Raw genomic sequence first — 65,357 nt, forward strand, 5'->3', positions numbered from 1 at the left:
GCCGCGTAGTCCGATGAGAGTTAAACGACGTTTCGGAGGATGATGTAGGCGACATGTTCCTCCTTAACTTCGGATGACTTTCAACAGACTACACGATGATATATCCCAGAAGACAGAATTCATGAGAGTTTTACAACTGAGTCTGATGTTCGAACGTCTGCATTCCTCATAGCTTTCAACTGACATGTGATACTTCCTCTGTGAAGGAGAAGCAGCTTTCCGTTCCTCTCAAGTGGCGCTGGAGTCGACTGGTCTTTCCCGCTGCATCACGGAAATATAAATGCAGCGTAAAGATTTTCTTCGATTTTTTACTTTCATGTCACTTCCGAAGCAGCGCAACACGACAGAGTCTGTCGGCATCAGCCATATTCAGATTTGCTACAAGGTCGCGGGATCGAATCCCGATGAGGTGGATATTTTCAATTGACCTAATCCTTCCAGCCGCACTATGACCCTGCGGTCGACTCAGCCTCTAACAGAAATGAGTACCAGGAATCTTCCTGGGGGTAAAGGGCGGCGGCGCGTAAGGCTGTCAACGTCACCGCCATGTGTGAGCCGATTTTCTAGAAAATGTGGGAGCCTCGACGTCTCACAACCCTATGGGCCTCCACGGCCTGTTACAGGGATAGCTTTACTTACTTACTTTTTTTTTATTTTAGTATTGTGAAGAAAATATACGGAAAATAAGCGTACATACTCGGATTTTGAGTATATTTTTCCAGTCTTTTCTTTTTTGGCGTAAAGATATATCTGTAAGGGCTTATCTGTTTCATAACATGAGAGAGTCAGTCCGTGTTTTCACGCCTGGCCACTCTCAACTGACTGCGCCGTGGATTTTATCGAACCCACTAACTGAGATAAGGATTTTAGGGTGTGCATGGGTTATATCAGGGCCTTATTTACAGCGTGCTATCCTTCTCTGCCCCTCATAAATGCAGCTGCAACCACTGCCCCAATACTTCTCCTTATGAGCGTGCAGTTCCTTCTAATGCATTGTGACGTATATATGACGTCGCAGAAGTTTGGGTCACAAAACAATGGAAGATCGCTCTACGCAATGACACAGCGTTATGTAAGATTGTTTCCAGTATGTTGCTCATAATGCCCAGCCTTCGGTTGTTTCAGCAACGGGTAACACGTTACACTTTTGGGACGCCTCACTTACTCCCACACAATAAACTTCCTTCTTCATTATACAATAGACAGGACCTAGAAAAGTGTGCTTTCATTTCTCTTGAAGTTTAAGCTCTCGTGAGAAATACGTACCATTCAGGTTACAAATATGGACTCAGTACCACGTCATGAAGGCGTATGGAGGAGTGGATGTATAGATCCTCGTATTTCTTGACCTCGGCACTAGTTGGAGGTGAGTGGTGAGCTTCACGCTCCGGCTGTTTTATCCTATGGGAAAGATCCCTCGGTACCCATTGTATAGGAGGTTGAGTCTGGGCGACTTGGAGAAGGAAAAAAATCTTGCCCCTACCGGGACTCGAACTCTGACACCTCGGCCGTCGAGCCCGTTGCCAGTCGCTATACCGACTGAGCTATCCTAGCTCAGGGGAGGACCGTATTTGTACTTATCTGTTGTTATTTGACTGTGTTGTGTCTAGGCTATATATCATTTAATGGTGAAATGGGTGATGAATTTAAAACAATTGTAAGACGGGTTGTGGTTTAATCAGTGTACTATCCTGGTATTTGTCTGGAGGGAGTGAGGAAAACCATGAAGAATCTCAGGAAAACCGGTGTCGTGTCCGAGTCTTAAATGCGCAGTGGTCTACTGCGCCGACTCAAGGGCAGTGAAATTAGTAGTGTGTGACCAGATGGAGCCGAGCCCTTCTTTAGAAGCTGCCAGTTGTGCAGATACTCTGGAACTTCCCAGCAATTTATGGGTCATTACTTTGTTCACAAAAGCTCTCCACTGGTCCCTATCCTGAGCCAGATCAATCCATACCATCTCATCCTATCTCTCTAACACCCATTTTAATATTGTCCACCCACATACGTCTTGGTCTTCCCAGTGGCCTCCTTCCTTCTTGCTTTCCCACCAATATCCTATATGCATTTCTCCTGTCCCCCAATCGTGCTACATGCCCTGCCCGTCTCATCCAAATTGATAACCGCAAAATTACCCTTCGGTGGTTGGTTAATGGTTTATTTAACGATATTGGCTGTGTCTGGAGTGCACAGCGTCGAAAATTGGAAATGATTGATGAATGGGAAAGGATTTGGAAGGAAGTGGTCATAGCCTAATCGAGATACATCCAGATATTTGCCTGGAGGGACAGAGACACCACGTGCAACTTCAGCGAAGATATTACGTCTCTCGGCGAAGATTCGAAGCGAGGACCTACCAAATACGAGGTCAAGAGCTTTACCGTTGTATAGCCAGTTTAGTAGATATCCGTGAAATTTCAACGGACTTCATGCTAGCTGTTCAAAGAAGTTCAGTGTTTGTTTGAAGCGTGTTTCTCCTCGGCCTCGGCGCTCCCAGCAAGGAGTGTTTAAACCTAGTTTTACTTTGATAAGGGAGGCTCAAAAGGCCCCATTCTGGCCTCGGGTTCGATAAACATTATGCGGACCCTGTAATCTTCCGAGACTATGGCGTCATGAATAAAATGCAAATGAGCTCTTCCCCCTTCCTCATTAAACTGACAGAAGTACAACAAAGGGCACAGCGATATGGCGACATGGCTGCTGAAGCACGTGGGTCAAGCTAATTACGTCCCGTTAGTACGGCAGTCATGCTCAGCGGACGTGAGAACAGTCCGACGCCGGCCCGGAGATTGTTCGCTTTCTGCAGGGGATCCAGCATTCTTCACGTCTCGTTTACAGGTTACTTCCGTCGACTCTGCCTCTAACAGAAATGAATACCAGGAATATTCTTGGGGGTAAAGGGCGGCCGGCGCGTAAGGCTGACAACCTCACCGCCATCTATGAGCCGATTGTCTAGAGAAAATGTGGGAACCTCGACGTCTCACAACCCTATGGGCCTTCACGGACTGGTAAAGGGATAGCTTTACTTTATTTTTTTTTATTTTTTTACTTTACTTCCATTTTGCGAACTGCTTTTCGTAATCCTTTTCTAACCTCTCTGTGTGTTCGCCCCTTCGCATTCTTCCTGTTTGGAACAGAATTATTCGTCAGCTTCTGCCTATTACTTCGTAGTAAATCCTAGTCTGCACCTATGAATCCTGCAGACAGTCTGTAGGACTTCTTAGACGGGGGATCAGCCCTGTCGCATAAGGCAATTGACCTAACCCTTCCAGGCGCACTGTGGCCCTGGGGTCGACTCAGCCTCTAACAGAAATGAGTACCACGAATCTTCCTGGGGTAAAGTGTAATTGTTGTTGAGCTAGCCAAGGGTCCGGAGATAGGGACTAGCTCTATCGATTGGGCCCAACTGAGCAGGCCTCTTACCTGAGGACGCAGGCGGAGTCCTGTCTCGCAAACGGTTTTGTTTTAAATAAACAAGAAGTTCTGGGAAGAACTGTTCGCTTACTTTCATTTGATACGAGACGTAAATCATAGATAAAAAAAGATCTTATAAGCCAAAAAATTATAGGGGATTCATAAACAGACAGCAAAGTGATCTCATAAGCCTCCTTTTATGTTCTTAAGATAATGGGAGTACGCTAATAAAAAAAAGATGAAGGATAATAAGCAAGACGTCAATAAATGTAAGAAATTACTTGCAGTTTACGTAACCCGAATGTGTATTACCGTGTTCACAAATGCCCGCTGTTGGTCCCTGCCTTGAGCCAGATGAATCCAGTCCATAGCCATCCTGTTTCTTTAAGATCAGTTTTCAAAATTATGTTCCCATCTACAGGCTATGTTTCCTAAGCGGTGTAGTTCCTTCAGATTTTCCTACCAGAATTTCATATGCATTTCTTATATCTGATATTCGCGATACATTTACTGGCTCCTAAACAGACTACAGACAAACCTCATGTGCACTTTTTGCGTGTTTCTGGATGCAGACTGTTTACGGAAGACGGTTTGGGATATTGTCAAGTTCTGTATGGATCTGATGGTGGCTGTGTTTGTTTCTCGAGTACTTCTGTGTGTCTGTACCGCGCAGTTGCCTATGACCATGTAATTGTAACGCCTTTACATGGAAACAGTTGAATGCGCGCTCCTCTACAATGAATGCCGGTAGTTTCGATAGAACATTTGCTCTAAACGCACGACAGCTGTTCACTTATCTGCTTCGACTCGGTGACAATTGGTGAAATGAGGCCGTGACTGTTCACATTAGGAACCGTCACTAATTGTTGTCTTCTATTGTTTAGATAACAATAGCTATAAATAAGAGCAAATTATACCCCAGTTCAGCTCAGTCGGTATAGTGACTGGGTTAAGGGCTAGATGACCAGGGAATCGGGTTCATTTCCCAGCAGGAGCAAGAGAGTTTCTCTTCTCCACAATGTCCAGCCTCCTATCCAGTAGATATCAGAGGTTGTTTCCAGAGGTTAATATGGCCGAATCATGAAGCTGATAACTGCGTGGAGCAATACTTCAATCCCCCATACATCTTGATTCCGTAGTGTTTAATTATGCACGAGGAAAACTTTTGGATTAGGATATTGGTGGGAAAGCCAGAAGGAAAGAGACCACAGGGAAGACCAAGGCATAGGTGGGTGGACAATATTAGAATGGATCTTAGAGAGATAGGATGGGGTGGTGTGGATTGGGTAGATCTGGGTCAGGATAGGGACCAGTGGAGGGCTCTTGTGAACACGCTGATGAACCTTCGGGTTCCATAAAATGCTGTGAAGTTCTTGAGTAGTTGCAGAATTGACGGCTCCTCAAGGAGGGCTCAGCTCCACGAGTAAGTAAGTAAGTAAGTCTTGTGAGATGTGACGCCGTGTAGCCTGGTAAATCATTACCAAAGCTTAGCAGTAATATATGTTATCTCTATCTTTTTGGTAGAAGAATACACAGAGTGGGGAGAAAAGTAGGACTGATTCAATAAGACGGAAGAATAAGACCATGGCCCCGTAAAGGGCCTCTATTGCCTTGTTCTCTTTCGACTTACTGTACCTGTACCTCCTATTGGTTCACTTAGAGCCATTATTTCTCCTGTTCACTCTGTTTGTAAGACGGCCCTTTAATGAGCCACCTTTTTCTTACTCTCTCCTTGCCTCGCGTGGCCCACAACGTATATGCACGCTTTCTAGGTGCAACTGGACAAGGAGTGCACATGCGCAGGAAGCCTAAGAGGCCTAAACATGGCGGTGATCAGGCCCGTCAGAACTACGACCGTTCAAGTGACTAACTGCCGTTTCGGAGTGGCAACATAAGGCAAGGCATAGTCTACCGTACGAGCCTACACTGACAAGCGGTCCTCTATAAATGTTGCGTAAGTGTCTAAAAACGTAACTATAATTTTGCCTGTAGTTGTGTATGGGTGTAAAACTTGGTCTCTGACATTAAAGGAAGAACATAAACTAAGGATGTGCTGAGGAGAATATTTGGACGGAAGAACAGATGAAATACTAGGAGGTTTGAGAAAACTGCACAATGAGGAGCTTCATAACTTGTACTCTTCTCCAAGTATAATTAGAATGATCATGTCAAGGAGGATGAGATGGGCAGGACATGTAACACGCATAGGGCCGAAGAGGACTGCATACAGGGTTTCGATAGGAAAGCCAGAAGGAAGGAGGTCACAAGGAAGAGATAGGCTTAGGTGGGCGTATAATATTAAAATGGATCTAAGGGAAATAGGATGTGGTGACATGGACTGGCGTACACTGCCTTATTACTCGGCTCAGTCCGTAACGCAGTCACTATACCGAACTGGTGGTCCTGCTTCCTTAACTGAGCGACTGGTAACTTCGAGAAATTATCCTCTAACCCATACGTCAGCTGTACAGAACAGACACGGAACGATTTACTGACCTGTGCACTAGTCCTAACACGCCTGAAAGGATGTTCGTCATTGGAATACAGAGTTACCGAATCCTTATGGAGAGTGAGCACTAATATTCTTTTGCTCTTTCGGAAATTTACCATGAAAAATCATGCAATAACTTTCAGACATTATGTAAGATTTGAGGTTTTCACGGGGGTGACTATGAAGAAAGCAGTCTTCTGGGTTGTGGCACCGTGTAGATGTGGTGTTAACCGACGTTTCGGAGAAACGTATCGCCTCCATCTTCAGGATTTCTTATTTTTCCTTCTACCCTGAAGTTGGAGGCGATACGTTCCTCCGAAACTTCGGTTAACACCACATCTACACGGTGCCACATCCCAGAAGACCGCTTTCTTCTTTCAGACATTAGATTGCAACTGTTTTGGATCAAAGCGTTTAGTATGCAGTTGCAACGATTCGCCGCCAGGGGCACCATAGTCACTAAGTCAATAAAATGGCGTCAGCTCTGATAAAAAAGCGAAGTGTGTCCTGTTGTTTAATAGAACCAAAAGTGCGAAGCGAGCGCATCGAAGTATTTCTGTTTATTCTTTCGTCTTGACGTTAATTTATTGGATATACAGAGACATTATTGACAGATGCAGTTAACAGTTAGATGCAACACCGAACACACCGATAAGTTACGTTACTGTTGAACGAATAAACTGTAAGAGGCATACACTCTTTTAGCAGTACAAATTGCTTTCCCTGTAAGTACTTAAACATAGGTATACTTGATACCAACAGAGCCTGGATAAAGTATGCATAGCGTAAACATTTTGACGCTTTGTCTGCCTTTCATTTTTCTATTTCGAAAAAAAAAAGATTATCTTAACGCGGAACCCACATTGGACATTTCTACAACTTTTGTTCGAAACAATTTTCACTTTCGATAAACGTTTGGCGAGTTACATTCGAGATGCGGGCAAGAACGGATTTTGTATCCCTTTTTTTTTTGGGGGGGGGGGGGTAGGTTGCTTTAGGATTCTTGTCAGTATATAGACTACTCTCTCATTCATGGAGCTAAACCCTTCTTGAGAAGCCGCCAATTTTGCAGCTACTCAAGAACTTCCCACAATTTTATGTAAGCCGAAGGTTGATTACCGTGTTCACAAGAGCCCTCAACTGATCCCTATCCTGAGCCAGATGAATCCAATCCATACCATCTCATCCTATCTCTCTAAGATCCATTTTAATATTGTATATTAATTCAATTATTTTAAGGAAATAGTCGTTATTTATTCTGTTAATTATAAGAAAGACACAAGTACACTGTGTGGGCAGAATGGAGAGACGTTAAATGTTAAACAGATGGTACATATAGTTACCACTGTGTTTTGAAAAGATTAATGCAAACCTGCTAAGTGATTCTGAAGGTGAAACATTGGAACTCATAAAGGGACATGTTGTCTATATTATGGATTCGTTTTATGCAGACAGAAATAAAAGTAAAAGTGAGATGAGAAATAAAGAGGGAATGAATGAAAGGAGAAAGAGAGAAAGAGAAAATGAAGAAAGAAACGCGTTGGATATCTGCAATGCCAATTTATTCTACTTCATTTTTTAAGTGTCCGACGAGTACCAAGGAGCGACTCCTTTACTTCTCATTCCATTGCTTTCTTTTGTTCATCATTTTTTATCCCACCTACGAGCAGTTAGTAGCGTTACGCCTCTGTGACACTGAATTATGTAGACCTACACATCCAGGCGCTCAGCTTGCCGAGTATCACAATTTATTTTGTGAGCTAATTTAGTACTGTCAGTGTCTAGACTACATAGAATCGAATGGTAGGATGACTGATAATTGGAAAGGATTTGGAAGGAAGCGGTTGTGGCCTAATAGACGTACTACCCGGAGCTTTCCTTCAGGGACTGAGAAAAACAACGAACAAAATCAGGATAGCCGGTAGCTCAGCCAGTATTAGAAAATAACTCAGTGGCCTGTAGTCCGCAAGCGAACTATACCGAGCGAGCGATCGCCGCTTGTCGGCGAAGTTAGTGCCAACTTTAGTGGATAGAGGGTGTCGCGTGGTCAGCGCAACGAATCCCCACGGCCGTTAATCTAGGTTTTCTAGACCGGAGCCGCTATTTCGTTGAAATAGCTCCTGAGTTATCCTCACGCGGCTGAGTGGACCCCGTTCCAGACCCACTACTTCTCAGAAAATGTGGTAGCGCCGGGAATCGAACCCGGGATCTCTGGGTCTGTAGCCAGGAACTCTGACCATTAGACCACAGAGGTGGTCAGTAGAAGAGAACACCTCACGAATACAAGTCTAGGGAATTAACCGATACACCAGTCTGTAGGAAAGCCGTTGTAATTAGCGTAGAGGTTCATAACAGATGTTTCATGGCGCTGCAGGCCATGGAATTACTTTATGCAGACTTTCTAGTGGCATTCGCCAAGCTCCTGTAAGAATATAAAGAGTTTGGGTACATCAGTAAATGTTTTAGTGTCGAGTGTGGTTTGTGAATTGAAGGACAGACATAATTCAACTCCATAAAAAGCAATGCAAGAAAAACAAGCAAGCTGTTTCACAAACATGTACAGAACTACGTACATACACACACAGACCAGGAATCTGTTTGTCCCTTCGTGGATGCAAGCCAAACACCCAGCAAAGAACAAAGACTCGTTCTACGCATGCGTTTCTTCCCAAAAGTGTGCACAGTGTTTTCGAAAGATTCTTCAGTGTTCATGTTAATTTTGTTCGTGTTTATGTGGGCACTGTTGCCAACGTTTCGGAGTAAAGTCGATCTACTCTATGAACTAGTAGCAGTGAATTAATAGCATTATCGCGAATAGCTTCTGTAGTGACGGCCCGTGTTCGATCCCGGATCTGGTCAAGTGGGTTCTGTGGTGGACAAAGTGGCGCTGGGGCAGGTTTTCTCCGAGTACTTCGGTTTCCCCTGCCAATCTTCATTCCACCAATTGCTCCACAATCACCCTCAGCTATCATCTGGGGCTGGTACAATAGACCAGAAGTGGCCGCAGTACAAGGGACTTAGTCCCACCCCACTAGCAATAAAAAAACTAATATAACAGCGAACCCCGGGCGAAGAGCAAACTACTCGTACATTGCGGGACAATACAAAAGCATGGAATTTTACATTCAACGACAAGAGAATTTTGAATAATTTTAAATTTTAATTTTTGGACAATTTTTAAAAGTAGAACATTCTTGCAACTTCATGACGGTTGCGCGTGTATGGTTGTGATGAGTAGTGATGATATGGAGCCAGATTATGCCAGTTCAATAACCTGAGGCGTATTTAATGAGACTGCCTGAAGATGGACCCATACGTGGGCCGAAACATGTAGGGACCATCAAATAAAATTAATGTGAGCAGTTCGATTGGTTTATTTTTAATTTATTATGTTGACGGCCATGTACCCTCAATCTATGAACAAGGTGCTTCATAACTTGTGTAGCCAACCTCGGGGCGGGGAATTCCCCTGTACGTGTATGTTTGAATTTCCCATCTCCGTATGAACATAATTTCTAATGATGACGCAACGGTCTACGTCACTAAACGGTGATGACACGTTCTTGTTCTCGTAGTAGATGGAGTATACATGCGGGCTCCTTCTTCAGGATCGAAATGTTATGGTGAGCTTTGAGGTTATCACTGCGGTAGATGTGAAGATAGTGGGTAATAAACGGTTGGGCCACACCGGCCCTTAAACTACACCTGTATTCGATCTGTTGCGAGCCGTGTCTCTGAGTTAACCCTTCGGCTGTGTCGACCGATCTTAGATGAAGTTCTTTGCTTAATGGGGAATCATCAGTTAATTAGTCATTAACTACATACAGTAGCTGATACAGTGAAAAGTTGACAAATATGCATCGTTATGGTAACACAGCGATATCTCGACTTACGATCCCATTAATTAATATCAATTAGACTTCTTATTCTTCTTCTACCTTGACGGATTAGGCATCAGTTAGACTTAAAGCTCCGAATTTTCGAAGTTACTTCCGAAATTCGAATTTCGGACTTAGTCATATTGTAATTCTCTTGTGCCTCAAATCGAACTCTTAATGATGCATAGAAAATAATAACAGTGGTACACGGTAGCGTAGTTGGTAGAGGCACTATCCTACAAGCCGGAAGATCACAGGTTTGATTCTCGATGAGGTCACTGGAATTTTCAATTTACCTAATCCTTCCAGCCGCACTATGGCCCTGGGGTCACTCAGCCTGTAACAGAAATGAGTACCAGGAATCTTCCTGGGGGTAAATGGCGGCAGGAATGTAAGGCTGACAACCTCACCGCCATCTGTGAGCCGATTTTCTAAAAAATGTGAGAGCCTCGACGTCTCACAACCCTATGGGCTCCACGGTCTGTTGCAGGGATAGCTTTACCTTTTTCACCTTCATTATCGAAAAAATTATATATTCTGGGAAGTGACGCGACATAGTTTTGTAGTTTACCAACGTTTCGGAGGGACGTACTGCCTCTATCTTTAAAGTAGATGAGGCACTCAAGAAAGTAAGCAAGCAGACTACACTGGTACGCAGCCCAGAACACAGCCCTCTTCGATCTGACAAGATGCGAGTCAGGTTGTATTCTTTTTCTTTCTGGTTATTTTGCTTTGAAGCGCAGAGGAAGTACCCAAGTTAATGACGTCACTAATGCGGGAGAAATTCCTGATATCACACGCTCACTTGAACTGCTCGTGAAGAGACAAGACTCGAGCGTTGAGCCAACTTAATGAGTCACTCAGGACATAGCATCCTTTACTGACACAGTTCGCATTCGTTGTATACTAGTCTTTCAAGAAACATTCGCTCTATTATAATAATGCGTAAGTAAAGCTATCCCTGTAACAGGCCGTGGAGGCCCATAGGGTAGTGAGACGTCGAGGCTCCCACATCTTCTAGATAATCGGCTCACAGATGGCGGTGAGGTTGTCAGCCTTACGCGCCAACCGGCCGCCCTTTACCCCCAAGAATATTCCTGGTACTCATTTCTGTTAGAGGCTGGGTCGACCCCAGGGCCATAGTGCGGCTGGAAGGATTAGGTACGAATTGAAAAAATTACCTCACGGGACTCGAACCCGCGACATTCCAGCTTGTAGCATATTCCCCCCCCCCATATACTAAAAAACATGTATGTATTTTGGATCAATAATACTTTGGTTTCTATAAAACGTCGAAAGTGCTTATTTTTTTATAGTAACGCAGTAGTATACATTACGAAGTTCTTCATTATGTATTTTTTTATAGTCTCCTGTTCCTTCTTCAGCATAAGGTCCAATCATTCCCCTCGGCGCCCTTTTCTCAGGTACTCTCAGTTTATTTAAGATTTGGGGCTTCAGGCAGTTAATATGAGGATTACCGTATTCTGGGGGTGTGACATCGTTCAAATTTGTACACAGGTGGCAACGTTGGAGGTAACATGTTCTTCAGAAAAAATGGTTACTATCTACCAAACCACACGGTGCCAAATCCAGAAAATCATAATCTTCACTTTCAATATATGTCCATCCCTTGACGCCAGAGACGTAGCAATACAAAACAACAGCTAAAATCATAGAAACTGCTTAATAGCATTTCAAAAGTATAGAAATTTAGTCCGCGATGTAGTCTGAAGCAGAAATCGCGGTCAATATTTTCAGGACGGCGATATAAAATCAACGGTTTTTGTATCTTTTCCTCCTGACGCATTATTGCACTGAACGGAACTAGGCGATGAATCGTCATATAGCTCCTCGGGCGATTTTATCATTGCATCAAAGCAACACGGCCTCCAATGTGTTGATTCATACGACTCTTGTAGCTTGCCACACGCTGGCCGAAGGCTCCACTTCATGCGCTCAAAGGAATGCTGAACATAGTTCGAGATAACACGCAAATTGACGATATAAGAAAGCTTCTTCTATTATACGAATTGTGGGACTGAAGGTCAGTTGATTAGCTGTAGAATACGCATAAATCAATGTTTCAAAATGACGTATTTACAGTACCGTAATTAAATTCGACGAAAAAACCCCAAAGTCCTTATATATAGGATGTCCGGATGAAAGGTATCCAAAACAAAAAAGGTATATCTCGGAAACAAATTTTCATACACGTATCCGGTTTGTGTCATTGGAAAGGAAAACTCTGAAAGTTTTTCTTTTCATGCCCGGCTCCTGCGCAAGCGCCGCCACATTTCTGCCACCATTTTGGGAATCACCTGGACAGAGAGATGACTGGGATATGAATTGGCAGAGGTGGATCGAACCCGGGCTGCCGCGGTAGGAAGCCAGCGACTAACCGCTTGAGCTATGGCGCGACCCTCATGAGTAAGTGCAGTCGATTCTACCAAACGGAGGACATTAAAACCGTGGAGTACGAAACTAAGTACAAGCTTACATTTAACCCCCCCACGCACCTTGGGGCCAATTAATTTCTGAGGATGAAGGAATGTGTTGCAAGTAATATCTGGTGTCTTAATAAGGTTATTAATATATTTCCTGCAGTTGTGAGTCTGTATATGGGGAAGAAATAATTTATACTTCACACTAATTCTGTCTCGTTTCGGAGCAGAACTGAATAAGTTTGTGCAAGAAGGGGTTATAATTGAAATTAAAGCGAAACTTGTTTTTACGATTTGATTTCCTACATAAACCAAATGAATAAACTTATTTACGGCACGTGCGAACAGTTTCTTGTTCGCACGGGCGTGCAACTCAAGATACCTTACGGGAGGAACAGAGGGGAGGGTGTTTGAGAACAGGGTGCTGAGCAGAATATTTTGGATCTAGGAGGGATGAAGTGATAGAAGAATGGAGAAAACTGCATAAGAGGAACTTCACACTCTGTATTTCTCGCCAGATAGTACAACGAAAAAAACAACAATAAGATAAGCAGGGCATGCAGCACGCATTGGAGCGAAGAAAATGCATATATTTTGGTAAGAAAGCCCGAAGAAATCACTACGAAGACCTAGGTTAAGTGGGGGGATAATATTAAGATGGATCTTAAAGAAATATAATGAGATGTGGCTAGGAAGTGTAGCGGGCTCTTGTGAAGACGGTAATGAACCTTCAGGTTCCATAAAATGTTGGTGAGTTCTTGAGTAGCTGCACAATTGGCGGCTTTTCAAGAAGGGCTCAGCTCCATGGAGTTAGTTACCTGTACAGCATTAACCGCCTGCCATTTGTAACACAGTTATAATGTGTCTTCTGTGAGGTACGAACTGAATTTGTAAAGCCACACGGATGAATCCTAAGCGTCAGAGGTTCTGAAAGGGTTCATCTTAGCCTGCAGGTTCTCACTAAAAACATAATTTTACAAGTCAGCTGTCTGTGTAAAGCTACTTTGGATTTGAGGTTTTCACTGCGTCATATTTTCAATCATCGCTGTGAGAACCTCGATTCAATATGGAGCTTACGTGCTTCTTGCACCGAAATATTCATTTCAATTGCTAGCCAAAACAAAAAACACAAACTCCGTGGCTTTAGTCCGCAAGCGAACTATACCGACCGAGCGACCGCCGCTTGTCGGCGAAGTTAGTGCCAACTCTAACGGATAGAGGGTATCGCGTGGTCAGCGCAACGAATCCCCACGGCCGTTAATTTCGGTTTTCTAGACCGGAGCCGCTATTTCCTTGAAAAAGCTCCTTAACTCACAAATTCGCTCCAGTTGCTAGCCAACCAGAGCGAATTTGTGAGTTACATATCCACTTAAACTGGGAACTACAAATGCAACAGGTTTTTGGCACGGTGTAATTTCATATGTGATCGAGATACATAAATATTATGACGTAGGGAGAAATATTTACCCAGTTTTAAAAGATTAGGTTGGGCTGGACAAGAATTCTCTCGCAGTTATGAAGTTCGTGCTGAAGTCGCGGTGACAGCCTACCTTTCATTAGCGTTCTGACTCCACGAGAGCAGGTGACAAAGGCACCCCTTAAAACAAACAAGATTGTATTCTCACCTTATGCATCCCAGCTAACTAACTCCACGGATCTGAGCTCTTTTTAAGAAAGCCGCCAGTTCCTCAAGAATTTCCCCAAAATTTTATGGAATCAGTAGGCTCAATACCGTGTTCACGACAGCCCACCTGGTCCCTGTCCTAAGCCACACCATCCCATCGCATTTATGTAACTTCCATTTTAATATAATCTTCCCACCTATGTCTAGGTCTACCTAATGGTCTTTTTCATTATGGAATTCCCACCAAAATCCTGTATATATTCATCTCCCCTGTTCGTGTTACATGCGCTCCCGAACCCAGTGTCCCTGACTTCATCATTTTAATTATTTGGCGAAGCGTAGATGTTATGAAGAAGCTTCTCTTTATGTATTTTTCCACCCCAACATCCTATTATTTCATCCCCTCTTCGGTTCGAATATTCTCTTTAGCACCCTGTTCTCACACATCTTTAATCTCCGTTCTTAACGTTAAAGTTTCATCACTCATGGAGCTGAGCCCTTCTTGAGAAGCCGCAAATTGTGCAGCTACTCAAGAACTTCTCAGCATTTTATGGAACCCGAAGGTTCATTACCGTGTTCACAGGAGCCATCCACTGGTCCCTAGCCTGAGCCAGATCAATCCAATCCATACCATCCCATTCTATCTCCCTAAGACAAAGTTTCATAAGCATACAAAAACTAGAGGCAAAATTATAGCTCTGTAGTTAGTTAATATAAATTCAGTTATTTTATTTAAAATTGGAAGTCAGTCTGGAGTGATGTCTCATGTGTTTGATGTGTAATACTCATCTGGCACGTACACCCATCGCTGACAACCATCACACACACTGACCGATGCCGAGACAAGTTTAGCTTTTGTGTGAACGCAACCTTAAACCGTTCGAAGCCCAAATAACGTTTAATATTTCTGTTCCTGCTTCGTAGTGACCAGCTTCATATCTCGGTTGTTTTACCCCTGCCCATTGAATAAGACGTTGCCTAGTCTGGACGTCGAAGAGAAGACAAAATCTGGCCTTTCGGCCTTTCCCCAGTGCCCTGAGATATCAAAGGCTGACTAACAGAGCCCCAGGGGTATTTTTACCCATTCTGTGCGCAACTGCTGAGCAACATGTGGAGTGCGTATGACTCAATTCTAGCTCTGGAAAATCTCCAAGGTTCTGTCGCTAACGCCTATGTATTACTCTTGCGCTAAACAAAAACTGGACGCATAATCTAGAGGTCACGATCGTCTGTTCACAGGCTTAGTATCACAATACTGTTGTCGTATAGAGTAACCCACACAGAAAAGATTACTGAAGACATAGACTGGGGAGTGTGAGCAGACGCGCGATAACAGTCTGCTCATGAAACTAGTAACACAATAAATTCTAAAATAAAGGTGCATGAAACGTCAGATACACGTGACACTGGACACAAGACCAGATCCACTCATGGATATAAAAGTAGCCGGCTGAGGGCTGGACTGTGCAGTCGGGGTTCGATTCCCAGCAGGGGGGGAAGAAGTTCTCTCCTCCATGATGTTCAGCCCTCTGTGGTAAGAGTTCCTGGCTACAGATCCACAGGTCCCGGGTTCGATTCCCGGCGTTACCACATTTTCTGAGAAGTAGTGGGTCTGGAACGGGGTCCGCTCAGCGGCTCCGGACTAGAAAACCGAGATTAACGGCCGTGGGGATCCAATGCGCTGACCACGCGACACCCTCTATCCCCTAAAGTTGGCACTAACTTCGCCGACAAGCGGCGGTCGCTCAGTCGGTATAGTTCGTTTGCGGACTAGAGGCCACGAAGTTTGTTATGACGTTCAGTCCTGTTCTCCTCCCAGCCTCCTATGCAGGGGCATGAAGCTATACATTCACTCCCCCATGCGTCTTCATGGCGTGGTGCTTAACTATGTGAGAGGACATAGTAAGGCTTTACGAGCCCTATCCGCATCTCCTTGTATACAGTTTCAGGGGAATGTAATTCTCGCTGGCGTTAATATTGCTTTCATCTCAGAAGTTCGTACGTTCGTCATGTCGGTAATATAAATAAGAATTGATAAATTCCAGATATGACTGTATGAAAATTGAGAAATATTAGCTACACATACACGCGTGAGTACAAAGAACAAGAATACATAATTTTGCTAACGCTATACAATATTGTTGTCGGAGAAAACTGCATAATGAGGAGCTTCATAACGTGTACACTTCTCCAAGTGCAATTAGAATGGTCAAGTCAAGGATGAGGTGGGCAGGGCATGTAGCACGAAATGGGCATATAGGATATTGGTGGGAAAGCCAGAAGGAAAGACACCACTGGGAAGACCAAGGCGTAGGTTGGGGGACAATATTAAAATGAATCTTAGAGAGACGGGATGGGATGGATTGATCTGGCTCAGGATAGGGACCAGTTGAGGGCATTTGTGAACACGGTAATGAACCTTCGGGTTCCATAAAATACTGGGAAGTTCTTGAGTAGCTGCAGATTTGGCTTCTCCTCAAGAAGGGCTCAGCTCCCTAACTACGTAAGTATGTATGTAAGTATACAATATTGTTACTCAAGCAGAGTTTGTGTTTTTGGAAGGTAAATATGGCTTATGGAATAGAATGAGAAAAGCACAACGGAATCTGCACATATGGGATTTCTTAAATTTCAGATAGGAGGAACCTGAAGGGGCAGACTGTAAAAGTAAGATTGTGAACTATAAACATGCCTGAAGGCATAAAAGTATTATCAGATAAACTGGAATGACCTGAAGACAGGATCCCCAAGATGACATAAATGTATTCACCAATAGGACTTGAGTAAGCGGAAAGTTTAGTTCACCTTCTGAACTTCACTGCCACTCATATGCCACTTCTGGATCAAATACAAAGTCTACTACCCAGGTTATACAGGATGATTCTGAATTATTGTCAAGGTTTTAAGTGGCCTATAAGCGGAAACCCCGATAATTTAGAATCACCCTGTATATTGACAATTGTGACTGAATCATAAGGTACGAAGGATGTGGAAAGATTTGGCTGCGACCTGTTAAAGCCTACTGGCATACTTTGACAGCTTCAAGACATCTGCCCTTTGGATAATCTTAGCTACTTTGATGGTTGTGGTGTGTGACAAGATAGAAAGTCGTGATTCTGTAATAAATAATGCTGTGAACATGCCTGGAAAAAGAACTGGCCGAGATAGTTTGAGGAAACTTAAGCAAGCTTATGGCAGCGTTATATAATGAAAGCCCTGTATAAACATAATCATTTTGTGTATTTTGAGCAGAAATAAGAAAAAAAAACATGGCAGTGGACTAAAGAGTACTATCATATTATTTGCCTGAATGCATTAAGACAAGAAACGAATAGCAACAGTGAGGCAGAACCTCGGACCAGGTAATTCCTGAATATAAATTAGGTTTATCAGCATTCAGGACAATCTGCTTTGACTGCTCAAGACACAAAATTGAAGTGAAGAGTTCCTACTGATATGGAACAACAAATATTTGCAATACCACCTTGTGTCTGCTTCTATTAAACACTACTGCTGGTTGGATCAAGTATTACAACGGATTTCGTCATTCCCACACTTAGGCAAAGCGACAGATGTGAGAAGTAACTGCGTCCTTTTGGACACATTCTGTATTAACGGGGGGGGGGAATTCCCCACAACTCATACAATAAACTTCAAGTGGCAGTCGACCAGCTAGTCAAGAAAGTCCTTAGCTAAAGGGTTCTGAGATGGTGTGTAACACTCAAGAATTACTGGGTTTTTGGACTTTGTCCATCGTCTGGTATCCTAAAAAATAGTGCACAAAACGTTTCAGAAACTGGATCTGTTTCCGTCCTCAGGTTAGAGAGAGAGAAAGAGACCTATTCTGTTGAGTCCCTTAGAAAGATCTAACCTCAATCAGTCAGGTTCATTACAGCCATTTAAACACCTGAGACCAGGCTATGTCAAAGGGAGATAACAGGAAAATAAGCAATAAAAAATTGTGATAAAGCACGCACATTCGTGGAATTAGGATAGAAGGGAGGTAGAAATTTATGCTACAAACCAAGTCCATGAACACCGATGCATAAAATAAAATTGAGAATTTTTGAAAGCATATAGAGTCTACTGCTAGCGTCATCTGTGGAAAGTTCAAGTTTTACACCGCTCATAAAGTAACTCGACTTTTGATATTGGTTGTCCAGGGATTGAGGTTAGCTCTTTTTAAGGGACCCTCACACGAGGACCTGGCCCTATGATTGAGGTTAATACTTTCTTAGGGACCCAACAGAGTAGGTGTCTCCCTCTCACATCAGGACCTGGCCGTGATTGACGTTAGCTCTTTCTAAGGGCCCCAACAGAGTAGGTGTCTCCCCCCTCACATGGGGACCTGGCCCAGTGATTGAGGTTAGCTCTTTCTAAGGGACCCAATAGAGTAGGTGTCTCCCCCCTCACATGGGGACCTGGCCCAGTGATTGAGGTTAGCTCTTTATAAGGGACACAACAGTAGGTGTCTCCCCCCTCACATGGGGACCTGACCCAGTGATTGAGGTTAGCTCTTTCTAAGGGACCCAACAGAATAGCTGTTTCTGTTTCTGAAACATTATGTTTTCTAATTTGTAGAATACTGGACAGAGGACAAAGTCCGAAAACCTAGTAATTAAGAAGAAATTCCTTGCCTTTTACGGCATATGAAGATTCATTACAGTTTTCGCAAGAGCCTGCAACTGCACCCAAGCTATGAACAGTACTGTCTTCTGGGATGTGATCGTGCATAATCCGGTAAAAGTTAACAGGCATTTTGGCGAAAAGTACCACCTTCATCTTCAGAACTGACGAGTAATTTGTGCAAACAAGCAAGCAGGTAGCCTGATGCCTGGTTTACATCTCTGACCATCAAGATGGCGGCAGTATGTTCCTCCAAAATGTCAGTAAACTTCTATCAAGGCTATGTGGCACCAGCATTTTAGAAAATTGTTACTCTTCTGCTAATAACAGTTCCATGTCAGGCAGGTATGTGTTATGCCAAAAAGGGAATAACTATAGTTTTAGCTTTGCCTGATGAGTATGTACTATGTACTTTATACTATGTTTTGAAAGTAATTTCAAGGCAAATTTCCAGGTGTTACAGTATTGGTGACATCCATTTGTGGCGGGGAATGACAGCTTCTTACATAGGCATTGCAAAAACTGTACTGTTTCTTACGTAAAGTCTCAAAATACACAAGACTGAACACAGCAATATGAGGATCTAGGATTTGTAAGCAAAAATGACCATGGGAACTAAATTATAAAAGAGAAGATACACAAAACCAGTTTTTGTTTATGTTTTGTATAAACCATGTATTAAAACATATTTTTGTCATTTGTTATACATTTATAAATCTATTTCTGGTATTGATTTAATATTTTCTTTACCACAAATTAAACACATGTATTTTTTATAAGTCCACATAAAGTATTGTGATAACATTAGGATGGTTGATACATATCAATGACTGGATTTAATATTTACAATCACCCTTGACATTTGGGCATATCATAAGATCAATAAGAAAAGACGTCAACAGTTGATATAATAAATAAGACACTAGGGTCTTTAGTTAAAGGAGGATGTACATAATACGGAAAGATAAATTTCAAAATAATATAAAAATCGATGAATAAAAAAAATATAGCTATTATATCAAAAGTTGACTTCTCATTAAGTATTGCTCATCAATTTCCTTTGCAGCAGTGACACAATCTTGTAACACGTCTTGCATGTTATGACTTTGTGTGTTGTCTGGGTAATGTAACACCACCACTCAAATAAATAGACTTTATGGCCTTCGGAAATGGCCTAAAATCTGTAGAATATGCAATATCATGGACACAAAGAAATCATTTAGGTAATTGAATTAATTGCATTGATATAAAAGAACATGTAAATTGTCAAGCAATACTTTTATTGGTTCAATTCCTCTTATATTCAGAATACAAATCACTTTTCCCACAATAAAGCCTTGAGTTTAAAATACATTAATGTATTCCTGTTCTGCCAGAGTCGTCAACTGTAACTTCAACATCATATTAGCAATTCAAAGTCCCTGTATTTTACACATCATAGAAATTTTGATAATTGATATGGTTAACACTTCTCCTGTCCACGTACTGCCAAGCAATGAGACTCGTTCGTTTACTGCAGAGTTGCAAAGCAACTTTTTAGTTTAGAAAAACATATTTCTGTTTTTCGCAATGTATTCTAGTCTTACAGAAAATATATTTGGATTAGAATTCAGCTAATCTAAGAGTTGGAGATCATGGAAGAGGCAGAACAGTTGTAATCCATGTATACAAACACGAAAATAAAAGTTACCATGGTATTTTAAGTGAGACGATACATGCACTGAAATAAAAAAGAACAAAAGCACTCTAAAACATGGACCCAATTTTTTCTGATTTCTTTTTTACGTATTAAATATTTGCCAAATTAGATATGGATTATTAAAAACTATAGGTAATATATGAATTTTAGTTACAGTACCTGGTAATATGATAATCCAAAGTATATCCAGTGAAATATTTTTTTTTTCAGGTATATATAGATATCACAAGTCTGCCGACATTTGTTAAACTCGTACAAGCACACGCACACACACAGAAGGAAAAGAATATATGTGACAGGACCACCTTTCTTGTTCACTAAGTACACAAGTTACCTACAGTTTGAAATATATAATTCTGACGTCACGACACACGATTCTTTGCACCACATAATGGAGACGCAGTTACAGCTGCAACTCAATCCAAAACAAGAGGGCTGACTGCAAGATATATTTATATATCGACATATTATTTATATAGAAAGATATTACACATTACTTTTTTTGTTGGTATTTTTATGCTTTATGAAAAAAAAATTCCACTGATTAACTAACAATGTAGGTGGAACCTGTATAGAACATGTCACACGTAAGTTCCTAAAAAAATGTTCTGTACATAAAACATCACTCAGTTAAATATTATTTATATTATGGCAAATGATTCATCATAAAAGACACAGCACCAACTATAAAAAATTTGGGACGTTGAATATGTAACAATGTGCGCTGTATATGATACGATATTGTACATAAATATGTATATCTGTAGTCACCATCGTAAATGGTATTCATCATCCATGAAGATGTTAAGATCTTTAGGCCAGACTGAATCGATGTACTGAACTCTTATTCAGCATTATTGTACCCTTTTGGTTTCTGGAGTAACAATGGAAAAAATTTTGCAAGTTCATTTTAATATAACTTTACAGCAAAATCAATGGTGTTCTTTACTTCATTACTAAGGCATATTTTTGCAAGCTTGTAGTTATGACAGAACAAATATTCTTCATGATAATTAACACCCATGTTCTTGATTAAAAAATTTATCTGACCACAGGCTTTTAAAAATATGCCTCTCATGCTTTTCACATGCCATGTAAATTTGATTCATTCTGGTACTGTTTAGTGAGCATCAGAAATGTGTGTAGGCCTACTGAGAGACTATACATCAAACATTAATTCCAGTATAGTGCAGCCATGACTTGTCAACAGCATACACTCTTTCTAGTCTGTAAGAGATGTATAAATTCCCATGCTCTGTCATGTATCAGAGGCACTAATGTATCTAGCGAACTGCAAAATCCCATGGTAGAAAATCTTGCTGGTACTAAACATGTCCTACATGTTACTTGAGGCTTAAAATATAATTGCAATGGCTCAAAAACATGTAAACAGACATACAAAGCACAATTATGAAAGCTTCAGAGTTAACGTAAAATGAACAGATATTCACAATTCAATTCAAAATTAAAATACCATAACATTAAATAGTGGCCAGATTAATTTTAAACGCTGTTTTGTTTTTTGTTGTTTTTTTATATACGTAGGCCCTACAAACCTTTGTTCAGAACATTTCAACGTCATACAGGAAAGTAAACTCTTGGAGGATAAGTGTCTAATTTAAAGGCTGGCCAAAGAAATTAAGTAATTCATTATAGCCTAAAGCACCGTGCAACAACAGTAACTTTTCTTTTCCTTCTCGGGACTGAAATTCATTTCTCTTACAATCTCCGCAAACATTTCGTTTACGTTTGTCCTGTTTTTGGCACTTGCTTCCACAAAAGGGCATCCCCACACTTGCGCCAATCCATTTCCTTCGATGGTTGACACTTCGCGTTGATGTTCAAGATCCACTTTATTGGCTACCAACAATATAGGTACTCTTTCTGTCCCTTTGACTCGGGTAATGAGCTCTTTCATTGCTTTTATGTCTTGGAACGTTTGGTGATTTGTCAGACTGTACACTACTACAAACCCTTGCCCATTCTTAATATATAAATCACGCATGCTGGCAAATTGTTCTGTCCCAGCCGTATCGAGAATTTCCAATACACAGGGAGAATTGTCCACTTCGATTTCCTTCCTGTAGAAATCTTCGATAGTTGGATCGTATTTCTCCATAAAGCAACCGGATACGAACTGGACTGTAAGTGCACTTTTGCCAACCCCACCCGATCCGAGGACGACTACTTTGAACTCTCGCATTTTTATGTCTATATTTCACACTTTTCTTCCTGAAACAATGCAATAGGTTTCACTATATAGATAATGATATTTTAAGCACAATATACGCACAATATAGAGGGAACTGTAGCCAAAACTTATGCCGTGAAACGTAATTGCTGTAAGCCATTTCAACCATCACACCTTCTTCTCCTTCGCCATCTTCCTGACTAAAATTTTGCAGCTCGACTCTAGAGATCTCTGGTGGTGGAACGCTGAAACATGAAAGCGGAAATGAAGTTTACATCACATGGGAAATGTAGCAAAACAAAATAATATCACTATAGAGGTCGTGGATTGAAGCGAAATACAAGATGGAGCTCTGAAATCAGTTGGGAGTGGCTGAGGTATCATATTGCTAAAAGTATCGTCGTATAGTCAACGATCGGGAGATCACCTCATATCAGGTACGAACTGGATTATGACTGGAATGCCCGTGTGTTATTATTAGATTTATTGTCGACCACAGCGAAGATTTTATACCTGTAAAATAATGCGATAATTTTTCAAGTGCGAGTTATGATAGCGTTCAGAAGTTGTAAATTTCAGGTCGTAGTCATTAGATATGTTATGTGTCATTGTGACGAATATTCTAGAAGTGGGCGTCGTCTGTCAAGTGCCTCGAAATATGTTTGTAATGCTGTAAGTTAGTGGGTGTCAAGACCAGAAGTTAAAAATCTGTTTCAGAAGTGTCAGTTGGTCAAAAATTACGAGGAAGATCAGTAGAAGTACGTTCGGAAATTGTAGTGTGTACAGTGTGTGTGTGTGTGTGTGTGTGTATATATATATATTTGAGCGAAGTACAGTTATTTTCACCCAAAGTTTCTCTTTTATGTGAATATGGTATGGAGGTGATGTGCTTGACATGTAACGGATGGAAATCCCTTATGGGACCGAAAATAATCCAAATTTATACAGAAACACAACATACATGAACATAAACGTGTTTTCTGAAAAATTATTTGACAGCATATTAGAGTTTGTATGATTTTAATTTTTATAATTATGGCATGTGGCCAGACGCGCTAATATGATGCCAGTGTGTAGGGACTGTTATGGAGAACATATGTTTTTGAGCAAATTTTCTACCTGATTATTTGGTTGGGTTGGGGTTGGTGGGTGTCATAGGTGAAGCAGAGCCCATTTGAGGTACCAAACCACAGAGCATGAGGCTGAACCCTTTGTAGACACTCCCATATGAATCTTAAAGTTCACACTTTCTTGTTTAGTTGCACGTCTGTCATTTATGGCTTAACCCACTGATCAAGAGGTCGAAGATTTCAAACTGTCAGCTGAACAGAATGCTGGAGCAGGGCAGATCAGAATTTTTCATAATATAATGACAAAATGACTCCAGAATGTGAGCTCCAAGAATAGTGTAAATTGAGGCCATGAAGTGTTTGTAATTTTGTGCTTATACAGGATTTTTTCTCAGGAGAAATCTGCCAGATATCATGGGTACACTACTCAGATGATTCTGAGTAACAGTGATAGTTCTGTTAACATGTGTTCCACTTGTTCTAGTCTGATAAGAGTCATGGAAGTTTTAAAATGGGATTAAAGTTATAATTAATATGAAAAATGTAAAGCTATCCATGTAGCAGGCCGTGAAGGCCCATAGGGTTGTGAGGTGTCGAGGCTCCCACATTTTTCTAGACAGTCCACTCACAGCGGTGAGGTTCTCAGTCTGACGTGCTGGCCAACCTTTACCTCCCAGGAAGATATCTGGTACTCATTTCTGTTGGAGGCTGAGTTGAACACAGGGCCATAGTGCAGCTGGAAGGATTAGGTAAATTGCAAAAAATCCATCTTATTGGGACTTGAACCCATGACCTTCCAGCTTGTAGCATAGTCCATCAACCATCTGTGCTACTGTGTGCCCCCCTTACAAGGAGGTTTATTCAAATGTTTCAGTATTGAGTTTACTGTCTGCTTCTCCTGGTTTCTTACTTTAGTTACTCCTTGACCCTAAAGATGGGAATCAGTGTGTTCCTCTGAAATTTGGAGCTATCTCCGAAATAGAGTTTCAACCCAAAATACCATGCTTTTTATAGTCACTGCCATAAGAACCTCAGATCCAAGAACTTCATTTCTTTTCAGGTCGCAAAAGTAAAACATCAATTGGTTGAGAAGAATCATCAACAACTGAGATGTCTTACCCACCAGCTGGCCCACAGGCAGGTTATCCACAGCCTGGACAACCAGGTTATCCTCCACCGTATTCAGGTACATACAGAACAGTTTCTCTGAAATTAGAACAGATGAGTGACACGCTGATGTGGAGAGAGTGCATTTGCTGCTAAATGTTACAGTTGAGTGGTTGCTCCTGCTTCCTGTTCAGGGGATCATCACTGCAAATCTTGGCTTAGAGACTGACTGTCATAACGGAAGTTTGTTTTGTGTTGTTCCTCAGTCCTTCCAAGCAAATGCTGGAGTTAAATTTGTCCATGGGCACCTCCCACATCCTTTCCACGCCGTTCTTCACTAATCATCCTACCATTTGACTTTGTATAACGAATATTCTGATTGTGGGAGTGAGATAGCCCAGCTGGTGTAGCCACCAGGCTGTGAATTGGATGATTGAGGGATCAGGTTTCAATTCCTGGTAGGGGCAAGAGATTCTTTCATTCATCTTTATCCAGTGATAAGGGTAAAAATACACCTCCCTTTCTCTGTGTGTCATTATGGCGTGGCACAAGGAAAACATTTTTCTTTTAGGACACTCATTAGTTAGGCTGGTAGTACGACTTATGAATGATGAATCTGAAAGCATTTGGAAGGAAAGGGTTGTCTAATTGAATTACTATCCTATCATTTGCTTGGAGTGACTGAAGGAAACCGTGAAAATCCTGTCAGGATAGCTAGTGTTCCAGCCAAAATTAGAACTAGGCACCTCCCAAGCATGAGTGTAGAGCAGTACTGGGCTCACTCATGGAGCCGAGCCCTTCTGTGCAGCTACTCGAGAACTTCCCAGAATTTTAAGGAACACGAAGGTTCATTACCGTGTTCACAAGAGCCCTCCACTTGTCCCTATCCTAAGGCAGCTTGATCCAGTCCATACCATCTCTAAGATCCATTTTAATATTGTCCACTCACCTACATCTTGGTCTTCCTAGTGGTCTCTTTCCTTGTGGTTTTCCCACCAATATCCTATAAAGCATTACCAAACAACATTATCAAATAAATGAAGTAGATTCTGTGAAGGACTGACATTATGTTGTTGTATGCTTCAGAGATGCCGCCAGGGCAAGGCTATCCTCCACCAGGACATGTGGGATTCCAGCCACATCCAGGGTATGTCCCACCTGGAGGACAGCCAGGTTACCAACCTCAGGGTTATCAGCCTCAAGGGTACCCACCTTCTGGTGGATATGGGCAGCCAATTGCAGCACAGCCAATAAGTGGAGGGCCACCAGGAGCTCCTGGTAAGTAAGATCTTCAATTATAAATCACTGGTCCAGCGACTGAGACTAGCTCTTTCTAATGGGCCCAACTGAGTAGGTTTATCCTGCCCCATTCACCTGAGGACGGAGACAGATCCAGTCTCCAAAACGTTGCGGTTTTTTGTCTTCTATATACCAGACGATGGATAGAGTCCAAAATAAGCCGAATAGTTCTGTACAGCATACACCATCGTCAGAATCCTTTCAGGTCTATAAATTTTGAGGTTTTCACATTGGTGACTCTTCAGATTATCCTGGGTTGTGATATAATTTAACCCTGAAGATGGAGGCAGCGTGTCCTTTCAAAATGACAATATCCGCCTACAAGACTACATGTTATCACAACCCAGAAGACCACAGCCAGGAATTTCAGAGAAAGTTGTGTCTATAAGGGATATTCTGTAATCTCATTTTTCTGCCCTTGTAGTCTTAAGTGTTAAAAACTTGATGCCTAAGTACACTCAACTCTCGATTATCCGGGGGCGGATAAACCGGTTTGCGGCTTAACCGGGACTACCGGGGCTTTTTTGAGGTTTATATGTTGTTTAATTTTCATTCACTTTTGTTTCACATGGTGAGTTGTACCACTATTTTCGCACTAGTGTGAACCGAGCTCTGCATTTTTTGGTTCCGTTATGCTAACAAAATGTTCTAGGGTAGAGGTGAAAGAATGCAAGGATTTGTGGAAAGTTTCAAGGACAGATACACCGATCCAGTTAGTCTCTTTGTATCGATCTTCAAGTGTGTTAGCAAAATGTCAGGGTGTGAAAGGAAGCGTGTTGTGTTAATTATTCAACAGAAACTCGTGTGAGCCGGGCTTCGAAATGTTAAGCGGTGACGAAATCAAGTTCAGTGGGGGTTCAGCCAGAAGAGCGGGAAAAAAAAGGGAGAATGAGGAAGAGGTGGATGGTGCTGCTAGTAAGAAAATATCACACGGTGCTGCTCTTAATCATTTGGAATCCTTACTAGACTATCTTGAGTGATCTTGAGAGTGAAGAGAACAGTTTATTAAGTGACAAGCTAATATTACGTAGCCTTCGTACGGATATCCGTAAAAAGGAAAATGCCGCGAAAAAGCAAACGACAGTGTGTTAAGTGTGAATATTCGTAAAAAGTGTTGGATGTTGTTGAACACTGTGATTTAAATAACTAATTCATACTTCAGTGTAATGTAAAAAGAAAAGTATTAAATAGGCCATGAGATGACATAAAAATGAGGTTGAATAAATTTAAATACAGGTAGGCCTATAGTATTATGAAGGTACAGTATTACAGTACTAATTTTAATAAAATTTGTCTTAACCGGGTTTTCGATTAATCGTGATTTCCATCCCCACCATTATCCCGGATAATTGAGAGTTGAGTGTATATCAGTGTGCGAGGAATGTAAAGTTCATTGCATTTAACTTTATCCTACATCTAACAAATGTGATCAGGATGTGCGCATACACAGCGTTTTGTAATGAGTAAGTCGCAGCCGAACTTGTGTAGACGCAGCGCCTTGATTTGACATTTTAATTTCTCTTGACGATGGAGCCAGAAAGTGCCTCCAGCACACTGGTATGTGTGGCATTCAGAGCTGGATATGGAGACAGATCATGATAGATTTGTGTGTGTGCTTTATTTTTCTTTTTAATTCGCTTAGTGGGGGGGGGGGCGAGTCCAACTGGGTCCACTCGGCACGGCGGCCACTGATTGGCCTCTTGTAGTCTGCTCTGGGTGATTATGATGATGGAGAATTTGGTGGAGTGAAGATTGTGAGGGGAAACCGAAGTACTCGGAGAAAACCTGCCCCAGCGCCACTTTGTCCACCACAAATCCCACTTGACCAGACCAGGGATCAAACCCAGGCCACCGCGTTGGGAAGCCCGCTACTAACTGCTTGAAAATACTGACACATAAAACAGTGTTATGAAGCAGCTTATTTTAGAGGAAGGTGGAATTTATTTTACTGATGGTGACAAAAGTGGACTGAAACCTTTGAATACCGAGCCCTGCCATACAACTAGCTGCTGGAGGTGCCAAGGCTTCTTGATGATAAGTGTAGTTTCACAATAAAGCTGACAATGCACCTCAGAGTATCTTAAAATGACCACAGATATAGTATAGACAATGCATAAGCTTGGTCTTTCTTCTAAACACTGATGCCATCTGTTGACACAAGTACCATACTACATGATTAACATAGAGCTGATCTCTTCAGCTGTGACAGTTTTAATGCGAGTATCTTAATCATATCTAACCAGCTCATAGTGAATGACGATGGGTAGCATTTGATAAATATAGCAGAAGCAATTGGAGTCAGACTAAAACCACGGCACGCTAGGAATGCTGTGGTGTCAACATCCGCATTGCAGTCTGACAGATCAAACAAATCTTGGTTTGATAATAATTTACGAATTACTGTAACTTGACACAGAGTAGTAGAAGGGATAAAATTCCATGTCATAGAAAGTGCCTCTAATACTAGTTTCAGTTAATGAGTGTTTTCTGTCATCTAGGATATGGCTATAACTCTGCAATAATGACACCTTATCAGCCACCGCAAGGTACATGGTAATATAACCTTTGTTGTGAAATGGTGTTCGTCGTGTAGACTTGTTACCCCTGCATCATTATATATATGTAGTCAGTGACATCAGCAGGTTTTCTGCCAATGAAGTGGACTGTCATGAATTTATTAACACATTGAATATTTCTTCTAAGATAAAAGATAATCGTGTAGAAAAACAAACGATAATAAGTACCGATTTATCTGAATATGCAGAAAACTCAGCACAGAATGATAAGCAGTGTAAAGAGAAACATGATCATGAAAATAAACTAAAATGTCTTCTGGCATTGTTACAGTACATTCCTCTGCCTTGTATTTGATTTTAGTGGTACATTTTGCAGTGCTGCACATATATTGCACGTCGTCAAATGGCAGGATGATCGACGAATGATGAACTGGAACGCTATGGTCATGACCAGATTGTTGTTTTATCCTTGCATTTCTGAGGAGGAACTGAGGAAAACCATGAAAAACCTCAGAATAGTTGCTATCTCGGCCGACATTCAAACCGAACACCTCTTGAATCTAAGTGTAGACTTTGCTGCTAAGCCATCCTGTGCAGTGTTATCTGACTTATGACCGCCTCTGTGGTCTAGTGGTCTGACTTCCTGGCTACAGATCCAGAGTGCCTGGGTTCGATTCCCGGCGCTACCAAATTTTTTGAGAAGTAGTGGGTCTGGAACGGTGTACATTCAGCCTCAAGAAGATAATTGAGGTGCTATTTCAAGGTCAAGAAAACCGAGATTAACGGCTGTGGGGATCCATTGTGCTGACCACGTGACACCATCTATCCCTCAAAACTTGGCATTAACATTGCTGACAAGCGACAGTCGCTCGGTCGGTATAGTTCGCTTGTGGACTATAGGCCTTGGGAGTTTTTGTCATCTGACTTACGTTATAATAAACACAGTGGAACAGAATATAAATGAATTACAAGAATTAGCATTAGATAATTATTTTTCAATTGAATAGAAATCCTGTATACAGTTTTCAGTTTGTTGGCCATTCTGGTGGTATTTCAATAAATTCTAAATAACTCTTTCAGGATTCAGAATATTTTCATATCAGCATTCTCTTAGCCTGCTGATGTCACCAGTGTCTGGAATGTTCTTAGCTAATGCGCACATTACACTGCAACTGTTTTGAGCATTGCATGATGTATATTTTATATAGACAGTGTTTTGGGAGTTGACCCTTTGCACACTATCTGATGTCATTATAGTGATATTTCATTTTTATTTTTGATATTATTAGCAGTGGTGGGAGTTGTACCAATGGATAATAGCTGATTTTTTATGATTTACAAATTTAATACTACAAGCGTCCTGAGTTTGATCCTGGCTTCTAACACGAATACGAAAAATAAAAATAATTATCAGTATTTGAGATTATCATCTCCTGGAATGTGATGTTGTGTAATATGTAGAGAGTTACGGACATTTTGGAGGAGTCTGTTGCCTCCAGTGTAGATATTCTGTGTTGAAGATGGCGGTAGCAGGTGGCTTCAGAGTGGTCTCACCTATCTGTTTGGCATCACGCTTCATTCACTGCTGCGAGAACACCGCTTATATATGTGTGTCAGTATAATGACAGCCAGTAACCTGCAGATGGGAGCAGACTAGTTCATGAATAGTGAAATGTATCTGAGATATCAGTGGCAGATATATTTGCAATATAATGAATTAACCATTGTCACAAGCCTTCAGAAAATTATTAGCACAAAAATCCTACCGTCATTGTTGGCACATCTGGACTTTATAAAACACTTTTTACTGTAGCATGGGGTTGTGCAGATGTGGGCCTCTTGGAGGATATGAATTTCTGATCAGATGGACATTATTTTATCATTGTCATATCATCATTTCATAAGCACCATAGCTCAAGGGATTAGTTGCTGGCTTCGCACTGCAGCAGCCTGTGTTCGATCCCGGGTCTGGTCAAGTGGATTTGTGGTGGACAAAGTGGAGCTGGGGCAGGTTTTCTCCGAGTATTTCGGCTTCCCCTGCCAATCTTCATTCCACCAGTTGCTCCACAATCACCCTCACCTATCATCTGTGGCTGGTACAATAGGCCACAAGTGGCCGCAGTACAAGGGACATAGTCCCACCCCACTAGCAATACAAAATATAATTTCATGATTTTTATACAACTAAAACTAATGGACTGACTAACTAACCAACCATGTTAACTAACTTCATTTCTCTGTAGCTTCTCAAGTGCTGGGGCCAACATGAAGGACCCAAAATAAAGATGGGGCATGTGATAATGTGCTACTTAGTCAGTGTTATCACGTCAGGAGGCAGTGATGGGTGGGTGTCTAGCAATGGGGGATTGGTACTTAGCAGGGGGAAATCAAAGTAACTTGAAGAAAATCCTCCAATGCCAGATGGTCTGAGCTATTTACAGTGAACAAACAAACAAACAAACAAATAAATAAATAAATAAATACTTTCTTGGTCTAATTGCATGGTTATAGTAGCTGAAATAATAGAAATAATTTTGTTTTTATCCCGTCTCCTAATGATATTTGTAGCTGTGAGGAAGTTAAAAAAGTCGAGTTTGGCCTGTAATGTCTTGTTGCTAGGTTATTTCTTGTTCATAGTTGCATTGCAGCTAAAATATGGTAGTACAGTAAACCCTCACTGCTCCGATTACAGTTAACCTGGATGCTGGTTAATGTGGGTCGAAAAATGGAAAATGCTGTTCACATTTGAGTACTTGACTGTAAAAGACGCATGTCAATAAGAACAGATGTCGGGAAGTTTTCCTTTGTGAACAGGACCATTGCTAGTTACCTGAAGGGGTGATTGGGACTCACACTGTTAAAGCGCATATATTTAGAAAGAAGGTTAGGAAAGCAAAATCAGTAGAGCAAGTGAAGTGAAGAGAAGTGAAGTGTACTTGTATTGTACTGCGAAATTTCTTGAGACGTATGTGATGTATCTTTGTTGAATGTATGTCCGTTTTTGTAAACACTGCCACTGGGCATAAGCCCAATTGCAGTAAATAATAAATATATAATATAAATATATATAGGAAGGCAGATGAGTCACTTACCAGTTCAGAAAAAACTTGACAGTTTCTTCAAACCTGCATTATTACATTCAAGAGCAAGCACAACTTTGAGTCTTATATCGATGAATAAATATATTGTATTTTTATAGTTTTAAATAAAGACCTCAGAGTGATATTTTTTATTTTCAGCAGAACTACCTATATCATTACATTTTTAATTTATTTGTGTTATAAGATTTCTGTCATTTAGGGCCACCTTTTGCATCACCAATCTGGCTTATCGCTTAATTCGAATGACCCCCCTCCCCCCAATATAAATCCAGATTACCGAGGGTTTACTGTATTTTGCTTCTAATTGCTTTAATATTATCATATGTAGTAATGCATGTCAATATGCATGTGTGTTTGTATGTAGGTTTGTTATTTCATAAAGAAAAGCGCTGAAAATATTTTAGAAGCATGTTCTTTGTTGAATACTGCTGTATTTTGTGACACAATGTAGGCTTGTAGATCGTTACTAAGGTTTTGGAGGAATCTTCTGCCTCCATCTTCAGGGTAGAAGAGTAAGCGAAGCATAGAAAAGTGTGTTACAGATATAGGGGGAGGGAGAACAGGGGTCGAGATCCTAAGTGACCCAATAGAGGAAATGGAATCAGTGTAAAGAAGGTTTCTAACGAGGTTTGATTGGGAAAAATATGGCTGAGTGGACCAGTAAGCAGTACAGGGAAGTTAGGGGAAACAATTGCAGGAAAACTGTGGCCTTCATGAGGCTGACTGAAGGTAGGTTTTTTGGCTGATAATTTTCTAAAAATGTGTGATAGGAGAAAAGGGAACAAGGACTGAGTTAGAGAGTACCTTAGGTGATAAGAATAGAGGAGTGTAGGCAGCGGGTTCCTCCAAAACGTCGATAACAATCTACCAAACTCTATGGGGTCACATTCTAAATGACAATAATCTTCATTGTCACCGCCCTCCTAACCGCAAATCTTATGGGTACATATTCATTGTATTTTTTTTTTTTTTTTTGGAAAGAAGAAATATTTCCAATGTGTGGCTTGTACCGACACGTTTTTAGTGATGATACTGGGTTGTGGGGTTTCAGAATTCTGAACTTCTCTAACATCCAGCTGTCTGTCCATCTCCCAAAAGTAGCTACATAAATGTTTACCAGAATATTTCCTCTAGATAGCAGTATTGTTCAGTGCACAGTATTATTCTGTTAGGTTTACCCGTTGATGCATCCATCTTTCCAGTACCTTTCAAGGTGCTGAGGTGAGGTACTTTTGGCAGAGTTTGTTTTTAAGAAGTTGAAACTTTAGTTGGCTTTCCACAGGTTATAATGTAGACTTTAGAATTTGAAACTGGGACGTAATGTTTTTACCTGAGTATAAGGTGAATTTATGTTCAAGTCAAGGAGGATGAGATGGGCAGTGCATGTAGCATGAATGGGGAACACGAGAAATGCATGTAGGATATTGGTGGGAAAGCCGGAAGGAAGGAGACCGCTGGGAAGACCACGACGTTGGTGGGTGGACAATATTAAAATGGATCTCAGAGAGATAGGATGGGATGGTACAGACTGGATTGATGTGGCTTAGGATAGGGACCACTGGAGGGCTCTTGTGAACACGGAAATGAACCTTTGTGTTCCATAAAATACTGGGAAGTTCTTGAGTGGATGCACGATTGGCGGCTTCTCAAGATGTGCTCGAGTGAGTGATAAGATGAATTTTGTCTCCCTGTGAGCCAGATTAGCTCAGTGGGTGAAAGAGCTATGCTACTGGCTGGACAATCATGGAATAATGCTTTAATTCCTAGCAGGGGCTTTGTAAGGATGACAACATCAATACAGCAGAGAACCACAATGTAAATATATGTGTAGTCTACTCGTATTCAAGCAATACATGAAGTAGTGATTAGAATGAACTGTGTTTACAGTAAAAATGTGGTAGATAAGGTAGATCAGCACTTACTTGGGTAAACTTAGTGTTGGTTGTTGGAGTTCTCTTTTATTTGTCTTTGGCTTTCTTTCCTTATCATGCAAGGAAGGAGAGATTTATGGTATCATGTTTTTCTCTGTCTGTTCTCTCTACCTAATAACTTCTGAATCCCACTTCACAATCTATGAGACCAACACGGTGAGCATGCAAACTACTGAAGCGTCATTTCAGAAAGTTTGTAGGATACTGTGGCCTTTAGAAATATGCATCTCATGTTAAGGTGTAGTAGGCAGAATGAAATGGCTCAGCTCACAAAATGTTTTGTTTGGGAGACAGAAACTAATAATCCAATGACAACTTAGAAATTGCATATGTATGAATGGTGTGAAACTTCAAGGTTATATATGACACGTTTAATGTAACAGGAAACCGGCGGTACCAGAGTTTCTGAGAAGTAGTGGGTCTGGAACGGAGTCCACTCAGCCTCGTGAGGATAATTGATAAGCTGTTTCAAGGAAATAGCCGCTCCGGTCTAGAAAACTGAAATTAACTGCCTTGGGGGATTCGTTTCACTGACCACGCGACACCCTCTATCCGCTAAAGTTGGCACCAACTTCACCGACAAGCGGCTGCCGCTCGGTCGGTATAGTTCCCTTGCGGACTAAAGCCACAGAGTTCTTTTTGTTCATCAATACCAGTCCTGACGAAATTTGGCGTGTATATCATTCCAGCTGAGGCCATCTAAATGGCGTAATTAATAAACCCCTCCCATCAATAATACCCACATTACAGCCTCGCAAATTGTCATGTCAGATACTGAGTTTGTAGTGAAAGGAAAATAGGCGATTAGTTCATCCAAGAATCTCTTGTTAAATTTTAATTTGTGCTGCCCTAAAAAATATACAAAAATTTGAGCTGGGATACCCCTTGGTCTGAAGAACGAAACTTTAGGTACTCCTTTGTCTCAGAGTGATGTCACATGACCCACATATATACCCCAGAGTAGGAACTTCATGCAAGACCAGTGATGTGTAGTGACGTAGTCGCTGGTTTGGTGACATAAAAGCTTTCTTTTGTATAAAGCAGAGAACGAAGTCCTATCATCTGTGACCTGCTGCGTGTTCTTTTGACCTTCGTGTGTTTTATCTTCACCTCATGTTGTTGTACTACATTTACTGTTCCGAAGCTGATAAGATTACATAACCAGAATACTGAAATGCTTTCTTTTCGAAGTTGCTTTACTGCCTCTAAGGAATTTAAATGACACACATTTTGCTGATGTTTTTCTTGTGTCTGAGGATTTATTGCTTAAAGAGTTCAGAGATGAATGATCTCTGCTGATTAGCTGTGACGCTGGTAATGCTTTATGTACAGTAGACAGAGCTCTGTAAACACAGTCGATATGAGTTTTTTGTAGAACTACCGAGGGAAAAATAATAAGGGACAGCATCAGAAGAAGCTGGAATTGAAAACCTGTTAAACGAATTGGACGAGAAAGAGTTTCAATAATCAGGCCATGTCAAAAGAATGGACAAGTAGGGATAGTGAGAAGGGCATTACAATTACATTTAAAGGAAAAAGATCTATGGCATGACCCAGAACGATATGTATGCTGGGTCCATCAACTTTATACAACCAGAACAGCTTCATTCCCCGTCTCCTTTAACTCCCCAGGATAGAGCGTCCGTTACCCATTGAATAGGAGGTTGTTTGGGTCCCAGGGCCGGTCTGGATGCTGTGGAGAATAGTGACTCTCTTGCCCCTGCCCAGAATGGAACCCTGATTCCTCCGATCGTTCAGTCCGTAGCCCATCTCTATACCGACTGAGCTACCCCAGCTCCAATAACTATTATTTATAATCAAAATTAACTAACTCCATAAAGCAGAGTTGTTCTTAAGAAGCTAACAGGAGCTCAGTTAGTCAAGAAATTGCAGTATTTTATGCAACTCAAAGGTTCATACTCCGTTCGTGTGACCCTGCCCCCTGAACCCTATCCTTAGCCAGATGAATCCAGTATCAAGTTTCTTTAAGGTCATTCCATGTACTTCATGGGTCTTCCAGTTGATGTGTTTCCGTAAGTTTTCCGACCAGAACTTTGCATGAATTTTGCATCTCTCCTATACATCGTAATTTCCCATTCGTGTTTTCTTTTTCATTTCATTGTCAGAATAATAATTGGCAAGGACAGCAAATTATCTTTATTATGCACTTTATTCGGACTCATGTTGCTTCCTTATTCTTAGGCCGAAATATACAAAACAGGCACATTATATCAGTGTATACAACCCGGAGATTACGTCATACCTCGAACAGGCAACCTGACGGAAGAAAAGTCCCGCTTGTTCATCGAAGTCACACAAACGTCGTTTCTGGTTTCTGTCATATAATGAGAATAAAACATAGTTACTCTAAATTGATGACATAAACTGTTTCGCTGTTACGCGCCCTTACGGTTGTGCTAGACACGCAGTAGTTTTACGTATTTTAACCATTAACGCCTTTACGGTGACGTAGAAGATTCTGAACTCGTAGCAAGCCTTCCGCGAATTAAACCCCTTTGAAAATGAAGCAGCAGCAGAATTTCGTCTAAGTGATATTATATAAAAGTGTAGTTCGTACCTCATAGGAAACACATTACGTCATCACTACAAAGCCCAACCGGTTAATGCTGTTTACTGTGAGAACCGTACGGAACACACAAATACATTCCGTGGGCAGAATGCAGAGCTTTGATACGTTAAAGCAGATGGTACATATAGTAACCACTGAGCTGTAAAGGGTTAATCGTTTCTCAGTTTTTCCATGAATGAAAATTTCGATTTGTAATTGAAATAGTATTCTTAAATAATTTAATTATCATCGTTAAGATGTCATTCACCGGATTTGAGTATACATAAACAAGAAAATCCTGCCAGCGTAAGTAAAGTATAGTAAAGGTATCCCTGTAACAGGCCGTGAAGGCCCGTGGGGTTGTGAGATGTTGAGGTTCCCACATTTTCTCTAGGCAGTCGGCTCATAGATGGAGGCAAGGTTCTAAGCCCTACGCGCCGGCCGCCCTTTACCCCCAAGAATTTTCCTGGTACTCATTTCTGTTAAGAGGCTGAGTCGACCCCAGGGCCATAGTGCGGCTGGAAGGATTAGGTCAATTGAAAACAAAATCCAATGACCTCATCGGAACTTGAAACAGCGACCTTCCGGCTTGTAGCATAGTGCCTCAACCAGCAACGATACCGCGTGCCCCAGGCCAAAGTGAGTATCGCTTTGTTTTTGTTCGGCTGTTGGTACGTTCGATAATATTATCAGTTGAGGAAGATCAATGTACTCATAAGAAGGGTCAGTGAATATTGTTACTGGTGAACTGTACCAGATAAAAGAGTTCTGACCGCCGGACTTGTCACGAGACGAAACTCTGTAACTCCCAGCGCTGCGGTTCCTCTTTGGCGGCCTACTGTCACATGACTACAGGCCATGCGTGTATACATGAGAGCGAGAGAGAATGTTAATGAATAATTTAAAGGTTTTTACATTTATATGCCTTGATTTTACTTCCCCATATACATAGTACTGAGACATGAGGGCTAAAAGCAGCCAGAAGAGGCAGTCGTTGCTAAGAAACGGCTGGGAACACCCGTTTACGCAGGAACGAATCAATAAGCAAAGATCTAGGAACTCTTGGAAACGATGTTTTCTACTGTGGTTCGTGCCAGGGGGCAAAAAGCAACCAGAGCTCAAGCCATTGTGGAGGCGTGGTCGAATATCTTCACCATAGCCCTGCGAGGCGAGGAGGTGACGAAAAGGGAACCCAGTGCTTGGGCCTCGAGGTTGGGAGAGCCTCGAGACATACAGTGAAATATGGTCATGAGTCCTCCAGGCGAGGGCCTGCAGCAGTTGTAAACGACAGACCCATCCTCTCGTCAGAGATGATGTTACATAAAGACTATAACCGTATTCAGCTGAAAAAATACTGGTCGTGGTCCTCTAGGGGCTTGGCGCCAAGACGAACTGATTGGCGGTAAACCGCCAGTCGTAAAGTAAATCTGACTCTGAAGAAACACGAAGTTGTAAAGGAGCCGCCGTTCAGACACGACTTGAGCGCAGAAGTGGAGGAATAGCCATTGTTAGAAGCCGTTACCAGGCAACTGCTAGTGAAGACACTGCGGGCTGGAAAAGACAGCGTAATTTTGTAAAATGTGGAACTAACGATAATGTTATAGTTATTTATAGTTACGACTAGTATATGGTCAGTAAAATCAATTCCAATCCCAAACGCCGTCTATAGTCATACACGTGACAGTATGTATGCGTGAAAGTACCGTCATCATGGGGGGAGGATGTCGAGATTCTGACGGGTTTACACGTTTTCAACCCCCCCCCCCCGGTCGGAAAACGTAAAAAGCTGTTTTCGACCCGCCATGTGTTTGTATGTGCACCTCGCTAATACCTGAACAGTTGGACGGAATTTATTCCTATTCCGCATTTCATTATAGGTCCAAAAGGGGCCCTTTAGATGTGCCTCCTCCCGAACAAAGTGATAATTTTTTGGAAAGATTTTAATTAAATTTCGTTAATGTATGAAGCCCATCTTCCTAAATAAAACTGCGTAGTGAGTGTCTTCAAGAAGACAACGGGTACACTGCAGGGTATCCCTGTAACAGGCCATGGAGGACCATAGGGTTGTGAGACGTCGAGGTTCCCACATTTTCTCTAGACAGTCGGCTCACAGATGGCGGTAAGGTTGTCAGCCTTACGCGCCGGCCGCCCTTTACTCCCAAGAATATTCCTGGTACTCATTTCTGTTAGAGGCTGAGTAGACCCCAGGGCCATAGTGCGGCTGGAAGGATTATGTCAGTTGAAAAAAATATCCAACGACTTCATCGGGACTTGAACCCGCGACCTTCCGGCTTGTAGCATAGTGCCTCACCCAACTACGCTACGAACAATAACAGATTTAATTTCCAAGATAGATTAGCCAAGCTGAATCATATCTGAGATATTGTGTGCAGTGTCCTTGCACCCGGCATGGCCATGTAGATCACAGATGCAAAGTACACGGGCAAGATGTGACAAAGAGGCCGTGACCTCTCGCCGGGGTCACAGTGTATGAATAAGTAGACCCTGTAAAAGAATATTAAATTAGCGTCTTGTTGCTTCCTTCTCTCCCCGTTCTTATTTTCCGTTTCTTTGCTACTTCTCTTTGTTTTCTTATGTCCCTCTTCTAATTTTCTTTTTATTTATGGCCCTGGGGTTCACTCAGCCTCTAACAGAAATGAGTACCAGGAATTAAATAAATAATATTCCGAGTACCAGGAATTAAATAAATAATTTTCCTGGGGAGTAAAACGCGGCCGGTGCGTAAGGCTGACAACTTTACCGCCATCTTTGAGCCGATTGTCTAGATAATGTGGGAGCCTCAACGTCTCACAACCCTATGATCCCTCACAGCTTGGTACAGGGATAGTTTTTTTTTAATATATATATAGTGACTATGCTGTGGGCTGGATGTCTCGAGAGGTGGGGTTCGATTCGTGGCAGGGGTAAGATATTTTTCTGCTCTGCATAATGTGTAGACCAGCTCTGGGGCTCACCCAGTACAGTGAGTACTGGTCGCTGTCTCATCAGAGGTGATATACTGCCATTGTCTAAGAGTTTTATGTCTCCTCTTGCTCCCACGTTGGAGCATAGGGCTGATTTCTCGGTTTCATGATCATTTACAGACGGTAGGACTCCTTGGACGGGTGATCAGCTCGTCACAAGGCCTCTACCTAAGCACAGGACAACATGAACACACAACAAACTTCCATGCCTTGTGTGGATTTGGAACCCACGATCCCGGCTTCCGAGCGAGCGAAAACAGTACATGCCTTAGACCGTTACCGGCTGTTTAAGAATGGCGCAGCTATACCTCCACTCCCCCATACGTCTTCATGGTGTAGCGCTTAGTTAAGCCTAGGGATAACTTTACCTTTTTTGCCTCCCGTTCAATAACGTTTTATTTTCCTGTTTTCTTCTCACCTTTCCTCCATTTTGTATCCTATTCTCATTTTTCGTTTTCTAGCATTTCCCTCTGTTCCCTATTTCTCACACTTAATATTTTTATTTTGCAATTTGTCCTACCTCTCACAGGCAGTTTGTACAACCTTATGTTAGATTTTTATGTGTTTTAAAAATATCATATAATAAACCGATCTCACTTATCACTTTCTTGTGATTTATTGATCATATTATCTCTACTTAAGATTTCTTGGTAATATATCCATAAATTCCGAGTGAAATGTGATCTGTCGGCTGTAAGGAACAGAATTGACGCTGCTGGACAGTGGTCATGTGGTTAGAGATGCCATTAACCACAGTTGATGGGTAATTTGTCTGTGAGTAGGAGGCAGTAAGTATTTGAGCTTTCCAATTGGCCGTGCCTACAGCGAGAATACATTAGTGAGAGCCATGCCGTGCCTAACATGTTTATGTGATAAGAATGTTTGTAACGGTTGGGTTGGTTTTAGTGTTCCAAAGTAAAAGTTAGTGCTAAGTTTGTAAAGGCTCCCTTAAATGTTATGCTTAATGCAATATGATTTATAATAGAGTGGTTTAAAGTGCTGTTGACATTTTATTTTCAAATGATCTAAACTACAGTTTGGTTTTAATGCTTTGTGGTGTCTTTTTGGAGATATAGACAAAGGAGGATAATATTAAAATGGATCTTAAATATGTTGTGAATATGTGCGCTTACTTCATCTGCTTAGGATAGTGTCCAGTGGTGTACATATAACTGTCCAGAAACTTCATGATGTATGGCAACATGGTTAACACTCCTGATTTCCATTCATGGCATATCCGGTTTGAATCCTGGCTGGGATACCGGTTGTGCTTACTGAGGGTTTTCATGCTTCTGTTAAGTCCTTGTAGGAAAATTGTGGGATAATATCTGTACTTGGGCCACAGCTGCTACTTTGCATGGCCTTTCCAGGTCACCGTTACCCAGTTTTATTATTTGATGTTTTTTTTTGTTGCTAGTGGGGTGGGACTAAGTCCCTTGTACTGCGGCCACTTCTGGCCTATTGTACCAGCCCCAGATGATAGGTGAGGGTGATTGTGGAGCAATTGGTGGAATGAAGATTGGCAGGGGAAACCGAAGTACTCGGAGAAAACCTGCCTCAGCGCCACTTTGTACATCACAAATCCCACTTGACCACACCCGGGATGGAACCCGGGCCGCCGTGGTGGGAAACCAGCGACTAACCGCTTGAGCTATGGCGCGGCCCTGGTGCAATACTAAGTGTAATAACAGTTGTGAGAACCCTTTATAATTGAACTAATTTTCTTATTTAGATAAGCTGTAATGAGCATCAATGTTTCAAGAAGGACTCTGGACCATGAAGTCTAGGAGTTTTAGTGATTATGAATGAGTAAATCTTGGTGCCGCTGATAAATGTAAAATGAGTAAACAAGAGGCATTAACATACATCGAAAGGTCATTAGTAAAGCAGAATAGAAATATAAGTGAGGAGTAACGCATTATCTTGCTTCATTTGTCTTTCTGACAGTGCCTGCTTCTTATCAGTCGGGACAGAGCGAAGTAATTTAAAGCAGTTCTTCTGGTTTCTGCATATAAAAGCGGCCATATTGGAATATAGTGGAAATATTGTGTATTTCATTGTACAATTTTTAAATATTTGTGAAGTGTGAAAGGAAATGAATGTATGTTATTGTTAAGTTATGGTGGAAACGTGACTTTTGTGTGTAATACAGTACATATACAAATTTTTGAAGTGAAGATTTAGACCTAAACAGGATCAGCAGGCTGGAACTAATTACATAATCATAATTTGTACACTTCACATGACGTTAAGACTGTTCAAAGGAGTATGATGAGACTTGCAGGACATTAGCATATATGAGAGAATTGTGAAATGCATACCAAATTTTGGTTGGAAAATCTGTAAGGAAGAAACCGGTTGAGAGACTTTTTTTTATTATTATTGCTAGTGGGGTGGGACTAAGTCCCTTGTACTGCAGCCACTTCTGGCCTATTGTACCACCCCCGATGATAGGTGAGGGTGATTGTGGAGCAGTTGGTGGAATGAAGATTGGCAGGGGAAACCAAAGTACTCGGAGGAAACCTGTCCCAGCGCCACTTTGTCCACCACAAATCCCACTTGACCATACCCGGGATCGAACCCGGGCCGCCGCGGGGGAAAGCCAGCGACTAGCCGCTTGAGCCATGGCGCGGCCGGTTGTGAGACTAAGCGTAGACGGTAGGGTAACATTAATTTCAATCCTAGAGGAGTAGGGTATGGAATGCAGTCAGGTGGCAGACCTGTGTGATGAACCTGAAGGTTCCACAGAGTAGAGAATTTTTTGATCTGCTGAGTAACTATCAGCTTTTCGGGAAATATCTTCACTATGTAGATAGATTGCTATCTGTTAGATTAGAAGTTATCAAGGTAGTAACGGAAGATTATGGTTTTCCATGATGTAAAGCTGTGTAAAGGAGCACGCGGTAGTGTGGTTGGTTGAGGCACTGTGCCACAAGCCGCGAAGGTCGTGGGTTCGAGTTCCGATAAGGTGGATTTCTTTTCAGTTGACCTAATCCTTCCTGCCGCACTATGGCACTGTGAATGACTCAGCCTCTAACTGAAATGAGTACCAGGAATCTCCCTGGGGGGTAAAGGCCGGCCGGCACGTAAGGCTGACAACCTTGCCGCCGTCTGTGAGCCGATTGTCTAGAAATGTGGGATCCTCAACGTCTCACAACCCTGTGGGCCTCCACGGCCTGTTACAGGGATAGTTTTACCTTTTTTGAGGCTGTGTAGTCTGGTAAATATTACCAGTGTTTTGGAGAAACTTGCTACTTCAATCTTCAGGGTAAAATAACAAGCCTATCAGTTCAGACTTAGCCCTAGTGCTTGTCCTTATATCATTGACTGCTTTTCCCCACTTGACATACTCTTCTACCTTGAAGATGGAGGCAGTGGGTCCCTCAGGAACGTTATTAAATATGTTGATTGTTCAGTTAAAACCCATTTTGGATATTTTTGGGTGAAGAAGTAGAGGCGATTAAAAATAACCCCCCTGGGTGCTGGAGCAAGGATCCCATTAATGTACTAGCTAATGAAACCTGTCAGCAACGAATTTCCTGTTCTACTGGTGCATTTTGTACCGTGACTGTTAGTGGGTTTCATCTGAACCATCACATCTCAGAAGACGGCTGTCTCTGGGCAAGAAAATCAGTTTTGAAAATGAGAGGTTGTTTATAGGGGGTCAGAATCATAAGCCTTAGTGTTAGCAGTGTTGAATGTTGAAGTTCTGTTTTCAGATGTGTCTTGATTGCTGATGAACTATTCGTTGCTATTCATGAACTGATATATGGTGACTTCAGTCATGAGCGAATGACATGCGGGTCCATAGTCTTGTGTATAGGAAATCCGTAGCTGAACAGTCAACTGTTAAGAAAGACAGAAGTGAAACTGGTGATAAGGGTAGCCCATGATCAGTGACACATGTTGGGTGCACAGAATGTATGATAATGGTGACTGTAAGAAGGGGAAAATGTGGAAGTCATCAAATATTCGTAGAAAACTATCCAGGTTTGGTCATCGTGTATGTTACATCGTTGGTTGTTCCAAACACAGCCACATTCCAGCGCCATCATTCAAGAGGCTCTGGAAAAGAGCAAGAAATTTTATTGTCCATATCCCCGATGAATTTATGTTCGCTGCATCAACGGAAATTAATTATGTTGTGTTCTTCACTGAAGAAGAAAAAAGGTTTGATGTTCATGTGTTTTTATGATAAAGTTTTAATGTTTGTTTTTGTAACAGTTGTGTTTTAAGATTTGGGCGGAGGTTTTTGTAAAATTTGTTCCCCCCACTTTTCTTGGTCAATCTTTATTTCACGTTTTTGTAATATTTGTGTTTGTTTTATTGCATTATTTTTATTTTATTTATTATACACATTTTACCATCGACCTCCTCTGTGGTCTAGTGGTCAGAGTTCCTGGCTACAGATCCAGAGGTCCGGGTTCGATTCCCGGCGCTATCATATTGTGACGTGGATGGCGCAACAGGAAGTAGGGGTCACGTGAACTCTGCGTTTCCACGAGTGACGTCACGTACCCCCCCCCCACTCCTATCATTACGCAACGCTCGGTAAACACCCTTCCCCGCAAGGCTGTGACTGTCTTCTTCAAGTCAGTCACATTGCGACTGAAGGTCAGTCAGTCTGTCTGTCTTGGTGTCGAGCCCCGACTGGGGCTCATGACCAGATTTTTTTTTATATGAAAGTTACTGTCCTGTTCATTTGGGGCGCCTTCTCTGACGAGATGTCGGGTCTGTCATTTATCAGTCATAGTCTGTGTTAGTAAGTCCATTGTCAGTATTTACATATATTTACAAATTTAATCTTAATTCCTATTTCTGTGTACACTATATACAAGGCCTCTGTCAGTCCTGGCTCAGTACAGCAGACTATGCCCTGTTTCTACCAGTATTAGCTACCACGGCAGTTCAGTCACTTGAACAGTCGTATGTCTGACCGCCGCTAAGTTTAAGCCCCTTATACTTTCTGTGGCTGGCTTCGCCTTGTCATCATTCATTGTCATTCTCATTATCATGATTTTGTATGACTTCTGCTTGTTGCCTGCATGCAGAAGTCATACAAAATCATGATAATGAGAATGTGTAGTCAAAGTCATATTGCGACTGACAATCAGTCAGTCATTAAATCTTGGTATCGAGCACCCTCCTGGGGCTCATGACCAGATATTTATTACTCCTCGACGGTCTTGTTTCTGTGAGGCGCCCTCTCTGACGAAAGGATGGGTCTGTCTTTTTATATGCCGATGGTCCTTGCCAGCGCAGTGTTTCTCGGGTCCTAGTCCCCTGGGACTTGCGACCATATTTTACTGCCTCAGATTTGAGACTTCCCTTTTCGTCGCCTCCTACGACTCGCAGGGTCACGGTGGAGGTATTCGACCCCGCCTCCACACGGGGAGAGAATGTGTACCAAGTCCAAGTCACATTGCGACTGACGGTCAGTCAGTCAATAAGTCATGGTGTCAAGCCCCATGTGGGGTTCATGACCAGACATTAATTATTACCGTTTGACAGTTACGGTCTTAATTTTGTGGGGCGCCCTCTCTGACGAGAGGACGGGTCTGTCTTTTGTATATACTGCTAGACCTTGCTAGAGCGGTCTTTCTCGGGTCTGAGTCCCTTGGGACTTCTAACCATATTTTACCGTCTCAGATTTGAGACTACCCTTTTCGTCACCTCCTACGACTCACGCAACAGGCGAGCCCGTGCAACGATTGTTGCTAGGCAATTAACGGCTGAGGGGATTCATTGCGCTGACCATATGACACCTTGTATCCGCTAAAGTTGGCACTAATTTCGCAGACAAGCGGTGGTCGCTCGGTCGGTATAGTTCGCTTGAGGACTAAAACCACGGAGTTTTTTCTTCACCATCATTACATTTTATATCTCTTCCTGTCTGAAATTTCAGCCCTTCTCAGGATCACAGGTTTCCATTCACTTTGCGCTTCACCATTTTGTTCTCTTAGCCCCACTTCATGTCCTCCCTCCTGTATATCTCTGACCCCGAAGATGGAATAAATATCAACACAGCCTACACAGTATTACCTCCCAGAAGGTGGTCATCTTCATAGCCGCTATTGTGAAGGCCATAGAGCTCACAACTGTTTTATTTCAAGAGTTAGCAATGCAGGTTTTGATCCTACTGCAGTAGCAGTGAAAGGGTTAACAGTTATAGTGTTATAATAGTGCAGGGCATGTAGCACGGATGGGGGAGAAGAGGAACACATATAGGATATTAGTGGGAAAGCCAGAAGGAGAGAGACCAGTGGGAAGACCAAGGCGTAGGTGGGTGGACAATATTAGAATGGATCTTAGAAAGATAGGATGGGATGGCATGGATTGGATTAATCTGGCTCAGGATAGGGAGCAGTGGAGGGCTCTTGTGAACATGGTAATGAACCTTCTGGTTCCATAAAATGCTGGAATATTCTTGAGTAGCTGCAGATTTGGCGGCTCCTCAAGAAGGGCTCAGCTTCTAGCAATAGACTGGATATGGAGAGTAGAAGATCACGTGATAGGTAAATAGGAATTGCAGTGAAACCATGATTTTGCATTTTTTGATGGGACCGTCTAAAATAAATGTAAAATAGCGGAAAATGTGAGACAAGGGAGATGAAAATGATTCAGTAAAATGGAAAATGTGGGTCACTTTGTCGCTTCAGCTAAGCCACTTAGAAATATACAGCAATGTAAATGCAAATACATTAATATGCCATGTTATTTATTTAACCTGTCAGGCTTATTTGTTTCTTCTTCTCCTTCTCCTCTTCCTCCTCCTTCTTCAGCTCTCAGTTGGAAAAATGTGCTTAGTTTACTAGTACAGGTCTTAAACATGTGGAACAGCACAATTTTCTTTTAGTTTTATTGAATTGAATGTTGTAAATGTAAAATTAGGCATACTTCCCTCATCAGGACTTGAAACATGAATGCCGTATTTGGGAAGAGATGCAAGTCAGGGTAAAATTGGCCAAGGTATAACATTGTTCCTACAGGTATTTGGCAGGGACCAAATGAAAAGTTCATTAAGTTTTGGGGTGGGAACTCAGAATCCGAGAGTGCAAACTCAGAGTTACAGTTTATTGTTTTTAATGGCATTGTCTAGTTACAGGCAGTTACTCCTGACAGTACATTCTTACCGTTTTGACAGCTGCTTATTTCACGGTCTACAAGCCTAACTGGAAAAGTAAAGGTAAAGTTGTCCCTGTGCTTAACTAATTAAGCACAATGCCATGAAGATGTATGGGGGAGTAGGTGTATAGATCCAAGTGTTCCTTACTTCAGCACTGGTTGGATGTAAGTTGTCAGCTTTACACCCCGGCCCCTTAACCCCTGTGGAAAGAGCTCCCAGTACCCATTTGATAGGTTGGGTGGGCCCCAGAGGCAGTCTGGACAACATGGAACAGTGAAAAGTCTTGAGCTCCAACCCCTTGGTTGTCCAGCCCGTAGCCACTTGCTGTTCCGGGTAAACAGCAAAAATTGAAAATGGTGGATTTTGTTATAATTCTGTAAGAAACTGTAATTAAATTGAGATGGTGTAATGAACTGCTTGAAGAGCTGAGCTGTAACTGTGGACATGTAATGTTTTGCAGGTGGATGGATGAATATGCCACAAGGCAATCCCAATATCCCTCGCGGTTTGGAATACCTTACTATGATTGACCAGCTGCTAGTACATCAAAAAGTGGAGTTGCTCGAAGGTGAGATATGTTTTGGAACAAATTAGTTGTAGCCGCTTGTCGTCATNATTTTAAAAAAGAAGAGTTGATAACAGACATAACTATGATGCAGTCAGATGCCTGATTAGTATGTTTCTAAAATTATCTTATCTACTGATGTATATACATAATTTGTAAATATCTGAGTAGGATATTAATGAATTGTAATCTGTAAATTTTTTCGTTGTAATCTTGAATGTTTTAGGTGCATAAGTCAAGTTTTAAAGTGTCCTGTTTTAGGTATTTGACGTTTTTATTAAAGAAATTAATGTTGTTAGAAGATTATGCACCTGTTATGATATTTTCATCAAAAATTTGAAGCAGAGCTATTGTAATTAGAATGAAAATATGTTGAAATTTCAATTTTGTTGTGAACTTTTATTTCAGATGTCTGTGGCCCTGATGTAAATATGCAGCTATGCATTGTTTGTTGTTTCAGCGTTTACTGGATTTGAAACTCAGAATAAATACACCATAAAGAACAGCATGGGACAGAAAGTTTACTATGCCGTGGAAGATTCAGACTGTCTCACACGAAATTGTTGTGGCCCCCTGCGGCCATTTGACATGAAGATTCTTGATAATTACAAGACGGAAGTGATTCACCTGAACCGGCCCCTAGCCTGCGACAGCTGCTGGTTCCCCTGCTGTCTGCAAGTAAGCTGCATTCAGTGTTTGTAGGACCTCTTTGTTGTTCATGCATATTGCTATCTTTATTTTTCTTAATATCTTGAATTTATTTGAGATTTATACAAAGGTTGCCCAGAAAACAATATTCAAGAGTGTCTTACATCTTTTTGGTGGGTTATTTTACAATTCTGTCAGTAAGTAGAGTATGTAGAATGAAATAATATGTCAGATTTCTAAAAAGAGCTAGTCCATTGGTTTAGATGCTGATATGTGACAGACAGATGAGGACGCAGGACTGCCACAATTTACTTAATGAAGAACGCTAATAATTGAGAATAAATTTTATTTTCTTCCGGTGTGTTGCTATCTGTGAAGCACAAAATCCAAATTTTTATTACTAAGTTTTTTTTGCCGTCAGTGTGTAATGCATAAATGTGGTGTCTGAGTTTGTGCTGTCACATAGCTGAAACCCGATTGTACTTTTATACATAACAGCAAGAGTTATGGCAGAACATTTTTCAATTTGATAACAGTTGCATCTCGAGAAGAGTAATAATTTCTGGGATATAATACCTTATAGTCCGTTGAAAGTCAACAAACATTTTGGAGAAACACGTCACTTCCATCTTCAGGGTTGAAGAGTAAGCCGAGTAAGAAACAAGCATGAAACAGGCAACAGGCAGAGCTTTGCTTATTGCCAGTTTCATGCTGGTATCCTGACAGAGGTTGACTTTCACTGTTTTATACGGGGTGATATCCCAGAAGGTAACACTCTTCATAATCTCCGCTTTGAGAACACCAAATCCTACATAGCTATGTCTTGTGTTGTAAAGCGTATGGAGGTATCGTCACCCCCTGGAACCGTCATTGGTTCAATTGAGCAGGAGTGGAGCATTCTCACCCCACAGTTTAACATCAAAAACAGTGCAGGCGATACAGTGCTGAAGATTGAAGGACCAATATGTACATTCAGCATCTGTGGAGATGTTGAATTCAAGGTTGGTTTCTTTCTTTGTATAGCCTGAGGTATAAACGCTACTTTTTAGTGATTTTGGTGTATTTTTAAGAGCAGATTACAAAAATATTATGGAAAATATTGCTATATTTGAAAAAGAAAAATGATTTTTTGGAAAATAAGTATGAAAATATTGTTGCATGTATCCTAGGTAACACAGCAAGAAATTTATGTGGATCTCGGATTAGACGAATGTTGCACTCTCTAATACAATTATTCGCACTTTTCATATGTTTCCTCCTCCTGCGCCGCTATTCTCGGTGGAGTGTCTTCTCTGTAATGTTTTGTGTCACTTTGTATTTCGGCCCGTTGTAATCTCGTCTCAATTCTGACCTGGTCTTCTCTTATATGCTGCTGTCAGATGGGCCAGAAGACACCATGTTCAAGGGTTTTGTTTCACGTGTTCTGTCTGCCAGTAGCTAGTGTTTTTCTGTCATAGTGGGAACTTCACTAGTTAGCTAGCGTATTCGTTGCCATGGATATCAGCTTCCAACAGCTAGCTTTACACTTTGTGCATCAAAACCTAGTGACCGAAACCATTGTACCATTGTCATGCAACTGCCCTAAACAGTTTGTTGCTTAGATTTGTCAGCCGTTGTATAGCAATGGATGCTATCTGATTCAAAATATTCTGGCCCTAGGTGGTATGCCACAATATGTACCTCTCATTAAGATTCAGTTTTGAGAGTAGCGACTCTGCAGTTGTTTTTTTGGAAAATGAAATTGAAATAATGGTCATGAGATTGTCAGTTGTTTTACTCGATCTCTGATTTCTTTCAAAGTTCCTAAGTACTTAGGAATAGCTCCATAACAGTTGAGAACCAAACTCATGTTGCTATAACATCTTTTTACTCAAATTAACTGACATAATAACCCCTTGAAGTTTTGTGAGATATGCTGCTTGTAGTTGACATTTCCTCTCCCTTGATAATGGTGGGTTATAGAAAATTATCAAGCTCAGATTGGAATCCAGAGAATTGAAATTTACCAGACTCACATATTTTCTTTGAAGGAGAGATTGTTTATTTTGTTCTGTGATGTTAAGTGTTTTAACATGTATTGTGATATTAGCAACAGATTTTCATCCTAAATGCTAGACTTACATTTTCAGAACCTTAAGGATGATAAGTATGCAAAATCACAGAGAAAATATTCTGAAATATGTGACTCGTGTGTGTATGATTGCTTTGATTTGTTAAAATGAGCTGACAATTGACACTAACAAAATCAGTTAAGTTGCATTTCAGCTCATGAAGATATCGATGTTTGTGTATATTTTCTTGACACATACTGTATAATGAATACATTTACTGTGTAGGTTCTGTCTAGAGATGGAGGTACGCAGGTGGGGAAGATCTCTAAACAGTGGGCTGGGCTGCTGAGAGAAGCATTCACTGATGCCGACTACTTCGGAATTACTTTCCCCATGGATTTGGATGTGAAGATGAAGGCGGTTATGATTGGCGCATGTTTTCTGATTGTAAGTACTGATGTGGGACTGCATATTCACTCTTGTACTATCAGATTTCATTTTTCATACCTGTATCTGCATAATTATTTGTAATGATATGTTGGTAGTCATGTCAGTGTATCAACTTTTGTATGGAAATTATGAAGTTATAAGGAATGTCTTAATGGTTACACCTTCAAATTACATTCTTAGACAATTTAGTGTACTCAGTACAGGATCTTTCTAAATTAGGTGGCACTTTTGTACAACCAATTCACTATGGTGTATTGATGAAACCCTATTCCGTGTAAGTGGTGAAGTGTACAAACATTACATCTCCAGATATGGGGAACAGAAAACCGATGTGTGCCCATGGAACATGAATTTAATACAGACATTTCCCAGAGCATGAATTGGTTGAGCAGCATCCATTGCATGGCCCCCTCAAACAAACAAACAAAAAATTCCATGGCCTGTAGTCCATGAGCAAACTATACCGACCGAGCGACTGTTGGTTGTCAGCAAAGTTGGTGCCATCTTTTTGTGGGTAGAGGGTGTTGGATGGTCAGCTCAACGGATCCCCACGGCCGTTAATCTCGGTTTTCTAGACCAGAGTCACTATTTCCTTGAAATAGCTCCTCAATTATCCTCATGAGGCTGAGTGGATCCCGTTCCAGACCCACTGTTTCTCAGAAAATCTGGTAGTGCCAAGAATCGAACATGGGACCTCTGGATCTGTAGCCAGGAACTCTAACCACTAGACCACAGAGGCAGTGCCTGGCCCCCGCAGTCACTTTCTTCCTCTGCAGCAGACTTCTCTTGTGGGACTACATCAGGAATCAAGTGCATAAGGTCCCATCACCATGAAGTCAATGATGAAACATGAAGGAGGAGGAGTGCTGTGTTGTTAAGACGGGAGGTGTGGGATGTTGATGAAGGAGGAGAAGTGCAGTGTTGTTAAGACGGGAGGTGTGGGATGTTGATGAAGGAGGAGAAGTGCAGTGTTGTTAACACATTGCGGACCGGTTGTTTTTCTTTAGGGTGTGACAGGAAATGAGCGTGATCATGTTACTGGCTAAGCTAGAAAACATTCCCGACGTCAACTATGCAGTAGTTATGATGCAGCGTGGCCACACAGCAAGATATAGTCGGGTTTGCAACATAACGCGTCAGAAAAGGGCCAATTGGCCCGCCCGGTCCACAACGTTATAGAAACTTAGAGGGCCAATTGGCCCCTCTGGTCCTGAATGTGTTAAGATGGGAGGGGTGGGATGTTGATGGAGGAGGAGTGCTGTGTTGTTAAGATAGGAGGGGTGGGATGTTGTTCATGATACCTGAGGACACGACATATATCACAGCAAAACTGGAAAATGCACTGTGAGAAATGTCTGTACTTTGTTTCATTTCTGTTCTTGTTTGAGATGCAGTTGTTTAAAAGTGCAACCTAGTGTAGACACAGCCTGTCACACCATGTGTAATGACTGCATTTGCAGCATGAACAAGCCTGTTAGAGTAAGTAGATGTACCCTCTTGCTTCCAGTGATCCCACTGGATCAGTGTTTCAGTTTCATAGCTTTTGCAACAATCCTTATGATTGTAGTGTTAGTAATACTTTTTCTTTCCTGTTTAGAGTACTGGAGGGGGGGGTGGGGTCATGCTTACCAAGGGAAGTTTGCGTTGTTACGTCAAATTATGGCACTAGTGTAACTCAGGACAGTGAGTAGTCTACAGGCTACATGACCAGGGAATCAGGGTTAACTTCCTGGCATGCGCTAGGATTGTTCTCTTCTGTGCGGCATCCAAGAAAATTCAGAGGCCTGCTTAGTCTCTCGTACACTGGGCCCTAAGAGTAAAGTATTGATGGTGTGAAGCTGACCGCAGGTATTCATCTAGTTAAGTTAAGAATGCGTAAAGCTATACGTCCACTGTCCACATGTCTTAATGGCATGATGCTTAACTGAGCGCAGAGACAACTTTTTCTGTTACAGTAAATTCAGCCATTGCATTTGACTTTTCTATTGCCTTTGATTATTGAAACATTGACTTCTGGTGTAAGAGCTGACACAGGACGAACATCCCACAATTTGGTGCTGTATTGAGATTACGGTCTTACGGGTCGTGATGCTAGCAGTAACGTGGATCATTACCAACATTCTGAAGTAACCTGTTGCCTCGTAAGCTCACAGTTTTACACTCAGAATATGGAGGCAACAACTGCCTCCGAAACATTGCTAATAATGTGCCACAGCTAAGAAGGTAATGATGCTCATTATCACCAGCGTCAGGATCTCAGATGTATTGATGCTGTGTTGTCTGAGCTAGACAGAATCATGAAATATATAGTTAATGTTGTCCCTGTGCTTAATTAAGCATTATTCAATGAAAATGTATGGGGGAGTGGAGGCATAGCTCCATCTTAACCTGAGCTCTAGATGGAGGTGAGTGGTCAGCTTCATACCCCTGCTGCTGTACCCTCGTAGGAAGAGCCCTTGGTAACCATTGGATAGGAGCATGCATGAGCCCCAGAATCCATCTGCACAATGCGGAGAAGAGAACAATCTCTTTCTCCTGCTGGAAGTAAATAACCGGGACTGTACCTTAGACAAACAAGACATTGTCTGCCATAGTGAGGTGTAACGTGTGTATCGTCATTTATATTAAATTTCATTTGACATAGGATGTGATGTTCTTTGAGAAACAAGGCAACAGAGAGTCTGATCGTCCCGGAATGTTTTGAGCCGGAAATCATTATGTATGATTTTGTTTTATGACTTTGATGACGTGAGGTAAGAGTTGCGAAATGTTGCTTCTCAGAGGCTGCAGCCTTGAAACTAACTGCACTTGCTAATGGATGGACGGAATGATGGTAGCATGATGTCTATATGTCTATATGTCTATATGTAGTATGTGTAATAGTAGTAGCAGATATTTGCACCTTTCTGCATCAACTAACCTTTTCACTCTTAAGTGGTCTCTTAACTTTGAGGGCAAAATGTATAAAGTAAGAAACAAGTTCAGAAATGTATGTATAATATGGAAATTTATTGGATTCCTCTGGCTCACGATAGGGACTGTTGTGGGTTGTTGTGGAAACGGTAATGAACCTTCTTGTTCCATAAAATCCTAGGAGTTTCTTGAGTAGGTGAGCAACTGATATCTTCTCAAGAAGAACTGAGCTCCATGAAGCTAGTTAACTAAACAGCTGCATGTTCCCCAATATTTATTAGTATTTTAGTTTGATCTTTCTTGAAAGGTAAATTCCAGTAGTGTACACCAACACATTATATTCTGTGTTTACTTCAATTTAAAGAAGACAGCATTGTATGTGCATTATTGTTAATATGTTTTTGGATATCTTTATAAATTTAAGCAGCTGTTTCATGTGTATGCAGTAGTTATTTGAGCTCTGTTAGTGTGCCGCAAATAGTAGATGTGCAGTTATCAATGCATCGTAGATGTGCACCACAGAACAACTATGGCTCATTCAGTTTCACTGCACATGTAGTGTCATCACAGAATACGTTTGTGGACCAACCAATTTCACCACATGTTCGGTGTCATCACAGAGTCTCATTATGGACTGCCTGGTTTCACAGCACATCCTTTGTCATCACAGAATCTCTTTATGGACCATTAAGAATCACCACTAGCAGATTTGCAGCAAAGCTACACATCACTATATTTCCTGTGATAGTAAATCCCTTAGTCTTGACATTCCAAATATATAATCTTTCCGCTCGTAGTGGTTAGTGTACGTATTGCCTGCTTTAACATTAAAACATTCTGCATTTTGAAGAGTAATGTGTTCTGGGATATGATACCATCTACTCTGACATGTGTTCACTGATGTTTGGGAGAACCTTCTGCCTTCATCTTCAGGGTGAAAGAGCAAGCTAGGCCAGCAGCCAGCAGCCAGCAAGAAACAAGGTGTTTGTGTGAAATATCGGTGTACATCTACAGGACTACAGAGTGTCACATTGCAGAACATAGTATCCACTCTTAGATCCTTAAATTAAATTCTGTGTTTTAATCATAAAGTATTTATATGTTTCATGTTCTCAGAATACAGTGTGTATTTCCATAAACAGCATTATTTGTTTGGTCTTTGTAATGTGTATGTGGTGTTTTCTGTTGAGGTATAAACGGAATTCTTAAATATTTAGGTACATCTCATGCTTCATGTAAGAAATCAGGCAGTCAGGTTTGTTCTGCACTTATCACATGCATGTGACCACAGTTATGAGAAGTGGAAAATGCAATTTTAATTGAATCCTTGGCTGCAGATTCAGTTTGTATTTAATCCTCTGACTGCCAAACCCTGCCATAAAACTACCTGCTGGAAACACCATTGCTTCAAGAGGGTAAATACAGTTGCATGGGAAAACTGGCAATGCCTTCTCAAATGACCTTGAAACAACCACAGGTATAAATCCTGAGAAAGCCTGCTCTTTCTTCTAAATATTGATATGTCACACTTGCCATTTATCAGCAGAATTCCTCTGTCTGACTTAATTGGCTTGTGGTATGTGAAGGGTGAAGTTTTATATCAGCTAACATGGTTTTGGGCTTTCTTGTTGGGTACATAGTGTGTAATATGTAAATAACACTTACTTGTCTTTACAGCGTGTTCTGTTTAATTTAATAATATAGAGGCTTGCGAAAAATGTGTTTCATATTGAGAGATTATTTAATACATATTTTTGTTGGATATTCTATAATGTTATTAAATTATAAAGTGTGTATGATAATATTGTGATCTAATTATCTCCATGTGGTGAGCTGAAGAGGCTGTAGTAACAAACTAACTTTTATACCCTAACTTGAACTCAGTCAAGTTTCTCAAGTTTTTCATTACAGTCATGTACCAGACTGAGTCTGTTTTTTGTGTGGTAGTTCTACACTGCACTTAGTTTAGTGTTGGCCGTGCCACAGCTCAAGCGGTTAGTCGCTGGCTTCCCACCACGGCAGTCCGGGCTCAATCCCGGGTCTGGTCAAGTGGGATTTGTGGTGGACAAAGTGGCGCTGGGGCAGGTTTTCTCCGAGTATTTCGGTTTCCCCTGCCAATCTTCATTCCACCAATTGCTCCACAATCACCCTCCCCTATCATCTGGGGCTGGTACAATAGGCCAGAAGTGGCCGCAGTACAAGGGACTTAGTCCCACCCCACTAGCAATAAAAAAGATAGTTTAGTGTTTTACGTTTTTCAGTTCAGCCATACACCAGAATTAATATGGATGGATTTTGGCTATTTTATTTTTGCACAGTTAGAAATTAAATGGTGCAGTGATTTTTCTGCAGAAATAGTTGGACCAGGTGGGGTCACATGGGGTAAAATAAAATTGTACCTCAGAAGGTAAAATTGTGTTTTTGTGGTGAATCACTCTGGTCTTTTCTCACCAGGAGTGGAAATGATGAAAAGTCAATTTACTGAGCATAACTATACTTCTGACACATGATGGTGAATGTGATGGCTAATACACAGCTTCATGTACATCTCTGAACTGTTGTGGGGATTAGTGTTCATGTTTAGAAAGCTGTAACTCATAAGTCATAAGAAAACTTTGTTGGGCTGGCGGGCAGAATAGCACACACTAGACCTTACTAGTCTTGAACCCAAGACCTTAAACACTGAATTTATATGTATATTTATTTATGGTTCAGTTGGTGTTTAATCACCGAACAGATTGAGTTGTGGTAATGTGTAACTATATTTTTTCATCGTGTCGAAGCAGGCGGAAGCCAAGAAGGTCAGATAGACAATAACTGGATGCATTAGTTATAATATTTATGAATGATGTGTAATTACGGATTTAGCCACATCCGAAGGCACGCGTTAGATACCGGCTACGAAAACTTATGAACAAGAAGATCAGTTGAATTGTTCATAGATTTGTATAATGTGTAATGTACAGAGAACTGTATAAGTGTTAATGCTGTGTTTTCTTGTTCCCACAGGATTATATGTTCTTTGAAAAGTCAGGGAACAGAGAAGGGGATAGCATTGGAATGTTCTAACGCAACTGCAAGACTTATTGCGTGAACATGGCAACTATATGGGACAAAGTTTTTCCCATACTTTACACATAAATGCCTTATGTTAAAAGTTAATGCTGCTAATGTCTATTTAATGTGGTTTTAAAAGTTTATGAGAGAATTCTAATATGTTATAGGAATATTTTCATTGAACATTGTCCATCATGCAGGAGGAGGATCTAATGACCACTAATGAAGAAGCCAGTTATCTACAAACTTTATTAATGGTAGCAATCACATGGTTTTAATTGTGTCTGTCTGGTCCATTGTTATTATAATATTGTTTACCATCAATTTATTTCTGTCTCTTTTACACACTCAACATTATCCATCTTGTAGGTCTTATACTAAAACACAGTGTTTGAGAAACTGAGTTTGCTTCCATCTTCAAGCAAATGGGGAACTAAACTGATGAATCCATTCACATGAGCTGTCCCAACAACTGGCCTAGTTGTGCTTATTGTGTAAAACCTTATTGACTGACTAATCATACGTTCACATTCACTCGCATTCAGTCAGTTGGTCAGTCGTCACATCCTTCTTGAGATACTAATAGCTGCCCAGCCTTTTATAGAATGACAGGGTCCATTACCGTGTCCATAAGAGCTTGCCTCTGTTCCCTATCCTAAGCCACCTGAATCAAGTCCATACTCTCCAATCCTTTTTAAGATGCATTTTAGTAGTATTCTCTGAGCTGTGGCTAAGTCTTTCTCAAGTGGTCCCATTTCTTTCAGGTCTTTCTAGCAAGACTTAAGCATTTCTCTTCTCTCTCGAACACATGCTACATGCAGTGTCCATCTCATACTTCTTGATATCATGATCCAAATAAAATTTTATGAGGAGTACAAATTCTCATGCGGTTTTATTCAGCATCCTTTTGGTTATAAACTCTAGGCAGTGGGTAATGTTCTGGGTGAAAAGACTGTCAGTGATGTAGCTTCATAAAAATATTTGTGAATCAGTCAGTCATCATCATCCTTTGTTTTCATCTTGTTCATTCATAAATGTTTGTGACCAGTTGTTCCTTCACTCTGTATCTCCTTCTGAGGTGTGTGTACCTTTCTTGTACTCTAGCCCATATCTGCTCCATTCTAGGGCCACCCTCTAGAACATCATGTATCTTGAATATTATCCTCTTGGTTGTGTTTTCCATTTGGATAATGGACAGTGTTCAGAATGAGTATAACCATGATGATGCATAATTGTGCACTTAATTAATTTATCCAGAATTGGTAATTACCTTTAATTTTTAATTCCCTTTATACTATTTATGAAAATTGAACTGAACTGAACCACATGTGAAATCTTCACATATTATTACTGTACTTGCTTGTACATCATTTGTATAATATTGAGCAGCTAGCTGTATTGTATTTGTGATGGCTCTATACATTATTGCCGTTGATAAGATTCTTAATACATTCACTGCTAATGATTCTGTGGCGACCCCGCTGTCCCAGCAACAGAGACAACTCGCAGCTTCTAAAGCAGCTGGAATATTCAGGCAGTTTGTATACCTGATAAGTCTGAAGCACTTATGTTCAAATTTTCAGTAATTTTTATGTGTTTCTAAAATAAAATTGCATTAATTAGTATTTTGGCATTGGCATGGATGACTTGGCAGAGACATTACAGAAGTAATATATATGCTATTATAAAATTTAGTGTATGGATAATTCACAATTTCTCATTCCTTAACTCTTCCACTATTTCAGTGTTTCTTTTTGTGCGCTAGACTAGCCCTAATTGTTGTTTCCCCCCATATTTTTCATGATTTTTTTAGGTTAGCTTAATACTTATGATTGCATAAAGTTCTTCCGTTCATCTGTTGGTGGCAGTACCTGGCAAACTATCGGCAAGAAGACACGTTCCCCTAAACTTGACAGATGAGGAGGTTCATGTGTTAACTCTGCTGTACTGGTACCTATCGATGCAGCTATTCTCAGGACAACACTAATGTAGTGGAATTTAAACATGAGATGATCAACAGCGCAGCTCATTTTGTTATGGTGTGGGTTTTTGTAGTGATAGTGCTCCACACTTCTTTTCAGGATGTGCTTATTTCCAGTCTTATCCAGATCCATTGGCTGTCCTGATGTTTTTTATGGTTTTCCTCAGTTCTTCCAGGCAAATGTCAGGATAGTACCTTGATTAGGATGCAGCTTATACCTTCCAGATCCTATCCAACTCAGTAACAATCCTGCCATTTGGTACTATGTTGTGTAGATGTTGACAGCATCATAAAGTTATCATGTTTAATAAATAGTGTTCTTTCAGATTTGAAAAGAAAAACTCATGCTAAAATATATTATATAACAAAGTAATATATGATTCTGGAAAGAATTCAATCCTTCACGTATTCTGTCACTGCTGTGTGGACTGAGTCATGGAATGTGCCAACCTACATTACAGTCCTCTGTTGTTTTCTGTAAGGTGACATTTTTCTGCTATACTTCATGTGTTGCTTATTAGTACTCATTGTATCCTGTGATATCTAAAATTAGCATGTCCTTCATGGTAGCTTTTGGTTATATTTTTTTGTAATGACACTAGGATTGAAGCATAAAAAAGTCTAGTATTACAGACTATATGTACTGAAGCATTTCGTGAACTTCATAGAAATGATAAATAATTCATATTGGATGTTTCAGATTATGAGTCTGCTTATGCAGGTGTTTTTGTTTTTGAAACGTCTTTATTGATCTAATTTACTTATTTTTTTAACGTATGCTTCTTGCTTTTTCATATATAAGTAAGTATGATCAGGCTCAGTATTTCAATTTTATGTTTATGTTACTTTAAAATAAAGTTTACTCTTAATTTTTAGGGGTTAATGGAGCAGAGAGAAATCATAGATAATAAATAAACTACATTAATCCAAAGTTAGCTTATTTTAAATCTGATACACTTTGGATTATATATTATGTAGTACAAGACTGATTTTCTGCTTAGTGTAAAGTTGGGTGATTTCAGGGCACTTTCATGCAAAAAGTATGAAAATGTTCTGTTAACCACAATGTTTTTTTTTATTGAAAACTATCTTCGAAAGATTCAACTTGCAGATGGCAGCAACTGAGTGAATAGCTTGTGATGTAACAGGGCTGTAAATGTTACGAAATGTGACTGTGTATAATCTCCACACATAATTGGTTGTGTACTGTATAATTTCAATAGAGTAGCTTTGGTTAGTGTTACTGTCATGGATCCATATTGAGGTGTATGTAATTGTGCATTTATTTTAAATTTAATATGATCACTAATTTAATGTTTAAACTGATGGAAATGTTAATACAAAAATATGTTCATCATTAAATAACTGATGTTAATAGTCACACTACATCGATGCCTGAGGACATGGAAGGATTCAACAGATTATTGCTTATTTCAGTTTGGATTTCTCAGTGAGCTTCAAAATATTTTTCATGCTTTTTGAAGTGTAGGGAATTTGTCTTTCTGTATGAAAGCAGTAGTTGATAATTATGTAACTGCACATTGCACATGGGGTGATGAATATGAATTTGGTTTGTGGGTTGTGTGAAGGTGTTAAAATTGAAGACTTTTGGTGGTGCTGCTCTTGTGTAGTATGGTGGACAGGTAGTAATGTTCTGAGGCAACCTGTTGCCTTTATCTTGGATGTGGTAGGTGAGGGTTCCTCAGAGACATTCGATACCTATTTGCCATGCTACACAGAGTCACATCTCAGAAGTCTGCAATCTTAATACCTTTTTGAAAACCTAATTTCTCACATGTGAGAATATTCAGATAGGCTTGATATGTCATAAATATTTGATATTTTATATAAAATATGTGGTTCCATGAAGAAAATTAAATGCACAAAGTTCCTCACCAAAGAACACATTTTGTAAGTTTCTGAAGGGGATTGTGGTTTCTTCTTGTAATTTGGCAGCTGTATTTACCATTTGCCCAACCTTTCTCAAGATATGAACGAATGGCATATATAACTGGATTTATCGCATAAATACATGCTTGAAAAACTTATATTCGCGATGTCCAGAAGTTCATACATATGGATTCCACCACACGGTTCTGTGATGAACTTAGAAATGAGAATGGCCCTTGACAAAATTATTGACTGACACATAATTTTCGTAGAAAGCATGATGAAAGTTTAATGTGACGTAGCAACGAACATTCAACTTTTAATTCTTTTCATTGAAAATCATATGTTGACTGAGATTTTATCAATGGAAGTTTTATCCTCGGTGTTCATAACAGGATTGTGCAGTGAAATCTGTGGGTACAAATTTTCAGATATCATGTACACAGGCATGATATGGAAATGTGTACAGCCATCTGTGGCATTAATATACAAAATGCGCATGATTTGAAGTGATGTAATGATTTGCAGCTAAACGAAAATCAACCTACATGTTCTATGGAAAAATAAAGATAATATTCCACCACAAAAATGTTTTGAGTGACCTTCATGCAGAGTTGACTTTGTACATGAAAGAAATTATTTGTACAGGTGTGTAATATTTATCTTTTATTTCAAATACAGATTAGTTTTTAGGTGTGTGTTCATTATTTTACCACCATCTTCACTGTGAGAAACTGTATCATGTCACATCTGAAAGACTAGTCTTTCTACATTTATGTTTTGAAATCACTGCCTCTATTTCCTCTTTATCTTCTTTGTATTTGGCTTTTATTATTCTTTAAATCAAAAGAATTCAGAACACATATGGATAAATATCACATACTTGTGATTCCAATACATACATTGATCTTTCAGCATATATTTTAATTATACATGAAGTGGAATTCTGATCATAATAGGTTCTTTTCAGATTTAGTTTGTGTATAGCAGAAGGTAATGTTTGTGTATGTGTCTCTGTAATGTGTACATAGTGGATTTTATGGTCATTGAACCTTCTGATATCTTGACGAATAGAACCGTGACATAACATTTTTTATTTGTAAACAATTGTAAGTTTGGATCTTGTATCACCAGTATTTAGATGGTGTGTGGCATGATTATCTTTACAGGTGTTGTACATCCCTGAAATGAAATTAAGAATTTGAGGTTCTGGGAACTACTGCTTTAAGGCAGACATACTCCGTTTCTTCTTGGTGTTGATGGAGGGTGTTCAGGACAGTCAGGATATGAAATTCATTTCTAAGTATAGTTTACTATATAAGATTTGAAGCATATGATCATTGAAATGTAATGCTGTAATTTGGTGAAAATCTACTCCCTTACTACCTTGTCCTGCAAGATGCATGTGTCTCGCTGGTTTCATCAGGCAATATTTAGAGATCCCTAGGTGTGTTTACATGTCAGAGTGACTATTGTATATATTTAGATGCCTCTACACCAGCCAACTGTACTGTATATATAGAAGTGTTAATTCTGTGTGTTGATAAAAATAATTTTAATACCATGTGCACTTGGGTAGAACAGGATGGTGGTGGGGATACGTGGGAGGAAGTCTGTGACGAGGAAGTTATACAGCCGCATGCCCTTTTATGTAATACATGGTTTGGCAAACTGCAAGGCACAGAGTTCTGAAGAATTATTAAAATATAATTGTATCCTCAATTCCGGCAGATGGTTTTTTCGTGAATTCATGGAAACTCTTACCTCATTATTCATGCATACATATTGTACTGCTTTCACATATGACCCATGTATCAATAAAAAATCAAAGCACAGAACTGCTACCATCTAGTGGCAAACGGAAATTCCTGCAGAAACTTATTTAATTAGCTTATAGATGGTGAGGCAAGACTTCCTTTGGACTATAATCGAAGTTCGCTTGCTCTTAATGAATTATAAAATCTGGTTGATGTGGTGAATAAAAATTAACGCTTTCAAGACTGAATTTCTTCTAAACATTGTGTAGAAATAATTCAGTTCACACCTAATAGGAAAGCAAAATGTCAGTGATAAAACGACTTAACTTGTTAATGCTGTTTTTGTATAAATGGAGCATTCATTTCCAGTACCAGATTATTTGTGCTTGGAACTGCGGCAAAGACTTTGCAGGAGAGAAAAAGAGGGATATACCAGCAGTGTATGAAAATGATTGTAAAATGTTTCTACCTAATTTTCTACTTATGTATATAGTCTCCCTGCTTCTCAGAACATTCGTGCAGCAGTCCACAAGTTTTCTGATGCTGTTAGAAAGATAGAACTCTTTGGACTGAGAGTAAAGCGAGTCATGCACTGCGTCCTCTTCCTCCTCCTCATCATCATCATCATCTACAAATTGATGACTTCTGTGAGCCCCCGTTTGATTTATTTAGAGGTCGACTGACACGCATTATCAGAAAAACAGAAGGATGTGGAAAAAGGAAATAATTGTTCATGTGATGTCATGTCCATCCTCATAAAAATGTAAGAATTAAGTACTTGAGGGTTTGCCTGCCATAGTATACAGTATGGACGCAGTGTCCAGTCTGATGCCCACACATTGAAGATGACAAAGAAGCATTATGTCCCTAAGTATTTGTCAACCTGCACCAGAAGTGAGAAACCTACATTCAGTTTCAACACCTTCAGCATTAGAATAGTTAATGTAATTACATGCAGTAACATACATCCCTCTTAAAGAACAGAGTCGTTTTACCTGCCTGCAGCAGTTACTGTACCCATATCGTTTTTAGAAATATTTTGTAGACAGGCTGTGAAAACAAAATTTTTTTATTGGGTGATTAGCTGTTTGAATGAGAAATGAATTTCCATTTTAATGGCAGTCTGATCGTCCATCATCAGGGATTAATTGTTTGAGTGATGCAGCAATGTGGTCAGTGTGTACATGCAGTTGCTCTTGGAATCTGATGCCTCGTTGCAAAGGGACTCGTGGAGAGAACAGTGGGTGGAGTCAGGTGTTCTCTTATATCCAGGGAAACCCCCCTATTTCCTAACGTGGGAAGACTCGGATGTTAGGAAACGTTACTAGTGGCTGTGTGTTGAAGGTGCTTCTTCATTGATGTATGCTGGTAGCCAGGGTCCATGATTAGCATAGACTGCAGCCTGTATTGCAGTTAAAGTTACTGGGATGTAACAGGGCTGCACTGGTGGGCATGTACTGTGTAGTTCTCACTAGTATTGTACTATACTGTACAGTAGTTAATTGTGTGCAATACTGCATAATGTTTGGAGATGCTACATGGGTGCTAGTAGCCCTTGAGACCGGGTTATATCCTGACATCAGAGAAATGGGATTTAGTGTAAGTCTGTCTGAGAAGGTAGCTACCAGTGTACATCAGCAAAGCATAACCATTGACACACAAGTACTGGGACTGCTTCCTTCATTTCACATTATCCATGTTTTTTTTATTGCTAGTGGGGTGGGACTAAGTCCCTTGTACTGCAGCCACTTCTGGCCTATTGTACCAGCCCCAGATGATAGGTGAGGGTGATTGTGGAGCAATTGGTGGAATGAAGATTGGCAGGAGAAACCGAAGTACTCGGAGAAAACCTGCCCCAGCACCACTTCCGCCACCACAAGTCCCACTTGACCAGACCTGGGATCAAACCTGGGCCACCGTGGTGGGAAGCCAGTGACTAACTGCTTGAGCTATGGTGTGACCCAATTATCCATGTTAAATGATGCTGATCATGACCAAATACATGACGAGATCACCTGATCTCCAGATTCATCAGAATGGAAGCAGACATTTCTGTGAAGCACTGGTAATCGATTGCACAATGACATGGGGGTTTGTCCAAGGAGGTTTTGTTTGTAGGAATTGAGATGGGTTGGAAGTTGAACACATGAATCCGTGGTTTTGTTGTCTTCTGCTCCATGCAGTCTTTCTGAACCAGTGTGACAGGACATTGAATTGTTTGTTTTTATGCATTTAACGAAATGTGGTAACAGCAATTCAGTCTAGTATCTCATGGATGTATGGTGCTGTTTGTTAAAATGTTTCTATCCGGATATGCCTATGCATATCTTGATGCCCAAGTTGTAATGGCACTGACATGAAAGGTAAGTGAAATTATGTAATTCTTATTTGTAGGTCAGTGTTTGCTGTAAGGACGCATGTGCTATTATGTACCACTTGGTTTGAAATAAAGGCTTAAAGCCCATGTTGGACTCTCCCTCATCCCAGCTTTCACACTGTGTATTTTGTAATAGTTTCTGGACTTTGTTGATTATCTGTGCATGAAGTTTCCTTGTGTTTTTGTCATTAATGTGTAATATACTGTTTTATAGGATTTGGTTTGGTTTCAAATTCCTCTTAAGTTGAACCCTGTCCTCGTAATCATTTTCAAATTGGTTCTGTTTACTTTCCCCCCAGGCTTTGTTCACGATCTCCTCATATTTGTGTGCACTTTGGGTTTGCAGCATTTAAATTTGTAATGGGCTGTCAGCTGTAGCAGCATAGCAATGTCAGGCAATGAGTTGAGTGAATATACTGAGATTATACTTTGAGGAGACTTCGTCTGAGGCCACAGGTATCAGAATAGAATTATCTATTTTGGATGTGATCAGCATAAGAGTCTATTTTAATGTAGTGGATTTGCAACAGAAATTTTTTGGATATTCAGGTTGGGCCATGGTGTATGAACACAAAACATTTGTGAAGTGTGATTTTGCTCTGTTCAGTACATTTCATGAGAAGTATGAAAGTCCGAAGTTACTTGAAAATAAGATGGTGTGAAAATATGGGGGAGGGGAAATTGCAAATTACATGCCAGTGATAATGTTCATGGATGCACTTTGCCATGGGGAATATTCATTTTGTATTTAGGGAGGTGGGGCTTGGGAACTGTTGCATATCTATGTGATGCAGTCTGAGTAAGGAAGGCTTATAAGTAACACCTCAAATAGGGTCTGAACATGGAATTAATCTAAGGACTAGTGTGCATTATGAATTATCAGAATATTTTTAGGGGATGAACTTCGTGAGGTGTATTGAGGACAATAGTAAAGAACCAAGGACATGTCAGTCACAGGAGAGGAATATAAAGGGTATTTTTTGGGATTAATTGAAGGATATCTTGGGGGATACAAATAGAATATTAAGATGGACGTTGGAAGAGATGAAGCCAAGAGGGTGGGATGTGGGTAGGATTCTTTTATTATTTTTATTGGAGTGAGAGACGATTTGGCTACTTGTGACTTATTGTACCAATCCTAGATTATTATGATTGTAGAGAAATTGGTGGAACGACGATTGGCAGGGAAATCGAAGTACTTTGAGAAAATCTGTCCTAACGCCACTTTGTGTCCACAGCAAATCCCACGTTATGAGGCCTGGGAAACTAGCACAGGAATTGTGTAGTTCAGAAAAAGGGACAATGAGTTCTGTGAGAACAATGCAATGAGGTTGTGGGTGCCATGAAATGGTAATTTGCTCAGGCACTGAGCTGCTGTTTGCAGGGAGTCAACACAATGAACTTTGGCCCTGACATATGCCATCAATGTAGAATTCGGTACCTGTAGGCAATAATTATCATGGCCGTAAATGTACAGGTGGGCGGCTATAAGGCAGTGGAGATTTTCCTGTGGCCAGGAACCACACAACAGTGCGTATAAGTGCAAATTAAAATTTCCATGATTAAATTGATGCGTGATATCAAGGTTGGGCTGACACTTCGTG

The 65,357-nt window shown here is 40.8% G+C and overlaps 2 protein-coding genes across 6 annotated transcripts; one reads left to right on the forward strand and one right to left on the reverse strand.

Moving 5' to 3' along the window:
- Positions 1 to 20,081: 20,081 nt before the first annotated feature.
- LOC111864216 (ras-related protein Rap-2c) lies at positions 20,082 to 22,579 on the reverse strand. The gene has a single exon (XM_023851302.2). The coding sequence runs from the start codon at positions 22,371 to 22,373 to the stop codon at positions 21,828 to 21,830; it is 546 nt and encodes a 181-aa protein (XP_023707070.1). The 5' UTR covers positions 22,374 to 22,579; the 3' UTR covers positions 20,082 to 21,827.
- Positions 22,580 to 22,672: 93 nt separating this feature from the next.
- Positions 22,673 to 60,311, forward strand: LOC111864215 (phospholipid scramblase 2). Of its 5 annotated transcripts, XM_023851297.2 has the most exons (10): positions 22,676 to 22,798; positions 24,492 to 24,617; positions 25,625 to 25,816; positions 28,336 to 28,383; positions 46,525 to 46,632; positions 47,090 to 47,307; positions 48,114 to 48,278; positions 49,614 to 49,775; positions 52,423 to 52,531; positions 55,701 to 55,787. In XM_023851297.2, the coding sequence occupies exons 2-9, from the start codon at positions 24,542 to 24,544 to the stop codon at positions 52,480 to 52,482; spliced, it is 1,029 nt and encodes a 342-aa protein (XP_023707065.1). In that variant the 5' UTR covers positions 22,676 to 22,798; positions 24,492 to 24,541; the 3' UTR covers positions 52,483 to 52,531; positions 55,701 to 55,787. The 5 variants fall into 5 exon arrangements, with proteins under 5 accessions (XP_023707067.1, XP_023707065.1, XP_023707068.1 ...); XM_023851299.2 differs by lacking the exon at positions 52,423 to 52,531 and having other exon boundaries at positions 22,673 to 22,798; positions 55,701 to 60,311; XM_023851300.2 differs by lacking the exon at positions 28,336 to 28,383 and having other exon boundaries at positions 22,677 to 22,798.
- The last annotated feature ends 5,046 nt before the right edge of the window (positions 60,312 to 65,357 follow it).

The sequence above is a fragment of the Cryptotermes secundus genome, unplaced genomic scaffold (genome assembly GCF_002891405.2).
Source record: "Cryptotermes secundus unplaced genomic scaffold, Csec_1.0 scaffold3047, whole genome shotgun sequence".
NCBI lineage: Eukaryota > Metazoa > Arthropoda > Insecta > Blattodea > Kalotermitidae > Cryptotermes > Cryptotermes secundus.

Bases quoted from the DNA above. Each gene is read 5' to 3' on its own strand.
- LOC111864216 (XM_023851302.2), bottom strand. From the start codon at position 22,373: ATGCGAGAGTTCAAAGTAGTCGTCCTCGGATCGGGTGGGGTTGGCAAA.
- LOC111864215 (XM_023851299.2), top strand. From the start codon at position 24,542: ATGTCTTACCCACCAGCTGGCCCACAGGCAGGTTATCCACAGCCTGGA. The intron at 25,817-28,335 runs GTAAGTAAGATC...TCTGTCATCTAG, and splicing joins AGGGCCACCAGGAGCTCCTG to GATATGGCTATAACTCTGCA. The intron at 49,776-55,700 runs GTAAGTACTGAT...TTGTTCCCACAG, and splicing joins TTGGCGCATGTTTTCTGATT to GATTATATGTTCTTTGAAAA.